The sequence below is a fragment of the Arachis stenosperma genome, chromosome 6 (assembly GCF_014773155.1).
Source record: "Arachis stenosperma cultivar V10309 chromosome 6, arast.V10309.gnm1.PFL2, whole genome shotgun sequence".
In the NCBI taxonomy this organism is placed as follows: Eukaryota; Viridiplantae; Streptophyta; class Magnoliopsida; order Fabales; family Fabaceae; genus Arachis; species Arachis stenosperma.
In genome coordinates this window covers 124807930-124880018 of record NC_080382.1, presented here as the reverse complement: position 1 = coordinate 124880018, position 72089 = coordinate 124807930, and the positions used below count along the sequence as shown (strand labels likewise).

The 72089-nt window shown below is 36.3% G+C and overlaps 1 protein-coding gene, 1 long non-coding RNA gene, 2 other non-coding genes and 1 pseudogene across 4 annotated transcripts in view; 3 read left to right on the top strand and 2 right to left on the bottom strand.

Moving 5' to 3' along the window:
* The window catches only part of LOC130936318 (V-type proton ATPase subunit C), a 4540-nt gene extending 3907 nt beyond the window's left edge, over positions 1-633 (top strand). The window contains exon 11 of the mRNA XM_057866368.1: positions 288-633. Coding sequence (XP_057722351.1) covers positions 288-381 — 94 coding nt within the window. The 3' untranslated portion in view covers positions 382-633. The remainder of the gene's footprint in view (positions 1-287) is intronic.
* An 18089-nt stretch (positions 634-18722) lies between these two features.
* LOC130935040 (mitochondrial phosphate carrier protein 3, mitochondrial-like) lies at positions 18723-21744 on the bottom strand (annotated as a pseudogene).
* Positions 21745-24189: 2445 nt separating this feature from the next.
* Positions 24190-27259, top strand: LOC130935041 (uncharacterized). The gene is made up of 4 exons (XR_009067784.1): positions 24190-24353; positions 24451-24505; positions 24594-24749; positions 26869-27259. It is a non-coding gene; the product is annotated as an uncharacterized LOC130935041 (long non-coding RNA).
* Positions 27260-41690: 14431 nt separating this feature from the next.
* On the top strand, positions 41691-41797 carry LOC130937094 (small nucleolar RNA R71). Its single transcript, XR_009068328.1, has one exon. It is a non-coding gene; the product is annotated as a small nucleolar RNA R71 (small nucleolar RNA).
* Positions 41798-60037: 18240 nt separating this feature from the next.
* Positions 60038-60145, bottom strand: LOC130937195 (small nucleolar RNA R71). Its single transcript, XR_009068424.1, has one exon. It is a non-coding gene; the product is annotated as a small nucleolar RNA R71 (small nucleolar RNA).
* Between the last annotated feature and the right edge of the window lie 11944 nt (positions 60146-72089).

Below are 72089 nucleotides of genomic sequence, written 5' to 3'. Positions count from 1 at the left end.
TATAATTAATGCATTTTGGATAAAATGCACATTTGGGGGTAGTTTAGGGAGTCAACTTGCATATTTTAAGGGTTGCGGCTGAACTGCACATGAACTAAAACTTAGGGGTAATGTGCAATTAGCTTCTCTTTATAGATATAAGCATGCAAAGTTCATGGAAGTCTTATGTTTTATTATCTTGAGGTGTCAGTAGCTGAAGATGATACCGAATTCTGTCTCTTAATCTATTACTTTCTCTTGTTAATGCCATAATTTCTCATCTTCAACCTTGAATATTTTGATTGCAGTTCATACTGGAAGTCTGAGGATGATGTAGGGATGGCGGCCCTAGCGGGTGAGGATGCCCACCCCTACGTGTCCTTCACAATCAATCTTGTCTGAGTGCTTTCAGAAACCAACCAGTCCCTTTGTAGAGTCCCCCTAAGGATTCCGTTGGACAGAAATAATGACAATGCCGGACAGGAAGTGAAGATTTTGTACACTACTATCCTATTCCATTCTTTGTTATTATTATTATTTATATATAAATGGAGCAATAAGAAGTCTAAAGAGTGTCTAGTAAATTGTAAGGACAGTACCGGGATTGATCATTAGCAACTTGTTTTAATTTTAATGTTTTCTGGTTTGCGATTATGGTACTGGAAAAATTTATACAATTGCTTATCCATCCCACTCGGAAAAATTGTTAACATTAAAGCTTCGGGATTGAAATCGTTTTAACCCCAAAAATGCAGAATTCAAGGGGGTTGATGATGGATTAGACTATCATAAAGTTGACCTAAACCTGGATCTAGTTCTTGTTTGGAGTTACTACCCCTAGTTCGAAATAGCAGATATTTTTCTAATTTCATTTCTTTCTAAATAATTGCTTATTTAATCCAGTTAGAAAAGAAAACTTAAATTATTATTAGGAGTGGAAAGTAGAAAGTTTTGGTTTTTTCAATGTATTTAATTATTTAATGTGTCAAAAATTTAAAAGATTTACATTTAACACATTTTAAATCTCTAGAATTTTTAAGATAAAATATATTTTTTGACTTTGAAGTTTGTTAAAAATTTTAAAAATATTCTTACGTTTATTATGTTTTAATTTTGTTTTTGAAATTTTTTATTTTCATCAAATATACTTTTCACAGTTAAATATTCAAAAAATTTAGGACTAATTTAATAATAATGCATGACAATCATGTTCGGTTTGTTTGTGTGGAAGGTTATTTTTGTAAAATTATTGCTGAATTAATCTTAATTTTTGAAAAATTAGCTATTAAAAATATGTTTGATGAATTCAAAAATTTATGGGACAAAATTAAAACAATAAAATTTAAAGATATTTTTAAAATTTTTAACAAATTTCAAAGACAAAAAAAAATATACTTTACTCAAAATTTCAATTGTAGAACTCTTGAAAAGAGTATTTTTATGACACTTGTTTTTAAAACCGTAAATCTATTTTGTAGGAGTTTCTTATTTTAATTTTTGTCTGAAGTATGAGTCAATAAAGCAACGTTAATTTAGCTTGAGCTCGATTAATAATTTGTAGCGTGTAACAAATTTTATGCATTGATTTTGTGTCAATAACTCTGCTCCTAACATGTTTCCAAAATGCAGTTCTTGTCATCAACTTCAATTTCATAGAAGAAATTTCGATTCTATGCCATCCTAAGAAATATGCAAGAAAGGTTTAGCAATGTCTTTTTCCCGAACAATGATAATTTATTCAATTTCAAATGACCATTAGATTCGTGCACAAGGGTTTGGAAGGTCTAAATTGCCAGCCTTGTCGTTCACCTCAATAGCATGCTGGACATGCATTGTTCTCTATTGAGCATTCTCACAGAGATTATATTAAATAATTAATGACTTAACGAGTTTTAAAATTGGTCCAATTTAACTGAAACACACTACATTTTAATTTTACCCCCAAGATTAATTTATATTTTTAACCTCATTTATCATATTATTCAGCAATATTATTATCTACTTATACTTTTCCTTTTCACAGTCTTTAAAAGAGATGCAAGCTTCAAGCATTGAATGCGATGCATTATAAATTTGAGAAGAAATAGCCTCCAAACTACTTATATTAAATGTGCGCTACATGTAGTACATATATATTTTTGGAAAAATTTCAAGTATAGAAGTCACTTTAAATGCCAAGCGTACTTACCATTCAAATGTTATACCTTAGAAAAAAGGATAAATAGATTCTTGACCTTTTAATTCATGGATATTTAAGTTTCTGAAAATTTGAAAATATATTTAAGTATCTGATCTTCTCAAAATCTGGACATATCAATCCCTAAGTCTAATTTGTTCCATTTTAAAAATTCTCTCACGTGTGCATCCGTATATTGACCAGGTCAATATAATGGAAGCCATCAGAATTTTTTCACAAAGATTTGCCATGATAAGGAAGAAGGAGGAGCAAGCACACTTGGAGAGCGCAGTACAGCGATGATTTACTTCACGGACGAGGTCTCTGGTTCAAGTCCAGGATAGTCCAGTTACATCAAGGAAAAGAACGCCAAGGAAAAGAGTAGAAAACTGACTCCTTCATGCATGCTCTACTTGACTCGGGGGATATAGTTCAGTTGGTAGAGCTCCGCTCTTACAATTGGGTCGTTACGATTACGGATTGGATGTCTAATTGTCTAGGCGGTAACAATAGTTTCTTATACCTGGTGGTAGCTCACTTTTTCTAAGTAATGGAAAAGAGAAAGAAGATCAAAACATGTCATTGAAAGACTTGGCTAGGTCAGTATAATGGAAGTCACGTTTGATTTTTCCGTTAAATCTTACAGATTCAAGTGAACAAAGACATTGATGTGTCTAGATTTGGAGAAAGTAAAAAAAAATTAAATATATTTTCAAATTCTCAAAAATTTAAATATCCGTAAATAAAAAAATCAAGGACCTATTTGTTTTTTTTTTCTACCTTTTAAAATGTGAGTGGTCTTGGTTGAGTGGGTTGAAGCATTGGTCTTGCGTGGTTGCGGACCGGTTATGAGTATCCCATAAAGGAGGATAGGGCTACACATGAATCAGATAATATCCGCGGTAATTATCCGCATCCGACCTGAATTTTGCAGATATTATCCGATACGCAGAGCCATCGGATCGGATCGAATCCAATCCGCATTATGATAGTATGGGATTGCGGATTTGGCAGTGATATCGACAGATCCGATCCGCAAATTCGCACATTTTATATAAATAGCATAGTTTAAGAAAGTAAACCCTAATGTAATATGAATTTTAGTATGTTATTTTATGAATTTTATGATATCTTGTTTTTAATTTTTTATGTTGTACTTTAACTTAGAATAATTAAACTTAAATCTTGTGTTATTATTAAGAGAACTTTTATTGATAATATTTTAGGAGTAAATAGGTTTAAACAAGTAAAAAATGAATTTTCTGGATATTTTTTTTGTAAAAATAACCAAACAAGATCATAAAATAATGTTTTTTTAATTATGCGAATATATCCGATATCCGATCCGATCTAGCCTGAAAAAACGCAGATATCGTATTCGATCCGATCCGATGAGTGCAATACAGATTGAATAAAATTTATGCTATATTCGATCCAATTCGATCCGTGTGCGAGGATCATTATTTTACATGAAAGGTGCAGCTTCTTAAGCACACGCATAGGAGACCCGACTATTGTGTTTTAGCTGAGCTTTTCATAAAGAAATAAAAGATAAATAAAAAAATAATGATTCCAACTGAATAAAAAAGATATATTGAAATTGAAATAAAAACAAAAAGGATAAATTGAAATTGAATATAAAGAGAATCACTCTACTTTCTACCCAATTTCTTGACGCAACAAGAAAGGGTCTCCTCAACCTAATTTGCCAACGCTATAATTTGGGAATTGAATCGAATGGACTCCTCAACCTTTTACCCAATTCCCCGATACAATAAAAGAGGGACTCTTCAACCTTAGTTGTCCACACCATGGTTTCATCACGAAACCAAAAAGGGGTTTTGAAACCTCTAAATCATTCTATACTACAACTACCCTAATTTATAGGGTATTTATAACCCCTTATTAGATTAAAATATAGAAAACCCTAAACCCATAAACATAAGGCTCAATCTAGTAATTAAATAAACAAAATCAAAATACATCAAATTAAACTAAAATATTCTAAAAATTTAAACTAATATCTTATAAATAATACTTGAACTCTTCATATTTCAAATATTTGAAGCACGTATCATTCTCCCCCTCTTCAAAAAAATTCGTCCTTGAATCTTGTAGGTAAAAAAATAGTATATGAAAAGCACAATAATTACAGGAAAAATAATTTCTTTTTTTTGTATATATTTCTTTTTTTTCCTTTTTTTTCATTGTATGCTTTTTTATTTTTTTAAACAATAAAATCAACCATGATGACAAAACAATAATGAAACAAACGAAAAATAAGAACACAAGAATTTAAAGAAAACGCAACAGACACGGGACTCTTTTTTATGATAAAAGAAGAATAAATATATATTAATAAGAATTAATCTAATACCTGATACCAAATGATAAAGAAATAAAAGATAAACAAAAAAATAATGATTCAAACGGAATAAAAAAGATACATTAAAATTGAAATAAAAGTAAAAAAGATAAATTGAAATTGAGTATAAAGAGAATCAATCTATTTTCTACCCAATTTCTTGACGCAACAAGAAAGGGACTCCTTAACCTAATTTGTCAACGCCATAGTTTGGGAATTGAATCGCAGGGACTCCTCAACCTTCTACCCAATTCCTCGATACAACAAGAGAGGGACTCCTCAACCTCAGTTGTCCACACCATAGTTTCATTACGAAACCAAAAAAGGGGTTTTGAAACCTCTAAATCATTCTATATTACGACTTTTCTAGTTTATGGGGTATTTATAACCTCTTATTAGATTAAAATATAGAAAACCCTAAACCCATAAACATAATGCTCAATCTAGTAATTAAATAAATAAAATCAAAATATATCAAATTAAATTAAAAATATTCTAAAAGTATAAATTAATATCTTCTAAATAATACTTAAACTCTTTGTATTTCGAATATTTGAAGCACATTAAGAATGGTGTTAGCCGTAGTTTTGGTTTTGGCCCAAGCACAATGAATGTTGAAGAAGTTGTTTGGTTTCTTTAGGCTCGGTCAAAATTTTTTCCCAAAATTATTTTTGAATACAGTGGATCATTTGAGCAACTAATTTTGAAAGAAATAATTGTGCAACTTAAAAAACGTGTTCCTTGCAATGATATTTCATTGTGAGAAAAAAAAAAAAAAGAAAGTTAAAGCCGATAACATTTGAGGATTCCAAATTAAATAATTGGGAGTAATTTGTTTATTCCGCTAAAGCGAATAGGAAAAAAAGGGAATGCCAATGTATGGTTAATTGACGTCAAACTTTCCTGCATAAAGAGATACAATTCAATTGTCCCGCATAAGATGTAAACAAATTTGAAAAGTGATTTCGTTGTGTTTGTTTGACGTTGTTGTGGCTGTGCTTGAATAGGTGGAAGTGTCATCAAGAATAATGAGTAGTGTTCTTGTCCGGAACCCTTCTCCAAAGTTCAGCTCGGCAGCACCAAAAAAACCTTCAATTCCAGGGTTCTGGTAGCAGCTTCAAGTTTCTCGGAGTCTCAATCTGTGCGTCAGACTTACAAAAAGTACTCTAATGCTTAGCTTATAAAATTAAATATTAAAAGTGGACTTCTTCATTAATTAATAATTATTTAACAAGAATAATAAATACAATTATTTTTAAATGAGTTTTGAATATGATAAGATATTAGTTAGTATGTAATTTTATAATTTTAAATGTGTTAAAAATTTATTTATTTAAAAGAATATAAATATGGATTTAAACAAAATTTAGATGTGTGCTAAAACTATTGTATATTATTTTATTATTTTAAATATATTAAAAAATTATTTATATTAAAAAATATAAACACAAATTAAAAAAATTTTGAATGTATAGCAAAAATATTTTTTTATGATTTTAAATGTGTTATGATCATATATAAAATAGTAAAAAACTACAACAAAAATAATTACCTAAAAAAGAGAAAAGAAATAATATTTAAATACAAGTACATAAAACTAAAATATAATTGAATACTGAAAAAAAAAAAGGTGATATTACTCAGATCCAAGTAAATATCAATGGTCAAGTCACCAAAAAAAAGTAAATATCAATGGTCTATAATACTTTTACATCATAAGAAAGAATTATAAAAGAAATGCGTCCAATAATTTAAATACATATTGAAATAAAATAATAAAATAACAATATAAAAATTATCAAGGAAGCATTATTTAGTGCGCACCAAGAAGCAAAGCAACACAAAATTAGTGTGTTTATGTGAACCAAGTTTGTGCACCAATGAATCATAGATACTGCCACAAGCATAGGTACCAATATGCAGATACAATATTTAATTTTTTATAAGATATGGAGATAATATTTTAATATTTTATTTAAAATAATTTTTTACATTAATAAATAATTATATATATTATTTATAAACTCATGTTAAGATTAACAATAAGGTTGGACACGACTGACATATGATGATATTTAAATGTACTTATGTATTTAAAAAAGTATTTAATATTTTTTATTAAAATACGATTAAACACGAAAAATACGTATATTAGACGAGTATCAAATAAGTGTCGTATCTAAAAAATATCCGACACGCAAATATAACAACTTAAAAAATATTCGTGTTCCATAATTGTGCACAAATAATGAATAGTGAATTGACTATTAAAAATTCCAAACCAAATAGTTATACTAAATTTAAAGGTAGATTTTAGTCTATTTAAATTATAAGAAGTTTAAAATAATTTTAAATCGATAGATTTTAAGAATAAACTAAAACTAAATCTGAATAAGAGTTACCTTCCATTAAAATAGGAGTTTAAATTTTTAAAAATAATTAAATTAATGAATTAAGTTTAGAGGCTGAACAAAGCCTGAATGTTTTCAGAATAGTAGCATTATCAATATATACATAATATTATACTATATTTAAAGCGAAAAATGTTTATTTTTAAAAATTTTATTTTTTAATCGGCCTTTAAAATTAATTATTCTATTATATTAATTTTTTAATTAATCATTTTTTCTATGTTTTAGAAATCACTAACACTTTTATTAATTTAAATTTTATATGTACATAAAGAGAAAGTATTAAGAGCTAATGTATATAGTGTACAATAGAATTTATATTGAAATTAAAAACAAATTAGAGTCAATTAGAGTCCATTACTCCAAAATCATTTAACAAAAGAAATTAGTAGAGTATGTACATGTAAAATTCAGCAAATCAAGCAAATAATCAATACTATAAGTAAAATAAACATTTATTTTTCGAATAAACGAACCATCTGCATATATAATAAAATGAACATTCGCTTTAATTGATAATAAACATCTAACAAATTAAGAATTTTTATTCAATTATTACATTCTTAATTAAAATCCAATGCCAACACCAACAGCACAAACAGACAGCATATATACTACACTACTACATAAGGTCTTCTTTTGTTATTATATACATGATATGTTGCTAGTAATTAGAAAGAAGCTAAGTCATAGTTAGATACATGCTAAAAGATATGTCATTTATTTTTGGTAAAAGTCTCTTCTCTCCTTGTTTTATTAATTAAAAAAATGCTTAAATTTCCAATATATGTAACTAATGTTGTATTTGTTCTATTTAGGAATCGAATCATACCCTCTCTATAAATAAGATCATCAAACAAAAGCTCATAATACATATAAATGTAAAAACAAATTAAGACTATAGCAATGTGTGATTTTTAAACTTTGAAAAACTGAAACAAAAGTTTGAAATAAAAATCAAAGCAAACTTGCAGCTATCCTGCAAAAAATGGTGTATATTAAACAAATTATAAAAAAGATGGCTCGATGTTAATTGACTTGTTCCAATGGCCAGATCAACTTTCAGTTTTGTTTTTTAATAAAACTATATTTTATTTGTCTATTTCTTATATTACGGTTTAAAATTCTTGTAAAATGAGCGGATGATGAATATTAGCTAGCCTTGTCAAGAAAGAATTGTAACAGATGATGATATTTAATGTTGATTATACAATCAGAGTCAAATTCGAACCAATTCAATTCATTGGAGCAGACCCTAAAATAGAAACCAAACATCTAAGAACATGCTAAAGTAACTATCCGAATAATGTCAAATAAATAACAACAAAGGTCAACTACGTGTCGTTACATGCAAAGGTACCCACATGATGTGCAAAAAATACTAAGCTATTTAAAGCAGACGTTTGCAATTGCAACAATCTACAACAACAACAACTTATTCTACAAGTTCCAACACAGTGATATTACAACAACAGAGTTCTTCACAATGAACAATCAAACACCTTAACCAGATTCAATGCATGTACAGCTAGTAGCAAGAGAAATAGATATCATCACAGCAATAAATCAACCCACTAACCTCCAGTAACTCGTCGACCAAAAAATGGGTTTGGCCGCCGTAACAGCAACGAGGTCTACCCGTTCAATTTTCACGGCTTCAAGGGGTTGACACAGCACAAATGATGCAGGAAGCAGGGGGTGCCCACAGCAGTCTCGGTACTGGTGCTAAGGCAAGCCGCGACCCAGGCTCCTGCGACGTTCAACTGCGGCAAGGATGAGGCTCTCCGGTGAAGCCCACGCGAGACCCACGATGGAAAGCGGGGGGTGAGCAAACTAGCTGCGACCGGCGACGTAGGAGGCGCGTGCTGGAGGGTGAGCAGCAGGGGTCTGGTCGGCGGTGATGGAGGTGCGAGGTCACTCGGTGCCGCTGCGGTAGGATGGTCAATAGAGGTCTCAAGGGTTGGGTAGGGAGGGTTGCCGTCGGTGCTCAAAAAGAAAGGGATTGAGGAAAAATTGAATTAGGGATTAGATGGTTATAATTAAAATAAAACTGAATGGGATTTTTGAAATTAGGGTGAGAGGTTAGTTGATTTTCATTTTTAACTCATATTGGGCCAAATGAACAGCCCATTATACATATTGTACAGATATCCCATTGGCTTCCTAGTGGGATTCAATATGTATTACTACTTTACTAGAATCAAACTGCTATCATATCAATAACAAAGACACATCTTTTAAGCAATGAAGCACAAGTACAACATAAAAGGAAAAATTACTTGATAAAAATAATAAGAAGCCAGTAACAACAGAGAGACAATAAGAACAATCAAAACGGCCAAGTGCCTTCTTGATGATGAATGGAGAATTTGTGGTAATTGAACAATAAAAAATGGAATGATAGCACTGGTTTAGAACAGAATGCAAGAACTTTATCATTAGGTGATACAACTATACAAAAATTGTCATAAAAACCTCAATTGACAATATTTTTTTATAAAACATCAATTCCTGTCCAGTTTGTAATAGGTATTTTAATGATTAGTTAATCACTTCATCAATAAATATTCATCCACAAAATAAGCAAACAATCCTGATTCGATACCTGTTGGAGACCAAAAGGACCCAAAGACTTTGGCTCTTCTTCAATATCATCCCAAAAGCTTTGGTATTCTAAAAATTACAAAGTAATAGTTTCTGTAAGTTTCATCCATGGAAGAAAAATTCAATATGAGTAAATTAAACATCCAACTTCATAAGAAAAAAAACTCCAAAACATAGGAATAAAAACCCACAAAATAACCAACACACTTTTATTCAAACCTGAAAAATTAGTGACACGAGGAACATAAAAATTGAAACAGCATTGCAGAGAGGAGATTATCATGTTGGTGGGCATCAGTCGCAGGAAACAGGATCGCAACAAGCCCGGTGGCGAGCAGGGAGAGGCCGTCAGATAGCATGGGGTGGCGAGTTTCAACGGCGGGGCTAACGATGGCCGGGGTCGCGGTAGCATGATGGAGGGCGACATGAGGGAGGACGCGCCCGTTAAGGCGAGATTGAGGAGGGCGACGCGAAGGGGGGATTGGTGCGGTGGATGATGACAACACGAGGGAGAAGGAGGGGACGCCGGTGCTGGAAGGAAAGAAGAAGAAGAACGGTGCTGAGAGAGAATTAGAATTAGGGTTGCCGTTTTTTTGTTGACCTCACTGAGGGGAATCCTAATTTCCTTCAAATTTCAAATATGAAACAATTAAAAATTAATTAATTGACTCTAATTTATTTTTAATTTCAATATAACCCCTATTGTACACATTGTACACTACATACATTGGCTCCTAATACTTTTTCATACATATTTTAGCATTTTCATTAACTATATGCTAGATTTCTAGACAGATATTTAATCATTGTCGTTATAAGATTCTTTAGGGGTGGCAAAGCGGGCCGGCCCGCCCCAACCCGCCCCGCCCCGCCTAGGCCCGCCCTATAAACGGGGCGGACCGGCCCGCCCCGCCAACTAAAATGGGTTCAAAATGCTAGCCCGCCCCGCTTTATGGCGGATTGGCGGGTTAGCGGGCTAGCCCGCTTGACTCTTTTTTTTTTTTTTGAAAAATAAAATTCATTAAAATTAACCAAAAAATAATAATTAAAAAAATCAAATGCAAATAAAAAATAGTCAAATTATAATATAATATTTTTACTATTTTTTATTTTATTTTTAACTTCAATAAAATTGTTCAAAATAATATTTGTCAATAAAATCATCTTTATTTAAAAAAATAAGTCACATAATTTGAGCATATATACGAAATTATAAAATAAAAAAAATAAAGTTAATAACTAAAAGAAGAATAAAAACAGAAAATGAAAAAAAAAGTTTAAAAATTTTATAAAAAAAAATAAAAATAAAAATATCTGGCCCGGCGGACCGGCCCGCCCCGCCCCGCCAAAACCCGCCAATTTGGCGGTGCGGGTTTGGCGGGTTTTTTTAATTTGGCGGGCTCCAAATCTTAGCCCGACCCGCCTTTTTGAGCGGGTTTAGCGGATCGGCCCGACGGGCTCGACCCGTTTTGCCACCCCTAAGATTCTTTCCTTTTTTTCCCTCTTCATTTATAGGAGTTAAGAAATAGAATCTTTTTTCAAGGTTTTCCAACCCTGGATACACAGGAGAAAACTTGAATATGTTAGGCACAAGAATGTTATCATACGAATGTTGCAAATCTTTTCTTCTACTTTGAACTAACAACTTATTTTTATTTATTTCAATTGTGACTTATGCAGCTATATGGTGCAGTGACAATGAACAATGTGCTATGCCTATCAGTGTTCTTAGCATTGGTCTATGTAAGAGGATTGACTTTATGAGATTTCTCTTCAGAAGTTTTGGTGATTCTTGTTGTTTGCATTGTGTTGGGTGTACTTGGCATCTTCCGTACATGCTTCCATGGTGGGAGGATGCTACAGTGGATTTTATGATTAGTGGTGTCATATATTTATATGTATTGTAAACGAAAGGCATACTAAGAGTGATATAGTTATGTAATTGTTATAAATTCCGGATAGATAACTACATTGTTAATTAACTGCTCTTAAATCAAAATCTTATTAGCTTTCACTAAGGTGAATGTAAGTGCAGATACCAGGGGAACAACCTTGGATTTAAGTCAACGACGGGGAGGGACGTTGCATTGGTGAACAAGAGCTGTGACTTTGTGAAAGACGAACACTCAATGCCGCCGATGTGGTGGCAGGACATGAACAAGGGCCTGGTCAGGGGTTCAGATGGTCTCTGAAGGCAGCCGGAGCGCCCAAGGCACGTCGACTACCCGGAAGATATTGATCACCATCTCAACCAACTAGGTCTCGTTCAATCCCAATCTTGAGTCAAGCTCTTTTCTCCTTCCTTTTATGTCGGTTGAGATAATGACATAAATAACAGAGTTATGTGACATTTTGATTTGTAAAACAAATACTAAATTGTATTTTTCTTTAGCCATTTAAACTAAGTTGGATGTTTATTTTACTATAATTGCAGATGGTTCTTTTCATTCTAAAGTAGATGGTTATTCTGGGTATATTATTTGTCTTTTACTTGATTTTCTGCATTTTGTTTGCACATTCCCCGCAAGATTTTTTTATTATGTGGGTTGAATTAGATTTAGTTTAATTTTAGTAAATTCAAGTTGGGTTTTAGTTATGCCATTTAAACATGATGTACGAGTGGTATTTTTGGTCAATTGCTTATTTGTTTCTTATCAACTAAGGTGGATGTTCATTTTACTGTGTATGCGAATTGTTCCTTTCTTTTTAAAGTGGATGTTTATTTTGGGTATATCGTTTGTCCGTTACTTAATTTTCTGGTTTTTGCATCCGCATGCTCCGCGTGTTTCTTTTGTTTTATGGTTTGGAAATTATAGATTAAAATACAATTCTTGTAAACATTGATATTAACTTGAAAAACAAATAAAGTCTTAATTTGAAATTAAAAGAATTTTTTATTACATAACATTTACACAAAATATATAATTTATAGTTTAGAAAAATAATGGAAAGCCAACAGTTAGTCATTAATATTTAAAAGTGTGTTAAAATAAGAAGAATCTTCAAGAAATGCTGCATTATGATGACAGTATTAAGCTCTTCAAGGCTAAGTTAAGGAAGCTTGTCAGGAGCCCTCTACTTGTAATCTTTCTCCAATATTTTGGCTGCTAGAGATTGTAACCCGTGCGATAGCCGTGGTGCACTGAAAAACATGGACACAGCTCAATTTTCAGGCATATCAATTACTAGTGTGTAACAAAAACTCATTAACCCAAGGCTTTAAAAGATAATCAATAATCTATGAAAAAAAATCTTAACCTCAAAAAAGCATAACTAAATGATTAACTAAATAATTGCTTTCACTATAACCAATAAAACAGAGTGAAACTCAATTCCAACACAAAATAAAATGAACATATACATACATAATAAAATGAACATCCGCTTTAGTTGATAATAAACATCTAACAAATTAACTAAAATTTCATCCGTGCACCATGTTTAAATAGCCTAACTCAAACCCAACTTCAATTCAAAAAACTATAAACTAAGTCTAATCCAATTTTTTTCCATTACTCCGAAATCACTTAACAAAAGAAACTAGTGGAGCATGTACATGCAAAATTCAGCAAATCAAGCAAAAGATCAATACTATAAGTAAAATAAACATCCACTTTTCGAATAAACGAACCATCTGCATACATAGTAAAATGAACATTTGCTTTAGTTGATAATAAACATCTAACAAATTAAGAACTTTTATTCAATTATTACATTCTTAATTAAAATCCAATGCCACCACCAACAGTACAAACAGACATCATATATGCTACTATATAAGGTATTCTTTTGTTATTATATGCATGATATGTTGCTAGTAATTAGAAAGAATCTAAGCATAGTTAGATGCATGCTACAAGAAATGCAGAATACCACTTCTATGTTATATCGTTTATTTTTGGAAAAAGTCTCTTCCCTCCTTGTTTTATTAATTAAAAAAATGTATAAATTTTCAATATATGTAACTAATGTTGTATTTGTTCTATTTAGGAATCGAATTATACCCTCTCTATAAATAAGATCAACAAACAAAATCTCATAATACTTATAAATGTAAAAACAAATTAAAACTATAGCAATGTGTGACTTTTAAACTTTGAAAAACTGAAACAAAAGCTTGAAATAAAAATCAAAGCAAACTTGCGCTATCCTGCAAAAAAAATGGTGTATATTAAACAAATTATAGAAAAGATGGCTTGCTATTAATAGATTTATTCCAATGGCTAGATCAACTTTTAGTTTTGTTTTTTAATAAAACTATATTTTATTTGTCTATTTCTTGTATTACAGTTTAAAATTCTTGTAAAATGAGCGGATGATGAATACTAGCTAGCCTTGTCAAGAAAGAATTGTAACAGATGATAATATTTAATGTTGATTATACAATCAGAGTCAAATTTGGACCAATTAAATTCATTAGAGCAGACCCTAAAATAGAAACCAAACATCCAGGAATACGCTAAAGTAACTATTCGTATAATGTCAAATAAAGAACAACAAAGGTCAACTATTTTACATGTCGTTACATGCAAAGGTACCCACACGGTGTGCAAAAAATACTAAGCTATTTAAAGCAGACGTTTTCAAAACTTTTTGCGCTAAGCTTAAATCCGTTGCAACCATCTACAACAACAACTTATTCTACAAGTTCCAACACAGTGACATTAAAACAACAGAGTTCTTCACTATGAACAATCAAACACTTCAACCAGATTCAGTGCATGTATAGCTAGTAGTAAGAGAAACAGATATCATCACAGCAATAAATCAACCCACTAACCTCCAGTAACTCGTCGACCACAAAATGGGTTTGACCACCGCAACAGCAACGAGGTCTACCCGTTCGATTTTCACGGCTTCAAGGGGCTGACACAGCACAAACGATGCAGGAAGTAGGGTGCGCCCACAGCGGTCTCGGTACTGGTGCTGAGGCAAGCTGCGACCCAAGCTCCTGCGACGTTCAACTGCGGTGAGGATGTGGCTCTCCGCTGAAGCCCACGCGAGACCCACGACGGAAAGTGGGGGGCGAGCGAACTGGCTGTGACCGGCGACGTAGAAGGCGCGTGCTGGAGGGTGAGCAGCAGGGGTCTGGTCGGCACTGATGGAGGTGCGGGGTCACTCGGTGCCGCTGCGGTGGGATGGTCAAGATAGGTCTCAAGGATTGGGTAGGGAGGGTTGCCGTCAGTGCTAAAAAAGAAGGATTTGGATCCTCTAAAGTTTGAATTTTACTTTAGAGAGTAAAGTGTGATCTCTCACCATTGATTTCATAGGTGGGACCAAGAATAAATATGAAAGAGAAACTATTCAATGGTAGAAGATCATACTTTACTCTCTAAAGTGAAATTCAAACTTTAGAGGATCCAAATCATACTTTACTCTCTAAAGTGAAATTCAAACTTTAGAGGATCCAAATCCAAAAAGAAAGGGATTGAGGAAAAATTGAATTAAGGATTAGATGGTTATAATTAAAATAAAACTGAATGGGATTTTTGAAATTAGGGTGAAAGGTGAGTTGATTTTTATTTTAACTCATATTGGGTCAAATGAACAGTTCATTGTACACATTGTACAGATACCCCGTTAACTCCCTAACAAAATTCATATACAAATACTTAATATCATTGAGATGTGTAACTAGCTCTCTACATTTCACTTTATTCAATTACGTTACTTTATATGCATGTGTGACTACTAGTGTTTTTCATTGTGTTTTAGTTTTTTCATTATTATGTGGTTTGTAATTGTGATTTTTTATTCTTTTAACAAGATAAATAATTATTCATTTACTGTTTTAGATTTTTTTTTTTCACTTTTGATTATTCAAGGTAGACTAGATATGTTAATATTTTAATTTTATTTAATATTTATGTTAAAAAAATACATTATAAATTCTTGACACATCTAACATTCGTTTAAACTGTTGGTTGTATTAATTTTTTTTAACATAATGTGAGAAATTCAACTAAGTTAGATTGTCTAGTGGTTAGTTCACTAGTTCGTTTAAGTAAGTATAGAGGTTCGAATTCCTTCTTATACATACAACAACTCATTGATCAACGACAAATTCTTAAATAAAGCTCAAATTCGTGATAGATTAGTCATTGATCTGCTAAATTGGGAGTTACCGTAATAAATCAACAAAAATAATGTGAAAAATTTAGCACCTATATTAACTCAGTTATAGTTTCTATCATCAAACCTTTATTTTCACACATCCAAAATAATAAAATAGTGCACAAAATATTTTTAAATACATCCAAAACTCATAAAAACTCATTTACGTATAAAAATTACCTAACAATCACATCAACAAAGAAAATTAAAACGAAAAAAAGCCATATATACTAGATTTAGAACTAAAGAAATTGATTTTGATAATATTATTTCAATTTTAATTTTTTTAGAATTTAATTTTGGTTTGTTATTTTTATTTTGTTAGGTTTAAATTTAAATTTAAATATTCTAATTTTAAGGAGATATTATTTTGAATTTTAAATATATAAAAAAGAAGCTTTAAGATATAATATCTAAAAATAATTATTATAATTATTTCATTAAATTGTAATGAATAATGATTAATTAAAAGATGAATGATGAATTGATGATAGATACCTAGTTGGCAGTTGCACTGGTTTAAAATCAAAGAGAATATTTTTTTTTATTTATCCAAACGGTATCTCCCAATGCCGCTGGCCAATGGATTACTGCATGCACAAGGCGGAATTCGAACTCCCGATACTTAGTTAAGCGGACGAGTGAACTGACCACTGGACCAACCCAAGTTGGTTAATAAAAGAGAATATAATACAGTGACTACAGTCACATTGGTGTGAATCTTCCTCTAACCATTAACTGCATTACTATGAAACAATTATTTTGGGCTACCATTACCTGGTTTTAAAATTCAAACAAACAAAAGAGTCACTAACAAAACTCACTTCACACACACAACCCAGTCCATTAATTATTCAATAAAGGCCTGCCAAGTAAGCTGTCAAAGCCAATGCTTAATTCAACTAACCAGTTGAAACTTACACCAACTGCTCATGGTCACACAAACCCAGTCCATTAATTATTCAATAAAGGCCTGCCAAGTAAGCTGTCAAAGCCAATGCTTAATTCAACTAACCAGTTGAAACTTACACCAACTGCTCATGGTCACACAAAAAAGCGGCTATTTTAGTATTTATTTGTACGCTATTAAATTAATAAAAAAAATTTAATAAAAAATATCTTTTTATTTTTAGTATATTTAAAAAAATTTAATAGTAAAAGTACTAGAAAAATAAAAAATCTGTTTTAAAAAATTATAATTTATATTTTGTTTAAATTTTCTTTTAAAAAAAAGATATTTTTTATATAATAAATAAATAAAAAAATACTTTTATCTTATTTTATTTAAATATAATTGATAAATAAAAAAAAAATTTTACATAAAATATTCAAACATAAAATCATTTTTACTTTTATAAAAAATCTTTTAAAAAATTCATTAAAAAAAATATTTTATGAGAATGACATCCAAAGAAACCCAATTTCAGCTTCACCTGTTACCGGTCCCTACTTGGCATTTTGGAATGCCATTTGCGTACGTGCCATACCTGAAACTCCTCCTATATTTTTAACTCTAATAGGGGCTTGCATCCTGATATGCTGTTACAAGATAAATCTAAACCAAGTCTTACGTGCCATACCTGAAACTCCTCCTATATTTTTAACTCTAATAGGGGCTTGCATCCTGATATGCTGTTACAAGATAAATCTAAACCCAAGTCTTTATAAAAGGATATGTTAGTACAATGAATGGGATTTAAACTTTTGACATCCAAAAAAACATAAATAAGCCACAATAGTTTTAAGAATTAAAACATATTTAAGCCAAAATTGCTTGTACATTTACGAATTAGAATCTCTATTGCGCACATAACTACCGAACAAGCTAAGTTGTAGTGAATGATTATCCAGTTTCTAGCGTGAGATAAGTTTAAAGTATATTTAGTAACGAGTAATTTAGGGAGAAAATAATATAAAATTATCTTATTTAATTTAACATTGATAATTTTATGTACGTAACTTCTATAATTACATATTTATTATATCTAAAACTATTCATTTATTTCAGCAATAATTAAAAAATATAAAATAAAATAAAAACAAGTTATGGCTCTCTATGGTTCCCAAATGGTGTTCCCTAAACATTTTTGTTGAGTTGTATATAATGATGCTTATGGGATTGGGGAAAGGTACCTTCTCCAAATGCTTCTTTTTCATGATTTTGATTAATAGAGGCTTGGTAGTGGTAGTGCAGTAGTGTTGTTGTGGACCTTCTTCGACATCATCAAGGACCTACTAAGCCTGACCTATGGTTATGGCGTTATGCAAGAAGATATTAAGCATTGACCCGTCTTTTCTTCTGTTGCCATTATGTGATGCGTGTTCAAGTTTCATAAAGCAACAACGTTGCTCACTCATTTGTCAAAATGGACGGACCGAATTTCCTATCCCTTAGAACCTGCCACCATTGAAAGCGGCGGCCCTGGATTTTCCTAGTTGGTGCCGTAGAGTTATGACCCGTTGACCATGCGGGGGAAAAACGTGCTTTTTGTTATATATTAACTATTAGTTAAACTATTAATAATTGAACACTATTTCTTCCTTTTAACTCTTCCCGGTACTTCGTGGTCAGTTATCCATGTCTCCGTTATAGCACAAGCCCTATTGACTCCAAGACTCACAGAGGATTATGGACTTCAAACGAAAATAGCGTCTTATTCTAAATTTATTACGGAAAGAATGATCGTCCCTGACAGCAGTTTTACAAGCGCTTGACAAATAATTTAACCTCATGGCTGAGCATAGATATATACCATTATACCTTCAATATACACCAACATTTCGCAGTTTAGTTAACTTCAACCAAGAAAATAGTGGGAAAAACCAAGTGATAGACATTTTGTAATAGCGAACTACTACTGACACACTTAATATACAATGAACAGAATTAAAATAATCTACCCAATAGTTAGGCTTCACAGCTTTATGTTAAGAAATCATCCAGCATAGATTGACCAATATGCGTTTTCATCTAGAAGTTAACAACCACAAGATGGAAGTATACTACAGCTGGCAAAGTAACACCCGGATGCAGCAATTATTTATCAGATCACAAAAATTGAAGTTAACTATGTGTAAAATAATCTCGATCTTGGCATTGCATATGGTTCCATGCTTTTGCATGGACAAGAAAACAGATATGTATTCCGATTTGAAAGGAGCATGTGATATCCTAACATGCAAAATTATATCAACTACCTACAAAGTGTTCGGCAACAGGAAGGATGCGAGCAAAACCATCCTCCCAAAAATTCAAAATACTCAAGAAAAATGGAAACAATGTCTGAACTTCAAAAGAATATCATCCAACCATACTTGAGTTCCACTCAAGCAACTTCAGCAATCCTCTGTTTATTTATGGTCCCTATTCGCTGGCTCTCTAAACAAACTATTAATTGTGTCATCTTGGATAACTAAGCCTTTGCAAGCTCAGCACTGGTGGGGGTAGGAACAGCAGAAGGAGCAGGACCACCGGTGGTTGGCCTAAAAAGGGAACAAAGATTTAGTTAATATGTTGTGAAGAAGGCCATGACAAAAAACAGAACTACATCTCATAAACTTACAGTCCCACGAAGACCTTGAAGGCATCATATATTCCCCATTGAGCTCCTGTAAGTGTTCCAATCATACTCCCTTGGCATTGTTGAGGAAAGAGACAAGGTTATCGGCAGGATGTGACACAATGGCACAGAACACACCTGCAACATATCCACCAGCAAAACTCACACCGAGTTGCAGACTCTTGCTGCACTCATTCTTTGGTGTGGGGATGGCATGCTTGTAGATCATCTCCACAATGGTCTCAAAAGAAGCAAACTTCATCATTGTGTCTGCAAAAAGAACATTGATTTAAAAATCTACTCATGAATTATTATCACATTGGGCACAAAATAAACTATAACCAAATTCATGAAAAATAACAAACAAGTGATTCGGAATATTCAATAACTCGTAAAAGATAAGCATAAAAATATCATGGAAAAATTTTGACAAAATGAAACAGGACAGCCCGGTGCACAAGCATCCTGCGTTAACGCAGGATCTGGCGAAGGGCCACACCCAAAGGGTGTAATGTGCGCAGCCTAACCTGATAATTAATAATTATATCAGTGGCTGGCTGTTTCCACGGCTTGAACCCATGACCTTGAGGTCACACGGAGACAACTCAACCGTTGCTCCAAGGATTAATCTGTTTGGTTATACCCTTGCTAAGTAATTGTAGTACACTTGAACAGCTAAATTCTAATAATTGTCATACTTGGTAAGTAAATTTACAAAAACAATTAACATGATTTAACTAGAAATATATTAAGAAAGAAGAATATTTACTTTTCAAAATGTTAATTGAGGCAAAACAGTATAGGCTACAGTGGCACAATACGAAATGACAAGAAATGTGTCGCTATATATAAGTGCACACTAATTGCCTCAGCTGGAACCCAAGTATGAAATACTGAACAGTTAACAATGCAGCAAGAAGACATTTCAGTTTAGGAGTACCTACATGGAATTTGTCGTCCCCACAGAGGCACCAATCCCTTGTACAATCTGAAATCAAGACATTTTATTAGAAACACATCTTATTTCTTAGCAAGAGTAGCATAACACCATACAAAAAATATGCAAGAGTTTCAACAGCATTTATAAACATACCCCAGGGTTCCTTCAGATCTGACAAACTTCGGCAACCCATCAGCCAGACCCCTAGCAAAGCCGGGCTGAGTTTGAACACGGACCTTCACAGCCTCAAATGGGCAAAGTGCAATATCAGCAATAACCTCAGCAGATGCAGAACCAGCAAGGTAGATCAAGGTCTTGTACTTGGTTGCATATTCCGGGCCAGCCAGATCAGAGTAGTACTTTTTGAAGAATTCATAAAATCCAAACTTGCAAGCACCTTGAGCACTATAACCAAGCAAAGTTGGCACCCATCCCCTGAAGAAGCCTCTGAGTCCCTGCTCCTTCAGCAGAACTCCAAAACCAGAGGAGATACTCTTGTACTTGGCAGGGTCAATCTGAAATCAACAACCAATTCAATATTAATTCAACTGTACCAATTAAAAGTATGACAACTTATATTACATAACCACCGTTGACTTCTCATTATTTCTCAATTCCACTAATTTCTACTAAGCATGGCTGAAATGATAACTGGAATATTACTACTGCCATGAGTAACTCGAACCGTTCTGTCTATTCTTAATTCAATATTAATTAAATCAAAGATCACAACCAGGCAAATAATTCCAATAGAAACAGAATACAACACACATCGTTACTACGCATCAGAGATTCTTCACTTCAGAAAATAAGTCTCTCTCAGGGAATCATATTCAGCACATAATCAGCGTAAAAACTCGGCTGCAACTAAAAAATAAAACGAATGTATTTCCATATAAATTTTAGAGTATAAAACCGAAATCAAACTACAAATATCACATAATAACAGTAAGAAAATCCTTCGATTCAACACAAATAGCAAACTCCGCAGATCTAGGTAATAAATAAAACACGAATAAAACAGCGTAAAATCATAGATCTAAACCAACACGAAGCGAAACGGCTTAGAACACATTCAAACCTATGCATAGAGAGCCAGATCAAGAAAAAGAGGTCAAGATAGTTAACCTGCATATTACACTTGACGAGGTCAAGAGGAGTGACGGCCATGTGAGTGAGACCACAGCTGAGGATTCCGCCGGCGGTACAGGCGGCGTAGAAGGCCGGAGAGTACATCTCGATCTTGCCGGGCTCGCTGGGAGAGGGAATCATGAAGGCGCCACCGTTGCCGCCGGAAGGTGCTGCGGCGGGGGAGGAGGAGGGGGAGGTGAGAATCTTCTGGAAGGATAGGGTTTTGGCGGAGGAAGAGGAAGAGTAGAGGAAGGAAGGGATGAGGGAGTTGCGGCGAGAAGAGTCTGCTGAGAAAGCCATTGAGATTTGTGAGGGAAAGATTTAGGTCAATGAAACACAAACAGAAAGAAAGAAAGAAAGAAATGAAGGCGAAAGGGGTCTCTGCTGTGTTTCTTTTCTCTCTCTCTTTCTCTCTCGCGCTCTCCGAAAGTTTGGGTTGGCTGCTGAGGAAAGAGGAAGGTGAGGAATGGTTCCTTCTATGTAGGCTTTGCAAATTGCAATTCGGAAATGAGAAGAGCAACAAATTGCCCCAACTTCCTATTCTTAATTACAACTTTGCCACTGACAGTGAAAAACCGGGGGATCGCTGTAAGAATGGGTTGGTAATGGTAAGAGCTTGGTCTTCATGAGTCAGAAATTCCGGCTTTGTTGCTTTGGGTGCTTTGACCGTCTTTATTTGAAAGTCATTTTTTTAGTCTCTGTTATTAGGCCAAAAAATAAATCTTTTTTAATTTTTTTAATAACTAAAAAAATAAAGTATGATCTTTTATTATTAATTTTATAAATAAAATTAAAAATAAATATAAAAAAATAATAAAAAATTAGAAATTATATTTTATATTTTTAATTTTTTTAATAATTAAAAAGATTTATTTTTAATATACCGCATAAAAAAATACTCAACATTAAAATTAAAAAATACAACATGTATGTATAATATAATGTGCATCATAATTAATTAAAATTATGTATAAATAATATAATATTCACCTTTAATCGAATTAAATTAATATTTATTTTTTATTATGAACGGAAAATTGAATCATTCTTTATATGTTCGTTATTAATATAAAAAAAATTTCATATTACATACCGAAAACACAATTTCATATATTTGCTGAACAGTTAACAAAAAAAATAAATTTAATATTAAATAGAGTTATCTAATAACCTCATATTAAATATTACATCACCTAATTAAAAATATCAAGACTTTCATTTAAAAAACTAATAATTATAGCTTATATAAATTATAAGTAGATTCAAATAAAATAAAACTTGATCAAAATGTAATTGACCATAATAAAAGTAAACATAAAAAGCATAGTGTTTCCTTTTAATAATGATTAAATTCAAAATAAATCATCAACACTTGTCAACAATTATTTAATATGACAACAATGTATTTATATATTCTATAAATTTTAAAAATAATATCAATCTCTGATTAGGTTTATAATAAAAATGAATGATACAATAAATTTAATCTATATATGCAAATCACTTTTTAATGTATTGAAATTGAGAAGTCTCTCAAATGATTCTTTGGGAGTTCCAATTATATCACTTGTATAGCAAACATATTAAAAAATGTATTATTGAGGAAAAAAGAAACTTGCAGCGTGATAACATCACAAAGGAAAAATATAGGTAGACAACGAAAATATTAAACAATGTGAATAATAAATATATCGAATATTTATTTTATTAAGTGTACGAATAATTATTTTAATATTAAGATTTAGATGATTAATTTAAAAGTGTAGTATATTTTTATTTAATTAATAGTTATTCATATTGTTTATTTAACACTCTTCAATAAAAAAAAATTATAACGGTTGCAATGCTTCACAATAACACTCTCATCTACCCATCTATTTTACTTCCCAAAAAATTTTTAATAACATATTTCAGACGCCAAAAATTCGAATTTTTCTCAGCATTATGAATATGAATTTATATAACAGGATGCAAAAAGAAAAACAAAACAAAAATAAAAAAGGTCTAGATTAAAAGTAAATCCAATTACAAAAATGAAAAGGAAACTAAATGTGCCAAATAATACCCAGAAACTTATAGGATGATAAGAAAAATCTTTTAAAATAGACCAAATATGCTACCTATCTACATAATTGGCAGTGATCAAGTTCAAATACTAATAATAACGAAAAATCTTTTGCATAATATACTAAAATTCAGCCGTAAGAAGAGGAATACGCTCAAATACTAATATAGCTGAGAATTTATTGTGCAATTATCATAGTGCTAAGTAAATAATAATGACAAAAAATTATTTCTGTTTTGTAAAAAATTACAAAAAGTAATTACCTGAGGATTGAAAAGCAGTAAGATTATTTTTCATTCCTCACAAAGTTAGTCTTGCAACTTTAAAGCATGAAGGTTAAAGGGGGAAAAAAGAAAAAAGATTTTGGATGTATTTGGTTTGTGTTTTTATTTTTTATTTTTATTTTTAGTATTTTCTGTTTTTTGAATTCCATAAAAAAAAGAGAAAACAATAAAATTTTGTTTTTATTTTATTTTTACAAAATTCAAAAAACAGAAAATACTAAAAATAAAAACAGAAAATGAAAATCAAGGTTATGAAAATTAAACCGGTTAGTTCGACCTGGTTAATCGGAAATCAGTTATCTGACCGGTTCGGTTTGTAAATTCCGCTAAAATCGATAAATAATTAGTCAATAATTTGAATTTTTATTAGGAAAGCTAAATATGCAAAACTGATATCAAAATAGAATAGAACTCGTCGAAACAAGAATTTTGATATCAATTTCAAAATTCGGCCTAAGATTGGGCCGAACGGGCCAAACCGGTCGAACCGGCCCTAAACCTGGGCCGTGGGCCCAATATATATAATCATCATTTCAGCCTTTTTCCCATTATTTGCTTCCCTTCCAGCACCGAGAAGAGAGATTGAAGAGAGCAAAGCCACCAAAACCTAAACCCTTATCAATTTTCAATTCATCATAACTTTCGATCCGGAATTCTGATTCACGAGCCGTTTGCAGCCACGCGTTCGTCTCAGAGTTCTCTTCAATTCTATCCTAACAAAGTGGTAAGTTTCTCACCAATTCATTTCCAGTTCTCTGTGCCCCTTTTCTACACGAAAATTGTTGAGTTTTTGGGTGATTTTGATAATTTTGGTGGTTTAGGTGCAAACTAAAATTGGATAATTGTTGGGTTGCACTCCAATCATTAATGGATATGGTAAGAACAACCTAAATCCTAGCCAATTTTTGATTTATTGATGAAAAATCTGAATTTGGATATATATATATATATATATGTGAATTAGGGGTGAATTGAGTTATATATATGCATTGGGTTTGAGTTGGGAGTACTTGGAGGCTTGTTGGTGATCAAGCTTGGTTTGGGCTGTTTTAATTGAGCTTGGAGGGGCTGTAATTTTGAGTTGTAAGGCTGCCTTGGGTGAATTAAGTGATCGGCCAAGGTATGGTTTAAGTTTTGCACATTTAATATTTACGGTGTTGTGAAAACGTAGGTTAGAAGAACTATAGGATAAGTTGAATTGTTTGTTGTATTTAATGATTAGCCTTGTAATGTTGTTGGAATAGATTAGTTGGTGGATATATATTGGAAGTATGAGATGTGGAAGTTATTAATGGTGTGCTCTTATATTTATTTATGATGGATTAGGATTGGTGTTTGTTAATTTAGGATGTAGAGTTGTGTTGTGGTGGTATTGCATAAGCTGTAACTAATTATGTAATGATCGGAATTGCATGAGACCAAGTTTGGGATAAACTTGTGAATATAAAGAACTAAACTGAAAATTTTGGGACCCTTTTGTTAAATATACCATTTATGGCGAATTTTTAAAGTTAGGTTGTTAAATCTGTCCTGCAGCAGAAAAGGTCAAGCAAGGCAGCGACTTGTTTGTCTTGCTGCGGCTTCTACAAGTTGAGTTTTGGAGCGAAACCAACTTTATTATAAAATTTGATTAACTTTCTTTATTTCTCTAAAACTTCAAAATTTTAAGAGTTGAGGATTGGGAGTTGTAAATTTTTTAATATTGGTGGTCAAAGCTGAAAAGAAACAGATTTCAGCAAGCTATGCATCAACTTCTAATGCTTGTAACTCTTAGAATTGAATAGAAATTGGGTTGTAACCAAGACACATTTGTTTCTGGATGAGTAGGAGTTTCCAAACCAAAATTTAGCTTAATTGGAGTTTTGTAATAAAAGTTATTCAAATTGAAAGGTACTAAGCTTGTTGGTTTCTAAAACAGATTTTGACTCATTTTTACTTAACTTCTTCATTAAAAATGCTATTAACTTAGAACCAATTGAGAAAGAAACATGGATAAGTAAAGTTTAACTACATTAATTTTTAAAGTCATTGGATTTAACTTGGATTTTATATTAAATTTTGAATATCACATGCTGCTGTTGTTTTTTTGGTTTTATGCATTGTAGAGCAGTCACGGTTTTTTCTTTATTTCTGAGGCTAGAGAAATCAGAAAATTATGATCTTTAGTTTGTTAGAAAGCTTATTTCAAGATAAACGCCTGGACATAAAGTTTGTGCAATTCCGAGTTTATTTGTTATATTAAAAACAGAAAAGAAAATAGTATCGAGGATGTCTTAGTGATAGTCATGGGTTTGAGAAGTTAAAGTTTAATCTTCGTATGATGTGATTGATTTAATGTTAGAGTTAGGTTGATTTTAAGATTATTCGATATTAAAAAGGTTGAGAAGAGTTTGATAAATAGTTTGGTCAGGACCCGGAAAGGGTAATCAAGATTAATTATAAGGGAATGATGATGAAAAATGTGAAAAGGAGGTTGTTAATAAAAGGAGTTAACATGCCATGGCTTGATGAATGATTAAATAATGATTATGACTATGAAATGGCTTATGAATGATGATATCTGAGATACGAGTTTCTCTGGGAAAAACCGTGGCTCGCCACCACGTGTTCCAGGTTGATTCTCGATACTCTGTTAACCCTACGTCGTAAGGGTGACCGGGCACGTATAAATTCCCGGGTATGGATAACCCCCATTGAGTGATTTATATGATTATTGAATGTGAACTCTATGCATAGACTCTTGAGGATTCGCGATGGGGGACAGTCTAAGGTTTTCGGACTTGTCGGGTTGGCTGGATAACCGACAGATGGGCCCCATCAGCCATAGGACAGGCATGCATCATATGCATTTGTTTGTTTGATTGCTATGCAATTCCTGGGTATGCCTAATTGATATATATCACCTGCTATCTGTTATACTTGCTATTTGTACTATATGCTCATTACTTGTGTGTGAACTTGTTTGGTTGCTTATTTCTATTGCATTATGATTGATGGAGGAAAAGGAGGAAATAGAAAAATGGTTTGGTGTTAGATTAGGATTGAAATTGGGTAAGTTAGATAGATTTAGAATACCTACCCCTGTTTATAGCTTATGTTTAGTATTAAGTTGGATAATTGTATAACGGAATTCTAGGATTGCCTATGGCATTCCCAGGACCTTATTTATTATGCGCGTGGCACTTTTACCATGCTGAGAACCTCCGGTTCTCATTCCATATTGTATTGTTGTTTTTCAGATGCAGGTCGAGAGGCTCCTTGCTAGACGTCTGGATCCTGGGAAGCGAAGTAGTCATTGGGTGTATTTTGGTTTCTGTTTGTATACATGTATATATATGTTTAGCTTACTCTCCAAGTAACTTATGTACGCTGCTCCTCTTAGAGGTTGAGGGAGAGAAAGGAGTTACTTTGGTATTTTGGTATATTTTGGGGATACCCATGTATGTTCATATGTATGTATATATATCCTCTGGCCAGCCTTAGCTTCGCAGGCTGAGTCAGGGGCTAGTTATACTGTTTCCTTGTCTTTCCTTTACATCTCGATTTACCTTTATCTTTTTCCTATTAGGTTTCTCAGTACGCAAGTAATCCTATTCCTTGAGCGTTGCGCTTTTAATTTTCACGATTATTGTTTACCCGTTTGTTTCGAGGCTCCTAGTATACTGCTTCTTTCATAAATATATGTATATTATTACTATTTAGAGGTTCGTAATACCTTACTATCTCAGTCTTATGACTTAAGCATAAGATTTAGTATAGTAGGGCGTTACACGGTTGACCTCTAAAATTATCCTGTAAAAAATCAGTAAAAAATGGTCGCATCGGTGGTTAACCAACGAACCGGCCGGGTTTATTAAAGTTTCGATTTTTCAATATGCACCAAAACGGCTTCATTTTGACACTGGAAAAAAAAAACCATTATTGATTACCCACCTAGCTGACCCACCCATTTTCGAAGAGCCACTCATCATGCCTCCCTCAACCCTAATTTCTTCTTCCAGTCTTCCTCCAACGGGTAGAAAGAACTCCACCGTCCATACCACAATCGGTACTAGAATGAAGCTGCTGTCAATGGGCAGAAGAAACTCCAACGGGTAGAAGAAATTCACCGTCACTGATCGAAGCTGATGTCTGCGACATCGTCGTTTGGTCGTTTAAACTCTGAATCTTCTGTCGTCGGTATCGATATAAGTGTTGGAGTATGAGGGTGAAAAATATCCCATGAAGTTGATACTCCACACATCAAGCAACTCAATCTCAAGAATCCCCCGCTATGGCATCTCATGATTGGCAGGGATATTCTTAGCTCTTTGACATTTATTACAATTCTTCACAAATGCTCTTAAGTCTCTGAAAAGAGTCGGCCAGTAAAAACCGCTCTGAAGGACCTTAGTAGCTGTCCTTTCACCACCAAAGTGGCCTCCATACTCAGAACCATGACAATGCCAAAGAATCTGTTGTGTTTCTCATCTGAGACACACCTCCGGATTATATCATCTGAGCATCTCTTAAAAAGATAAGGTTCCTACCACAAGTAGTACTTTGCATCAGTTAAGAGCTTTTTAACTTGTTGTCTATTGTACTCCTTGGGAATGAACCTCATGGATTTGTAGTTTGCAATGTCTGCAAACCACGGAGCCTGCTGAATGATAAAGAGTTGCCCATTTATGATTGTTTCAGTCACAGCAGTGGGTGGTTGCATTCCTTCTTCGAGCTCAATTCTGGAGAAGTGATCAGCCACTTAATTCTCTAATCCATTTCTGTCTTTAATGTCAATGTCAAACTATTGAAGAAGTAGCACCCACCTAATCAGTCTTGGTTTAGAATCCTGCTTGGTTAAAAGATACTTAAGAGCAGCATGATCAGTATAAAGAATTACTTTAGAACCAATCAAATAAGACCTAAACTTATCAACAGCATATACAACAGCTAGTAATTCTTTTTCTGTGGTTGTGTAATTCTTTTGAGCATCATTTAATACGCGACTAGTATAATAAATGATGTGCATAAGCTTACCTTGTCTCTGTCCCAAGACAGCACCTATAGCATAATCACTGGCATCACACATTAATTCAAATAGTAAATCCCAGTCAGGTGGAGCTATGATGGGAGCAAAGGTAATGTTTGCTTTCAAAGTTTCAAAGGCATACAAACAGTCAGTATCAAAGTTAAAAGGAACATCAGCAACCAATAGGTTGATCAAAGTTTTAGCAATTTTTGAAAGTCCTTTATAAACCTTCTGTAAAATCTTGCATGATCTAAGAAACTCCTAAGTGCTTTAGCATTGGTTAGTGGTGATAATTTTTCCATCACCTCCACCTTAACTCTATCCACTTCAATCCCTTTGCTTGAAATCCGGTATTCAAGAACAATACCTTTAGTAACCATAAAATGACATTTCTCCCTATTTAAAAGAAGGTTTAACTCTTGACACTATTTCAAGACCAGAGATAAATGCTTAAGACAAGATTCAAAAGAGTTACCAAAAACAGAAAAATCATCCATAAATACCTCAATGAACTTTTCAACCATATCAAAGAAAATTCAAAGCATACACCTCTGAAAAGTTACTGGGGCATTACAGAGTCCAAACAACATTTTTTGGTAAGCAAATACTTCAAAAGGACACGTGAATGCTGTCTTATCTTGATCTTGAGGGTCCACTGCAATTTGATTATATCCAGAATATCCATCTAGAAAATAATAAAAAGCATGACCAGCTAACCTCTCAAGCATCTGATCAATGAAAGGCAAGGGGAAGTGATCATCCCTTGTAGCAGTGTTAAACCTTCTGTAATCTATGCACATCCTCCATCATGTGATGGTCCTTGTGGGAATCAGCCCATTCTTTTCATTCTTGATCACTGTCATCCCTCCTTTCTTGGGAACTACCTGCATAAGACTCACCCAATGACTGTCAGAAATAAGGTATATAATCCCAGCTTCCCATAGTTTCATTACCTCTTTTTGGACCATGATGAGCGGATAATTTGTACGCTTTTTGGCATTGTTTTTAGTATGTTTTTAGTATGTTTTAGTTAGTTTTTAGTATATTTTTATTAGTTTTTAGTTAAAATTCACTTTTCTGGACTTTACTATGAGTTTGTGTGTTTTTCTATGATTTCAGGTATTTTCTGGCTGAAATTGAGGGACCTGAGCAAAAATCTGATTCAGAGGCTGAAAAGGACTGCAGATGCTATTGGATTCTGACCTCCCTGCACTCGAAGTGGATTTTCTGGAGCTACAGAAGCCCAATTGGCACACTCTCAACAGCATTGGAAAGTAGACATCCTGGGCTTTCCAGCAATATATAATAGTCCATACTTTGCCCAAGATTTGATGGCTCAAACTGGCGTTTTAAATCAGGTCAAGAATTCTGGCGTAAAACGCCGGAACTGGCACAAGAATGGGAGTTAAACGCCCAAACTGGCACAAAAGCTGGCGTTTAACTCCAAGAAGAGTCTCTACACGAAAATGCTTCAATGCTCAGCCCAAGCACACACAAGTGGGCCCGGAAGTGGATTTTATGTCTTTACTCATCTTTGTAATTCTTAAGCTACTAGTTCCCTATAAGTAGGACCTTTTACTATTGTATTTTCATCTGGAGATCTTTGAATCTTTTGATCACTGGGGGCTGGCCTCACGGCCATGCCTAGACCTTGTTCTTATGTATTTTCAACGGTGGAGTTTCTGCACACCATAGATTAAGGTGTGGAGCTCTGCTGTACCTCGAGTATTAATGCAATTACTATTGTTCTTCTATTCAATTCAGCTTGTTCTTGTTCCAAGATATCACTTGTTCTTCAACTTGATGAATGTGATGATCCGTGACACTCATCATCATTCTCACCTATGAACGTGTGACTGTCAATCACCTCCGTTCTACCTTAGATTGGGTGGATATCTCTTGGATTCTTTAACCGGAATCTTCGTGGTATAAGCTAGAATTGATGGCGGCATTCAAGAGAATCCGGAAGGTCTAAACCTTGTCTGTGGTATTCTAAGTAGGATTCAATGATTGAATGACTGTGACGAGCTTCAAACTCGCGATTGTGGGGCGTTAGTGATAGACGCAAAAGAATCACTGGATTCTATTCCGACATGATCGAGAACCGACAGCTGAATAGCCGTGCCGTGACAGGGTGCGTTGAACATTTTCACTGAGAGGACGGGACTGTAGCCACTGACAACAGTGATGCCCAACATACAGCTTGCCATAGAAAGGAGTAAGAAGGATTGGATGAAGACAGTAGGAAAGCAGAGAGACGGAAGGGACAAAGCATCTTCATACACTTATCTGAAATTCTCACCAATGAATTGCATAAGTATCTCTATCTTTATCTTTATATTTTATTCATAAATCATTCATAACCATTTGAGTCTGCCTGACTGAGATTTACAAGATGACCATAGCTTGCTTCATACCAACAATCTCCGTGGGATCGACCCTTACTCGCGTAAGGTTTATTACTTGGACGACCCAGTGCACTTGCTGGTTAGTTGTGCGAAGTTGTGCTTATGCCATGGTATTGAACACCAAGTTTTTGGATTCATTACCGGGGATTATTTGAGTTGTGAAAAGTAGTGATCACAATTTCGTGCACCAAGTTTTTGGCGCCGTTGCCGGGGATTGTTGAGTTTGGACAACTGACGGTTTATCATGTTGCTTAGATTAGGTATTTATCTTCAGAGTTCTTAAGAATGAATTCTAGTATTTCAAGGTGATGTTCTTATCATCACCAAAGCTGATTGATTCTCATCAATTTAGCTCTTGAATGTAATGTCCTGCTGAAGCTTGGCTAGTCATGTCTAATTCCTTTAGACTAAAGCTTTAGACTAACATTGCATGATTCCTTTTTGATATCTTTATTTTCTTTTCCACTTTATTTTCGAAAAAAAATCCAAAAAAATTACAAAATCATAAAAATAAAAAATATTGTATGTTTCTTGTTGAGTCTAGAGTCTCATGTTAAGTTTGGTGTCAATTGCATGTTTCTGTTCTTTTTTGCATTCCTGCATGTGTCTTTATTAATCTTCAAGTTGTTCTTGATGATTTCCTTGTTCTGATCTTTAAATTCTCTTGTCTTGAGTGTTTTGTTGTTTCTCATGTGCATTCTCATTTTGTTAGTGTCAGTAGTATACAAACTGCTAAGTTTGGTGTCTTGCATGCATTGTTATTTGATTTTAGTTGCATTTTGATTGTTCCTCATTATTAAAAATCCAAAAATATTTTTAATTTGTGTCTTTTCAAGTCAATAATACAGAGAATTGAAGATTCAGAACATACAGCAGAGGAATTACACAGAAAAAGCTGGACGTTCAAAACGCCCAGTGAAGAAGGCAAACTGGCGTTTAAACGCCAGCCAGGGTGCCTGGCTGGGTGTTTAACGCCCAAAAGGGTAGTGCTTTGGGCGTTAAACGCCAGAATGTGCACCATTCTGGGAGTTTAACGCCAGGATGGCACAAGAGGGAAGATTCTGTTTTCAAATCAAATTTTTTCAGGTTTTCAAAATTTTTCAAAATCAAATCTTTTTCAAATAATATCTTTTCAATCAAATCTTTTTCAAAATCAATTTCTTTCCATTTTCAAAAATACTTGCTATCAATTAATGATTTGATTCAACATTTCAAGTATGTTGCCTTTTCTGTTGAGAAAGGTTTAATGTTTGAATCATATCTTTTCTTGTTAGCCAAGTCATTAATTTTTAAAATCAAATCTTTTTAAATTGTTTTTCAAATCATATCTTTTCAATCACATCTTTTTAAAACCATAACTTTTCAATCATATCTTTTTAATCACATCTTTTTCAAAATAGTTTTCAATCATATCTTTTTCAAAATCTTTTTCAAAAATCACTTGATTTCTTTTCCACTCTTGGTTTTCGAAAATCAATTAGTGTTTTTCAAAATGTTTTTAAAATCTTTTACATAATTTTCGAAAAACTCTTCCTCTCTTCTCACATCCTTCTATTTATGGAGTAACACTATTCCTCAATGTACAATTCGAACTCCATCTTTCTTGATAAGTTCGAATTCTCTGCCCCTTCCTTCTACTTTTCTTTTCCTCTGACACCTCAAGGAATCTCTATACTGTGACATAGAGGATTCCATATTTTCTTGTTCTCTTCTCTTTCATATGAGCAGGAGCAAAGACAAAAGCATTCTTGTTGAGGCTGACCCTGAACCTGAAAGGACCTTGAAGCGAAAGCTAAGAGAAGCTAAGGCACAACTCTCTGTAGAGGACCTAACAGAAATCTTCAAAGAAGAAGAACCCATGGCAGCCGAAAACAACAACAATGCTAACAATGCAAGGAAGGTGCTGGGTGACTTTACTGCACCTACTCCCGACTTCTATGGGAGAAGCATCTCTATCCCTGCCATTGGAGCAAACAACTTTGAGCTTAAGCCTCAATTAGTTTCTCTAATGCAACAGAATTGCAAGTTCCATGGACTTCCATTGGAAGATCCTCATCAGTTTTTAGCTGAATTCTTGCAAATCAGTGACACTGTCAAGACTAATGAGGTTGACCCTGAGGTCTACAGACTTATGCTATTCCCTTTTGCTGTAAGAGACAGAGCTAGGATATGGTTGGACTCACAACCTAAAGAAAGCCTGAACTCTTGGAAAAAGCTAGTCAATGCCTTCTTGGCAAAGTTCTTTCCACCTCAAAAATTGAGTAAGCTTAGAGTGGAAGTCCAAACCTTCAGACAGAAGGAAGGTGAATCCCTCTATCAAGCTTGGGAAAGATACAAACAATTGATCAGAAAGTGTCCCTCTGATATGCTTTCTGAATGGAGCATCATAGGTATTTTCTATGATGGTCTGTCTGAACTATCCAAGATGTCTTTGGATAGCTCTGCTGGAGGATCTCTTCATCTGAAGAAGACGCCTACAGAAGCTCAAGAACTAATTGAAATGGTTGCAAATAACCAATTTATGTACACTTCTGAAAGGAATCCTGTGAACAATGGGACAAATCAGAAGAAAGGAGTTCTTGAGATTGATACTCTGAATGCCATACTGGCTCAGAACAAAATATTGACTCAGCAAGTCAATTTGATTTCTCAAAGTCTGTCTAGAATGCAAAATGCACCAGGCAGTACTAAGGATGCTTCATCTGAAGAAGAAGCTTATGATCCTGAGAACCCTTCAATGGAAGAGGTGAATTACATGGGAGAACCCTATGGAAACACCTACACTTCTTCATGGAGAAATCATCCAAATCTCTCATGGAAGGATCAACAGAGACCTCAACAAGGTTTCAACAATAATAATGGTGGAAGAAGCAGGTTTAGCAATGGCAAGCCTTTTCCATCATCTTCTCAGCAACAGACAGAGAATTCTAAGCAGAACCACTCTGACTTAGCAACCATGGTCTCTGATCTAACCAAAACCTCTCAAAGTTTCATGAATGAAACAAGGTCCTTCATTAGGAATTTGGAGGCACAAGTAGGTCAGCTGAGCAAGAAAATTACTGAACTCCCTCCTAGTACTCTCCCAAGCAATACAGAAGAAAATCCAAAAGGAGAGTGCAAGGCCATCAACATGGCCGAATTTGGAGAGGAGGAAGAGGCAGTGAATGCCACTGAGGAAGACCTCAATGGACGTCCACTGGCCTCCAATGAGTTCCCTAATGAGGAACCGTGGGAATCTGAGGCTCACACTGAGACCATAGAGATTCCATTGAATTTACTTCTGCCGTTCATGAGCTCTGATGAGTATTCTTCCTCTGAAGAGGATGAAGATGTCACTGAAGAGCAAGTTGCTAAATATCTTGGAGCAATCATGAAGCTAAATGACAAGTTATTTGGTAATGAGACTTGGGAGAATGAACCTCCTTTGCTCACCAAAGAACTGGATGACTTGTCCAGGCAGAGATTACCTCAAAAGAGACAAGATCCTGGGAATTTTTCAATACCTTGTACCATAGGTACCATGACCTTCAAGAAGGCTCTGTGTGACTTAGGGTCAAGTGTAAACCTCATGCCTCTCTCTGTAATGGAGAAGCTAGGGATCTTTGAGGTACAAGCTGCAAGAATCTCACTAGAGATGGCAGACAACTCAAGAAAACAAGCTTATGGACTTGTAGAGAATGTTCTGGTAAAAGTTGAAGACCATTACATTCCTGCTGATTTCATAGTCCTAGAGACTGGGAAGTGCATGGATGAATCCATCATCCTTGGCAGACCCTTCCTAGCCACAGCAAAGGCTGTGATTGATGTTGACAGAGGAGAATTGATCATTCAAATAAATGAAGAATCCTTTGTGTTTAAGGCTCAAGGATATCCCTCTGTAACCATGGAGAGGAAGCATGAAGAGCTTCTCTCAAAACAGAGTCAAACAGAGCCCCCACAGTCAAACTCTAAGTTTGGTGTTGGGAGGCCACAACCAAATTCTAAGTTTGGTGTTGAACCCCCACATTCAAACTCTAAGTTTGGTGTTGGGAGGGTTCCAACATTGCTCTGAGTATCTGTGAGGCTCCATGTGAGCCCACTGCCAAGCTACTGACATTAAAGAAGCACTTGTTGGGAGGCAACCCAATGTTATATTTAATCTAGTTTTCCTTTGTTATTTTATGTTTTCTGTAGGTTGATGATCATGGGAAGTCACAAAATCAATTGAAAAAGCAAAAACAAAATGAAAAACAGAAAGAAAAATAGCACACCCTGGAGGACGACCTTGCTGGCGTTTAAACGCCAGTAAGGGCAGCAAATGGGCGTTTAACGCCCAGTCTGGCACCATTCTGGGCGTTTAACGCCAGAAAGGGGCACCAGACTAGCGTTAAACGCCAGGAAAGGGCAAGAAGTTGGCGTTAAACGCCAGAAATAGGCACCAGCCCGGCGTTTAACGCCAGAATTGGCATGAAGAGCAATTTTGCTCGCCATTTGGTGCAGGGATGACTTTTCCTTGACACCTCAGGATCTGTGGACCCCACAGGACCCCCACCTACCCCACCACCCTCTCTCTTCTTCTTCACCCATTCACCAATCACCTCAACACCTTTTCCCCAAAAACCCTTCACCTATCAAATCCCATATTTCTCTTCACCACTCACATCCATCCTTCATTAAACCCCACCTACCTCACCATTCAAATTTAAACCACTTTCCCTCCCAAACCCACCCTCCCATAGCCGAAACCTACCCCTCTCTTCACCCTATATAAACCCATCTTCACTCCTTCATTTTCACACAACCTAAACACTACTTCTCCCCCTTTTGGCCAAACCACAAAGCCACCTCCATCTCCTCTATTTCTTCTTCTTCTACTCTCTTCTTTCTTCTTTTGCTCGAGGACGAGCAAACCTTTTAAGTTTGGTGTGGTAAAAGCATTGCTTTTTGTTTTTCCATAACCATTTATGGCATCCAAGGCCGGAGAAACCTCTAGAAAGAGGAAAGGGAAGGCAAAAGCTTCACCTCCGAGTCATGGGAGATGGAGAGATTCATCTCAAGGGTGCATCAAGACCACTTCTATGAAGTTGTGGCCTTGAAGAAGGTGATCCCCGAGGTCCCTTTCAAACTCAAAAAGAGTGAATATCCAGAGATCCGACATGAGATCCGAAGAAGAGGTTGGGAAGTTCTTACCAACCCCATTCAACAAGTCGGAATCTTAATGGTTCAAGAGTTCTATGCCAATGCATGGATCACCAAGAACCATGATCAAAGTGTGAACCCAGACCCAAAGAATTGGCTTACAATGGTTCGGGGAAAATACTTAGATTTTAGTCCGGAAAATGTAAGGTTGACATTCAACTTGCCCATGATGCAAGGAGATGAACACCCTTACACTAGAAGGGTCAACTTTGATCAAAGGTTGGACCAAGTCCTCATAGACATCTGTGAAGAGGGCGCCCAATGGAAGAGAGATTCAAGAGGGAAGCCGGTTCAATTGAGAAGGCATGACCTCAAGCCCGTGGCTAGGGGATGGTTGGAGTTTATCCAACGCTCAATCATTCCCACTAGCAACCGGTCTGAAGTTACTCTAGACTGGGCCATCATGATTCATAGCATCATGATTGGAGAAGAAGTAGAAGTTCATGAGGTTATAGCCCAAGAACTTTATAAGGTGGCGGACAAGTCCTCTACCTTGGCAAGGTTAGCCTTTCCTCATCTCATTTGTCACCTCTGTTATTCAGTTGGAGTTGACATAGAGGGAGACATCCCCATTGATGAGGACAAGCCCATCACTAAGAAAAGGATGGAGCAAACAAGAGATCCACTCATCATGAAATCCCTGAGATGCCTCAAGGGATGCACTTTCCTCCACAAAACTATTGGGAGCAAATCAACACCTTCCTAGGAGAATTGAGTTCCAACATGGGACAACTAAGGGTGGAGCACCAAGAACATTTCATCCTCCTCCATGAAATTAGAGAAGATCAAAGAATCATGAGAGAGGAGCAACAAAGGCAAGGAAGAGACATTGAGGAGCTCAAGCACTCCATAAGACCTTCAAAAGGAAGAACAAGCCGCCATCACTAAGGTGGACCCGTTCTTTAATTTCCTTGTTCCTTATTTTCCTGTTTTTCGAAAATTTTGCTTATGTTATCCATGTTTGTGTCTTATGATCATTAGTGTCTATGCCTTAAAGTTATGAATGTCCTATGAATCCATCACCTTTCTTAAATGAAAAATGTTCTTAATTGAAAAAGAGAAGAATTGCATGAATTTCAGATTTTATAACAGATTAATTATTTTGATGTGGTGGCAATACTTTTGTTTTCTGAATGTATGCTTGAACAGTGCATATGTCTTTTGAATTTGTTGTTCATGAATGTTAAAATTGTTGGCTCTTGAAAGAATGATGAAAAAGGAGACATGTTACTGAGGATCTGAAAAATCATAAAAATGATTCTTGAAGCAAAAAAAAAAAAAAAACGAAAAAAGGGAGAAAGAGGAAAAGAAAGAGAGAAAAAGAAATAAAGTTGTGATCCAAGGCAAAAAGAGTGTGCTTAAGAACCCTGGACACCTCTAATTGGGGACTCTAGCAAAGCTGAGTCACAATCTGAAAAGGTTCACCCAATTATGTGTCTGTGGCATGTATGTATCCGGTGGTAATACTGGAAGACAGAGTGCTTTGGGCCACGGCCAAGACTCATAAAGTAGTTGTGTTCAAGAATCATCATACTTAACTAGGAGAATCAATAACACTATCTGGATTCTGAGTTCCTATAGAAGCCAATCATTCTGAATTTCAAAAGATAAAGTGAGATGCCAAAACTGTTCAGAGGCAAAAAGCTAAAGCCCCGCTCATCTAATTAATACTGATCTTCATAGATGTTTTTGGAGTTCATTGCATATTCTCTTCTTTTTATCTTATTTGATTTTCAGTTGCTTGGGGACAAGCAACAATTTAAGTTTGGTGTTGTGATGAGCGGATAATTTGTACGCTTTTTGGCATTGTTTTTAGTATGTTTTTAGTATGTTTTAGTTAGTTTTTAGTATATTTTTATTAGTTTTTAGTTAAAATTCACTTTTCTGGACTTTACTATGAGTTTGTGTGTTTTTCTGTGATTTCAGGTATTTTCTGGCTGAAATTGAGGGACCTGAGCAAAAATCTGATTCAGAGGCTGAAAAGGACTGCAAATGCTGTTGGATTCTGACCTCGCTGCACTTGAAGTGGATTTTCTAGAGCTACAGAAGCCCAATTGGAGCGCTCTTAACGGCGTTGGAAAGTAGACATCCTGGGCTTTCCAGCAATATATAATAGTCCATACTTTGCCCAAGATTTGATGGCCCAAACCGGCGTTCCAAATCAGCTCAAGAATTCTGGTGTAAAACGCCGGAACTGGCACAAGAATGGGAGTTAAACGCCCAAACTGGCACAAAAGCTGGCGTTTAACTCCAAGAAGAGTCTCTACACGAAAATGCTTCAATGCTCAGCCCAAGCACACACCAAGTGGGCCCGGAAGTGGATTTTTATGTCTTTTACTCATCTTTGTAATTCTTAAGCTACTAGTTCCCTATAAGTAGGACCTTTTACTATTGTATTTTCATCTGGAGATCTTTGAATCTTTTGATCACTGGGGGCTGGCCTCACGGCCATGCCTAGACCTTGTTCTTATGTATTTTCAACGGTGGAGTTTCTGCACACCATAGATTAAGGTGTGGAGCTCTGCTGTACCTCGAGTATTAATGCAATTACTATTGTTCTTCTATTCAATTCAGCTTGTTCTTGTTCCAAGATATCACTTGTTCTTCAACTTGATGAATGTGATGATCCATGACACTCATCATCATTCTCACCTATGAACGTGTGACTGTCAATCACCTCCGTTCTACCTTAGATTGGGTGGATATCTCTTGGATTCTTTAACCGGAATTTTCGTGGTATAAGCTAGAATTGATGGCGGCATTCAAGAGAATCCGGAAGGTCTAAACCTTGTCTGTGGTATTCTGAGTAGGATTCAATGATTGAATGACTGTGACGAGCTTCAAACTCGCGATTGTGGGGCGTTAGTGACAGACGCAAAAGAATCACTGGATTCTATTCCGACATGATCGAGAACCGACAGCTGAATAGCCGTGCCGTGACAGGGTGCGTTGAACATTTTCACTGAGAGGACGGGACTGTAGCCACTGACAACGGTGATGCCCAACATACAGCTTGCCATGGAAAGGAGTAAGAAGGATTGGATGAAGACAGTAGGAAAGCAGAGAGACGGAAGGGACAAAGCATCTTCATACACTTATCTGAAATTCTCACTAATGAATTGCATAAGTATCTCTATCTTTATCTTTATATTTTATTCATAAATCATTCATAACCATTTGAGTCTGCCTGACTGAGATTTACAAAATGACCATAGCTTGCTTCATACCAACAATCTCCGTGGGATCGACCCTTACTCGCGTAAGGTTTATTACTTGGACGACCCAGTGCACTTGCTGGTTAGTTGTGCGAAGTTGTGCTTATGCCATGGTATTGAACACCAAGTTTTTGGATTCATTACCGGGGATTATTTGAGTTGTGAAAAGTAGTGATCACAATTTTGTGCACCAGACCACCTCTTTTATGGTTGGATTTAGCCTCTTTTGTGGTTGCACAACTAGTTTAGCATCATCTTCAAGAAGGATCTTGTGCATGTACTTGGTTGGACTAATCCTTTTTAAATCACCAATGGTCCACCCAAGAGCCGTTTTGTGACTCTTGAGCACTATAATCAGCGGTTCTTCCTTCTCAGGCTTTAAGGAGGAGCTAATAATCACTGGATATGAATCATTCTCACTTAGGAATGCATATTTCAAAGAAGGAGGAAAGGGCTTCAACTTAAGCTTAGGAACTCCTTCCTCAGCTTTAGGTGTGTATGATATGTCTTTCTGAGGTAGTGAATCATCAATCTCAAGCAAATTATTCTCAGAGAGAGAATCCAAAGCATCATCAAGTGCCCCAGCTTCAAACACCTCTTGAACAAGTGGTTCAACAACATCAACTCTCATACACCCCTCAGGATCATTAGGGTGTTTAATAGCTTCAAACGCATTAAGGACCACTTCTTCTTTATTGACCCTCAGGGTTGGTTCACCCTTTGCACGTCAATTAGAGCTCTACCTGTAGCTAAAAAGGGTCTTCCAAGAATAATAGAAAAATTTTTATCCTCTCCCACATCCAGTATGACAAAATTAGCAGGAAAAATAAATGGACCCACTTTCACAAGTAAATCCTCAACAACTCCCACAGAAAACTTAATAGAAAGGTCAGTAAGTTAAAGAGAAATACGAGTGGATTTTACCTCATCAATTTGGAGCTTTCTCATCAATGAAAGTGGCATGAGGTTGATGCTAGCTCCAAGATCACACAAAGCTCTCTGAATAGTGACATCCCCAATGGTGCAAAGAATTACAAAGCTTCCCGGATCTTGCATCTTCTCAGGAAGGTTATGCTGAATGATGGTACTGCATTCCTTTATCAACACCACTGTCTCACTTTCCTTCATAAACTTGGCATAAAGAGGCATTTGCTCAAGGGCCACTACACAAGGAATGTTGATTTAAAGCTTCTTAAATACCTCTAAAAATCTGAAAAATTGCTTGTCTTTGGAAGCCTTATAGAACCTCTGAGGATATGGCATTTTAGGCTTGTATTCGGGAGCCTTAAGTAATGACGGATGTGTGTCAAGAGAGACTAGAAAAGGGTTATCTGCATGCTTGGGAGGGGCGTGTTCTGCTTCCTCCTTCTTCTCCTCTGGAGCTTTTTTTCAACCAACTCCTCATTAACCTTGGCCTCATAACCGGTTATCTTACCACTTATCAAGTGAATAGCCTTGCAGTCTTCTCTTGGATTCACCACTGTATCACCAGGAAGGGTATTATGAGGTCTCTCAGGTAGATATTTGCTCAATTGACCTACTTGCATTTCAAAGTTTCTAAGTGAAGCTCTAGTCTCCTGCATAAAACTTGCAACTAGTGATTCCAAATCAGTGGTCTTTTGAGGCTAAGACGTTGCTTGCTGAGGTTGTTGTGGTTGGGATGACTGAAACTGACGGTTATTGAAATTGTTCTGATAAAAATTGCTTTGAGAATTATTGAAATTCTGTAGCCTCTGAGGTTGCTCTCTCCATCCAAAATTTGGGTGATTTCTCCATCCATAATTAAAGGTCTTGGCATATGGATCATTGTTGGGTTTTCTAGGAGCATTCCCCATAAAGTTGACCTGCTCAGGACAAAATTGAACATATTCATAATTCTCACCTTGAATGAAGCTACCATTCATGTCATATGGAGCCTCTTGAGGGACATTCTGAGCACTAACGGTTGAAACCTGCATTCCACTCAAGTGCTGAGTAAGCATACTAATCTATTGGGACATGGCTTTATTCTGAGCAAGAATAGCATCCAAGGTATCCACTTCTAAGACTCCTTTCTTCTGAGTAGTCCCAGAGCTCACAAGGTTCCTTTAGAAGCGTACAAGTATTAGTTGTTAGCAACCATCTCAATTAAATTAATGGCCTCTTTAAGAGTCTTCTTCATGTGTAGAGAACCACCTGCAGAATTATTTAGAGATATTCTGGCCATCTCTGAAAGTCCATCATAGATGATCTGTAGCCTAATCCAGTCTGAGAACATATCAGGAGGGCACCTTTTGATCATTGCCTTGTACCGCTCCCAGGCTTCATAGAGGGATTCACCATCTCTTTGCCTGAAAGTTTGAACATTTGTCCTAAGTTTAGTCATCTTCTGAGGAGGAAAGAAATTGTTCAGAAATTTGGTGACCACTTTATCTCAAGTATCCAAGCTCTCCTTGGACTGACTGTCAAGCCACTGCTTTGCTCTATCCCTGACTGCAAATGGGAAAAGCATAAGCTTATAGACATCTGAATTCACTCCATTGGTCTTCACAATATCACATATCTACAAAAAATTAGAGATGAACAAGTTTAGATCTTTCTGCAGGAGTCCATAAAAATGGTAATTCTATTGCACCAGAATGATCAAGTGAGGCTTTAGCTCAAAGTTGTTTGCACCTATAGGAGACACCGCAATACTTTTTCCAAAAAAACAGGAGTGGGAGCAGTGTATGAACCAAGCATTCTAGGTTGCTCATTCCCATTCTGATTAACCACATTAGCATTGACAGCATTATTGACATCCATAGTGGACTCTTCAGCTTTTTTTTGCAAAAGTATCACTGAGACTTTCACCAAATTTGTAGAGTCTAGCTTGTTGCGAATGCCGTCTCAAGGTCCCGTCAGGTTCAGGATCAAAATCTATAAGAGGTTCTTTGTTCCTATTCCTGCTCATAAACAAACAGAAAGCAAGAAAATATGGGAATCTCTATGTTAGAGTGAAGAGAATTCCCAGTGAGATAACCTGAGTAAGAGAAATAATATGAAATAAACTAAACAAATAGAGCAGGAAAATTCAAAAATCACTAAACAGAAATTGGGACAAATTTTTGAAAATTTAAGGGAGAAATAAACAGGAAAAATAAAACAAAATAACTAGACGATGCCAAACTTAATTTTAGAAATTAAGGGGAAAAAATTAAAGCTAAATGCAAAAATTAAAGCAAAAAAAAATTTAATAAAGCTAAAAATGCCTAATCTAAGCAATCAAACAACTAGTAGTTGTCAATCACAGTTAATTTCCGACAACAGTGCCAAAACTTGTTGCGAAATTTAAAGTTCACAAACTAACCGACAAGTGTACCGGGTCATACCAAGTAATACCTCAGGTAAGTGAGGCTCGATCCCACGAGTATTTATGGATCAAGCAACAATGATTAGGTGAACTGCTTAGTCAAAGAAGCAGAAAAAGTTGTTTTGGGAGTTCAATTTCATTCAACAGTAAATTTAAAAAGTTCAGAAAGCAAATAGTAAATTGGGTGTGAAGAATATATGAGAAACAGTTAAGGTTTTAGAGTTGTTTATCGTCTGGATTTCTATTTCTTACTAACTATTTTAATCATGCAAGATTCAATTCATGGCAAACTATATTTGACTAAACCTTAATTCCTTAGTAATTTAGTCTCATCTAACCTAGTTAATCGTCAATTCCTTGGTCACTTAATATCAATTAGAGGTTTAAGTCCAATTCTAGTTTATTAGCCACAAAACCCCTAATTACACAAATATAAGAGGATTATACGTCACGTATCTCGTTAAGTCTAGATAATTAGTGATTTTCGAGAAATTGTTTCCAAGATGTTGTTCAAGTAAATTTCTTTTTCAAGGTTTACAAAAATTTAAATAGAATAAGGGTTATTCTTTCTATCTACCCAAATCCTTAAGATGAAGAACGAAAACAAATTCTTGAAATTGAAATCAATACATTAATTAAAATAGAGTAGTAATAGTACCAATCCATAGAATAAATAGAGCTCCTAACCTTAACAGTGGAGGTTTAATTGCTCATGGCTCAGAGAGAAATCTAGGGTTCTAAAAATTGTAAAGTGCGGAGTGAGGTGCGTAAAAGAGAAGAGAGCGCGAATGGCCGAATCTTTTTCCTTTTATATCAAATCCTAATTAATGTAGAATATATTTTCTAAAACTAAATAATATCTTCTCCTATTGTAAAATAAATTAAAGTTCAATAAAAAAAATTAATAAAACCATCTCGTGTTGGCTCCTTCTGGGACGAATAGGGACCACCTTGTTTTCTAAGATTGGCGCCAAACTTGGAGAATCCCAAGTTTGGCGCCATCAAAGCAGCAAGCTCTTGGAGGCTGGAGTGGGTGTGGCGCCAAACTTGGATCCTGGGTTTGTCGTGGCTTCGTTTCTTCATCTAAACTCTGTCAAATTCATCCGAATGCTACCTGAAATAAACCAAATAGCACCGAACTCAAAGTAGCATCCATAGTGGCTTAAAGTACTTAAATCTTGATTAAACTTAACAAATTCAAATGTAAATTCACTAGAAAAAATAGGAAAGATGCTCACGCATCAGGCGTGGCATGCCAACTTTCCAATAAGGGCGTGTCCCTGGCACACCAAGGGCATGGCACGCCAGGCCAATCTTCCAGAGGATCACACAAGAACTCCCCAACACTGGCGTGCACTATGGCGCGCCAAGGGCATGTCACACTAACTATCTAACCCTGGCGTGGCCCTGGGCATGCCCTTTGCATGGCACGCTAGGCATAGAGTCCAAAAAGGTCCCCAAGTACCCTCGATGATGGTGTGTACTATGGAGTGCCTAAAAGTGACACACCGACTCCCTATAACGAGTGTGTCCCTGGGGTTGTCCTTGGCGTGGCACGCCAAGCCAGAAGTCCAGAAGAGGCTCCTGATTCACTAACACAGGCGTGCCACTAGCGTGCAATGTGGCATGGCACACCAGATTCATGCACGGGCGTCCCAATGGCATGTATTATGGTGTGGCACGCGGGGCTTATTCTCCACCAGCAGCAAACAAGAAGGCGTGGCACGCTGAGCCATTCCTCATAAGGAACTAACTTAGGTGTGCGTATGGCATGGCACGCCAACTCTCTCTAGTTCTCCTCACTTCTGGCATGGCCTTGGGTGTGCCATCTCAAATGGCATGCCAACCTTCAGAACGGGCATGACAATGGGCGCTTCTTTGGAGTGGTACACCAGGCAAAGTTTCCAGGAAGATGCTAAAGGGTTGCAACCACAGGCGTGTAATATGGCGTGCTCGATCAAGTGGCACGCCAACCCTTTTACACTGGCATGCCCATGGACGTGTGTAGAGCATGGCACGCCAGGCAAAGTTTCTAAAAAGTTGCTCCAAAGTTCAACCATTGGGGTATAATGTGGCGTAGCGTCTTAAGTGGCACGCCAACTTCTTTTTCACTGGCATGCCCATGGGTGTATGTAGAGTGTGGCACGCCAGACAACATCTCCAGAAGGCAAGCTAGAGCATGTCAAGGGCGTGCACGATCAAGTGAACACCAACTCTTAGCAAAGGGAGAGTGACGGGCGTGTCCCACCCTCTGGCACGCCCGGCAAAGAACCCAGAGAATATCAAAGACCTGCACAACTTGGGTGTGTCATAAAAGTGACACGCCACTCAACCTTTTCTTCACTCAATAAGCTAGGCCCATCAAGAGTAGTTAGAAATGAAATTTCATTTGTAATTTGAGCTTAATTTAAATTTACATTTGCAAGTAGGAGTAGTATATAAATCCAAGGAAAGCACTTCACTGGGGACTTTTACTTTTGGCAATTTACTTCATTTTAGATTTCACTTTTTGTACTTCTCTCGGAGCTATGAGTAGCTAACTTCCCTTTCATTGGAAAAATGAGCTCTATTGTAATTTGATGGATCAATTGAGAAGCTTAATTTCTTCTTCTCTTCATCTATTATTTGATTATCTAAAAAGAATCTTCGTTCTTCATTTCAAGGATTCAAATATCTTGGAAAAGAGTTTAAATTTACTTGGATTCTATGTGAACCTTGGGAGAGGAATTATAGAGTTATACTTGAAGTTCTTTCTCACAATTGTGTAAATCTTCGTTTGGGATTGATATTGTGACATTTAATCAACCCACAATCTGGGTTTGGGATTGGTATTGTGACATTCACCAAGGAATTGGGATTCAATCACTTATGATTTGTTAAGAGATCAATGAATTGCATGATTAAAGATGAGATGAAAAGTAATTTGATCCAGAAAATTGAATATCTCTGTACCCCAATGATTCTCCCTTATTCGATCTTTTCCCTTTCTGATTACTTGTTTTTCCTTTAATGCTCATTGTTCTTAATTCCCTTACATTCCAGCAATTTAACTTTCCTGTCATTTATCTTTCCAACAATTTACTTTTTTGCATTTTAAATTTCCTACTAATTACTTTTCCACTCTTTATTTCCAGTCATTTATTTTCTTGTTATTTTCTTTTCAGTAATTTACTTCATTGTCAAGTTATCTAAGATTTGTTCAAACCTCATTAAATTGATTGTTTAACTATAATGGCCAATTAATTAAAGTTTTTAATCTTTCACTCCTCGTGGAATCGACCTCACTCATAGTGAGTTATTACTTGATTATGACCCAGTGCACTTGCCGATGGATATTGTTTATCAAGTCCGTATCAAGTTTTTGGCACCGTTGCCGGAGATTGATTTAGATTGACAATGACTAAGTCAATTGGCTACCTAAATCAAACGTTTTCTTTTATTTTGTTACCTAACTTTTTTGTTTCTTTGTTTTACCTTTACAGCTGATGCCATTTACTTGTTCATTGTATATACTCATTTTAGTCTTAGCATATTAACTGTTTGATATTTTGCATCACTTAACTCTAACTGCACTCACTAATAGAGTGACCATTTTCTACTTTGTTCTTTTGGTTGTTTGTGTATATGTAAAGTATTAGAGGTGAATTAACATCTTACGATCCAAACATAGACAAAACTCTTCGAAGATTAAAAAGAGAAGCAAGAGATAAAGCAGTGCTTGATGAGAAATTTGAAGGAGAAGATTCAGAACATGACATGGTTGAGGAATTTAATCAGGATCACAACTTTGAAGTTGGCAATAATGCTAATGCTCCACCTATCAGGAGGACATTGGGTCCATATACCAATCCTCATCCTGGTAATTGTGGAAGTAGCATTCTGACTCCCAATGTACATGCCAATAATTTTGAGCTTAAGCCCCAACTTGTCACCTTAGTCCAGCAATTTACTTTTTTGCATTTTAAATTCCCAGCTAATTACTTTCCCGTTCTTTATTTCCAATCATTTATTTCCTTGATATTTACTTTCCAGTAATTTACTTCATTGTCAAGTTATCTAAGATTTGTTCAAACCTCGTTAAATTGATTGTTTAACTAGAATGGCCAATTAATTAAAGTTCCTTAACTTTCAATCCTCGTGGGATCGACTTCACTCATAGTAAGGTATTACTTGATTACGACCAGGTGCACTTGCCGGTAGATATTGTTTATCAAGTCTGTATCAAGTTTTTGGTGCCGTTGCCGGGGATTAATTTAGATTGACAATGATATATACCCCTTCATGATCTTTTTGTCATAAAACCACGATATATACCCCTTCAAAGAGGTGTCAACCCACGAGTATGGATCATCAACATTTGGAATAAACTCATCATCTACTATCTTTTCCCCTACGTCTTTCCCATTTCCTTTCCCCTTCTCCTTCCCCATATTTTTTCCATTACTATACTTAAAATTCTAAAACAAAAACCAGAAGAAAACACAAAATAGCAAATGGGTAGATGAAGGATAAATATCATAAAAGAGTATATCACAACTAACCTTTCCTACTCATCTTCTATAAATTTTCTGAAAAATTTTAAGTGTCCTCCGAATACCAGCAGTCTCACACTACAAAAAGCTCCGATCCATTAAAACCATTAACTCAAATCAATTCTCATATGAATAATTGAGATCAACAATCGTTCCAGTTCCACGCCCTCTAAAACCATTAATTTTTCCTAGCATAGAAAATAACACCCATAACACAATCACTCATTATGACCTAGGAAACCGAAAATGTAACTGTCACACATTCTCGGTAATTTTTTACTAAAACTGGTAGAACTTGGGGGCTGTCCCCTTTCCTACAAAAAAAATTGATTTGTAAGGCATATATTGATCAGGAAGCTCAACCTATTTCATTAAAAAATTCTCCAAGTCAAGCTTGGGGGATGTGATCTGTTAGCTGTAATTCGGCCACCAAACTCTTTATAAATGGGCAAACCAACAGTCATATGCATGATTCTGTTACAAAAGATAACACGTTTTCAGAGAGAATCTCCTGAATCACCTAAAAAATAGGCCAACTAGATAACGGAACTATAGTACATTCTAACTCAAAGTCTATAAAAAAAACCTTAAATATAACAAGGTATGCTATTTACTCTAAATTGTAGTATACTCATCTCACACTCTTTTTTACTTGAGCATCAGAGTTCCTTTGTAGGTACCCACTGCTGCTGTTCTTTGGAAGCTAACATATACCTCATACAGCTCAGGCAAAAATGAGCTCAACCTAAGACTGGACGAACTATACTTTTTCCAAGACTTACCATGCATGAATAAGTGTCTCAGTTGTTTTGAGTTTAGTTTGTTCAATGTGAATTTAAGGATTTAATATTCATCTTTCTGTAACTTGTTTAATTAATAGAAAATTGAATTGTCATCTGAAGCTGTGTTTTATATTCAATTTTTTTAACCAAAACACAACTTATTTAATCATATGCCTATCGTGTGTCACCTTTTGAGTAATAGTGGGTATTCGTGAGTATGAATGAAATTTTTTAAAAATGTTTAATAAAAAAAATTCATAGTAAAGAAACAAAAAATATACAAATTGTTTTTTATGTAAATATATAATTTTGAGAAAAAGATAAATAGGTCCTTGGCCTTTTTTTTCTGCGGACATTTTAGTCTCCAAGGATTGGAAAATACATTCATGTCCCTGACCCCTCCAAAATGCGGACAAATTTACCCCTCCGTTGAAGTGACTCCATTGGACCCGACGGAAAAGTCTGATGTGGCTCCTGTGGTGCTGATCTGGCCGTTACGGAAGCACATGTGGCATGTAACTTTTTAAAACAGGACATATTAATCCTCTCACACCAAAACATGTAGCTTTTCAAAACAGGACGTATTAGTCCTCCCACACGAAAATGACGCCATTATTTTTATGCTAGCATTGTGCATTGCATTCTTTGGACCTGATTCCCTTTATGTAAATAATTGCTGGATTTGCACCCCCAATTAGAACCTTCTATATATCATCAAAGCAAAGAAAGCATTTTTGCTTATGACATACTCCCAGATCGTACCATGAGCTATAAAAAACTCTTCATAGAAGCATAAAGTTGTGTTTTCAAAAGGTCAAATGCGATATCAAACCAACCAGACTTTAGCACAGAATTTTGAGAATTGAGACAATAAAAGGTGAGAACCATGGTGGCCATCACAGAATTTTAAGAATTGAGACAAAACCAGAGAAGGTTATATATTGAGAGAACAATAAAAGGTGAATACAATTTGATACAATAGATCTTTTATACACCAACAAAACTATAACAAATCAGCCAATCACAACTCAGTTACTAATCTCTCTTAACAATTTCTAACTAAACCCACAAAGGAAGAATTTGATTTGAGAAGACTAATACAGTTGCTTCCTCAACAAATTATCAAATGTCAAAGACTAATACAGTTCAACCACTCAAAGCAGAATTTGACCAATATCAAGCTTCACCAATTGGCAGAAACAAATCAAAAGCTATCAGAGCTATTTCAAGAAATTTGAACCAAATGCTTAACCACCTTAAAACAAAGTAAAAAAAGAAGCTAAGTAGAACTTAATTAACAGTTGCTGAAGTTATACCAAAAACATAAAACCTTGAAATGAAACATGGAATTATGGTTGAAACTTCACACTTCTGAAGGAGCAATCAAACCCTTAGGAACAAAGTGATAAATAAGAACACCAACCCTAGCACCATCGGAGGGAGCACAAGTGTGAAAAACGTCAACGACGAAGAGCTTTTTCGCTTTCTTGAAGAACACCGATTCCTTCTTCCACCTCCTCTTGTGAGCCATCACAAACACCGTCTCTTTCTGCATAGGCAAGTCTATTACAACGCCGTACTGAGGTGAGTTCGCTATTATCCATGGCACCAGGTCACGCTCTTTCACAATCCTAAACCTAAAATGGCACAAATGAGTGAGAGAGTGCGGTTGGGAGGGGAGTAGAGTGCATTAGGGTAAGCGAGGGAGTGGAGAGGGAGGGGGATGGGGCAAGGAGAGGAGGGGGCAGCGTAAGTAGTAGTGGAAGAGGCAGTCAGGGGGCAGGAGGTGGTTAGGGTTAAAGGGGCATGTGATGAAGTTGGGAGAGGGAGGAGTAACTTGGAGAGTAGTGTTGGAGAGGGAGCGAAGGCTGTTAAGGGATGTGAAGGTGGCAGGGAGATGGTTAGAGGCTGAGAAAGGAGTTGGAGATGGCTAAGGACAGTGACCCACTTCACCCACTTCGCCGTTTCTGTGCATTTCAAGGATTATGGCTCATAAATTTGAAAGATTGGGGGTTTGGGTGAAACTGCGTCGTTTTGGTGTGAGAGGACTAATATGTCCTGTTTTGAAAAACTATACGTTTTGGTGTGAGAGGACTAATATGTCCTATTTTGAAAAGTTACATGCCACGTGTGCTCCCGTAATGGCTAGGTCAGCACCACGGGAGCCACGTCAGACTTTTCTGTCGGGTCCAACGGAGTCACTTCAACGGAGGGATAAATTTGTCTGCGTTTTGGAGGGGTCAAGGACATGAATGTATTTTCCAATCTTTGGGGACTAAAATGTCCACAAAAAAATGTTAGGGACATATTTGTCTTTTTCTTTATAATATTTTTTATTTAAACACAAAAAGGGAGTCACTTACATAAAGACGCTTAAAACATCTTTTTTTAAAGATATTTTTTAATAATTAGAATTTAACCTATATAATCAATCAAATTGTGTTATTTTTGTCAAAATTAAACTAAACAAATCGGTTTGACCAAAAAATTGGTAAATCAAATCTTGAATTGATTTAAATTAATATTCTTTTTTTTTGTAGAAAACAACTATGATACTCTTATTATAAAAAATTACTAAAATACTCTTATTACATATATTAATTTTGAAAACTCTAAATTCTAATCCTATAATAGCATAGAGAGAAGAGAAGAATTAAGATTTAGAATTTTTAATATATATATATATATATATATATATATATATATATATAAAGTTATTTTTTATAATAGGAGTGTTGTAATCATTTTTATAAAAATATTAATTTAGATCACTTCAAGATTTAATTTATTAATTTTTCGGTCAAACCGTTTTATTTAATCTAATTTTAATAAAAATAACACATTTTAATCGATTATATAAATTAAATTTTAATTATTAAAAAAACTTCTTCAAAAAAACGTTTTAAAAGTCTTTATGTGAGTGGCTCCCAAACTTATTTACTTAAAATAAGGACAATTTTAAACGAAAATACAGAAAAAATTACTAAAACACATAATTTTTACTTAAACATAAAACTTTTTAAAAAGAAACACGTGACGAAACACAATTTTTTTTAACCAAAACAATAGACACAGAATTTTTTTTATAATAAACATATAAAAATTTTAAAAGAAACATAAACAAAACACATAATCTTTTTATATAAATATATAAAAAATTACTTAAACACAATTTAAAAAAAAAACATAGAATCTTTTTTTTACCTAAACACAAAAAATTTATTATTTTTTGGATTTACTACTTTATACATCTACATCATTAATCATAGACAAAAAAAAGAAGAAGATTAGGACATGTTCTTGGGTGGATCGGCTGGGATATAACTCGTTCTTCGACGATTTCCTTTGAGACAGGTTATACTTCGACTTCTTGTGAATAGGGGGTGGATATCTGTAAAAGAAATTTCAACGCTCAAGTCAGTATTAAAATAAACTTGTTCTCAAGTAGTTCTTAACTCAAATCAAAATAAATACCTCCATTTTTTTTTATATTGAGAGTAGATAATCTAAAGTTGTTTGTTATCGAATTATAGCAGTAACGTGTAGAGATTATAACGTACTGATTTGTTATTATGATTTTAATAGCCGACCTATGACGTATATATCGAGTTTTCATAATCGATTTATAACAATGATATCAGGACATAAAATACCATTTCAAAATTTCAAAAGCAAAACTAACATGCTCATTTAGATAGGCGATTAAAAATTTTTAATATGTCTCATTTTGTTAGCGGACTGACCCACCATAAAAAAAAATTATATTTTTGAAGAATTTAATTTTTTTATCAAGTTAATTAAAATAAAAATTAATTAATTAATTGTTTTGTTCAAAGTAGAGGACCTAGTCCCGTACAAAATAAGAAAACCTAGATCACCTTAATCCCTTTTATGCCTCTGACGTGAAGTAGCCACTCCCCTCATATCCTTCAGCAGCTCCATGGCAACTCTCTTTGGAGGACTCTCCCAAATTATCAAGTCAAAATCCCCTTCCACGCTAAGTCTTGCAAATTTGTCTACCACTTGATTTCTTTCGTGTAGTGTATGCTTGAACTTTACCTTCCAATTTCTATTGATAAATTGTTTGTTTCTGTTTAAAATAGGTGCTATCATGATATTCTTGTTTATGCGAGTTGTTTTTGAGGATGATTTGGGTTACTAAATTGTTGGCCAATTTGATTAGATTTTATAACCAATTCAAGAAACATTATCATTATTATTATTATTATTATTATTATTATTATTATTATTATTATTATTATTATTATTATTATTTACAACTTTATAAGCAATCCAAATTACAAATATAATCTATCAACTAGGGCAACCTAACAGAGTCAAGTAATTTAATTAAAAATTAAAAAATGACCAATAATCCATATAGATTACCCCGTACCAAACGTATCCTAAGGGTTTTGCACTTTTGCTATCCTTATATTAAAGTTGTTAGAACTAAGAGACTAAGAGAGTAATGTGAAAAGTGTATTATTCAGTGTGATTAAAGGTACAATATACAGGGGGTATTTATAGGTGCTAAATGAATCAAAGTAATAAAGATATAGAATCCTACAATTAATGTATAAATATACTATATAAATATAGACGATACTAATTGATCTAAATTGATTTTAATGATTCTCTAATATCCCCCCTCAAACTCAAGTGGGAGCTAAGGAGACCAACTTGAGTTTGGATAGCAGAGTCCGGAAACGCGTCGGGTGATGAGCTTTCATGAAGATATCAGCAGTCTGATCCAGTGTTCCAACAGCAATGAGATGAACAGCATCAATAAGAATACGTTGCCGAACAAATGACAATCAATCTCAATGTGTTTGGTGCGTTCATGAAACACATCATTATGGGCAATCTGAATAGCACTGTGGTTATCACAAAAAAACATCAGTAGGGGACGACTGAGGAGCACCCAGATCTTCGAGAAGCCAACGAACCGATATAACCTCAGCAGTGGTGTCAGCGAGGGCATGGTATTCAGCTTCTGTGCTTGAGCGAGCAGTGAACGTTTGCTTCTTAGCACGCCAAGAAATGAGAGCGTCGCCAAGGAACAAACAGTAACCAGTAGTAGAATGGAGATAAGTGGGATCACCAGCCCAATCAGCGTCGAAGAATGCCTGAAGGGTTAAAGAAGAATGGGCAGAAAAATAAAGGCCATGAAATAGAGTGCCTTTGACGTAGCGAAGAATGCGAAGAACTGCCACATAGTGAGTAGTACGAGGAGCTGACAAAAACTGGCTGAGGACATGAACTGGATAGGCAATGTCTGGTCGGGTAACGGTCAAGTAGACGAGACCGCCAACTTACTGTCGATAGAGAGTCGGATTATCCAAAACAGTGCCATCCATAGGGGTAAATCGAACATTAGGCTCAATAGGAGTAGACTCAGTGCGACTATCTGTAATTCCAGCGCGAGCAAGAAGATCTGAAGTATACTTAGCTTGAGAGAGATAGATGCCATCATCTGTGGAGATGACCTCGAGACCAAGAAAATAGCTGAGAGAACCAAGATCTTTCATCTCAAAAGTACGGTGAAGTGAGGCCTTGAGATCAGAGATACCATCAGCATCATCGCCAGTAATGATCATATCATCAACATACAAAAGAAGAAGGACAACTCCACGTTCGCTTTTACGAATGAAGAGAGCATTCTCATGAGGACTAGAAGTAAAACCAAGACTACATATGGTAGTGCTGAACTTGTCAAACCATTCACGAGGAGCTTGCTTAAGTCCATAAAGTGCCTTCCGAAGGAGACAAACCTTACGAGAAGGACAAGGATATCCCGGAGGTGGTTTCATATAGACTTTCTTTTTCAAGTCCCCATTAAGAAATACATTCTTCACATCCATCTGACTGAGAGACCATTTTTTAACCGCAGCAATGGTAAGGAGAGCTCTAAGGTAGCGTTTGTTTTGCAGTACTGGGACAGAGACCGAGAGATTGAGACACAGTATCATGTTTGTTGGCTCAGAGACTGGTACTAAAATTTCTGTCTCTGTCTCCAAAATTTCAGTATTTCAGTGCCTCCAAAATATAGGGACACAGGGGACTGATATTTTTAGAAACAGAGACTGAAACTTTAATAACATTTTATACCTAAAATACTCTCATTTTAATTAATTAATGCAAATTTTATCTTTTGTGCAAATTAAATTAGAGTTTTATTCTTGTTTCAATTTTTGTCTCCCACTTGGCACCAAACAGAATACTAAAACTTATTTCAATCTCTGTCTTAGTCTCTGTCTCTCAGTCTCAGTCTTTCAGTATCTATCTCTCCACCAAACGCTACCTAACAGATGTAAGGCGAGGGACAGGAGCAAAAGTCTCTTCATAATCAATACCATACTCTTGCGTGCAACCTTGAGCAACCAAGCGTGCCTTATAACGGTTAATAGAGCCATCAGAGTGAGTCTTGATCTTATATCCCATCTACTGCCCACAACTTTCTGATCAGAAGGAGGATCAACCAAATCCCAAGTGTGTGCTTTTTCAAGTGCTTGTAATTCTTCCTGCATTGCTCTTTGCCAATTTGGATTTGTGGAGGCTTCTCTAAATGACTTAGGTTCATGTTGATGAAGAATAGTAGAAAAGCAATGATAATCAAGAAGATGAGGAGGTGGATTCCTTACCCGAGAAGAACGAGTGGGAGGAGGAGGCATGACGGTAGGAGCGGGATCGTCGTTCGGACTGGAATCATCAGGAGATGGAGAAGGCGGAGGAGCAGGAGCCTCGAGGGGTGGACTTGGAGTAGACCCTGTAGTCATCATTAGGAAAGAGATCAACATTTGGGTTAGTAAAAAATGGTGATGGAGTAGAAGGAATGAACTCAAAAGAGGAAAAACTAGAGAACATGTGATGCTCCCAGAAGACAACATGACGAGATATACGAATACGACGAGAGATAGGATCCCAACAAGGATAACACTTATGTTCAGAAGCATAACCAAGAAAACAACACATGCGAGCCCGAGGTTCAAGCTTATTGTGTTCATGAGGCTGAAGAAGAACAAAGCAGACACAACCAAAAACACGGAGGGAACTGTAATCGGGAGAAGTACGATAAAGATGCTCAAAGGGAGTAGTGTTACCAAGAACAGAAGAAGGGAGTCTATTGATAGCATGAACAGCAGTGAGAACAGCTTCACCCCAAGCACGCTCAGGACAGGAAGAGGAAATAAGCATCGCACGGACAGAGTCAAGAATATGACGGTGTTTACGCTCAGCTCTACCATTTTGTTGAGAGGTACCAGGACAAGAAAACTCGGACAAAGTTCCCTGCTCAGCGAGAAAATTTAAAAGTTTGGAGTCACGATATTCCATAGCATTATCACATCAGAAAACTTTAATGACCTTTGAAAACTGAGTTCGAACCATAGTGGCAAAGTTAATGTAAATCTGAGGCAACTCACAATGATTAGTCATCAAATAAACCTAAGTAAAACGTGAATAATCATCAATAAAGACGACAAAATATCGAGCTCCTCCCATAGAAGCGGTGGGAGCGGGGCCCCAAACATCAGAATGAATAAGATCAAAAGGAGAGCATGCAATAGAGGAATTATTACTAAAGGATAAGGCAGGTTGTTTTGCAATGCGATAAGAAATGCAATCTAAAGACTCATTTTGAACTTGACCTAAAACACCCGTATATATAAGAGGACGTAATTTTCTTAAGGAGCTATGGGCAAGACGATGGTGCCACAAGTGAAGAGTAGATGGAGAGGAAGCAGCACAGAGATTTGTAGAGGGAACATGAAGGTTCTCAAGCTCAAATAAGTGTCTGACCTTACAACCAGTCCCGATGATCTTTCTCGTCCGACGATCCTGCACACGACAACCAGAAATAGAAAAAATGACATCAAAACCGAGTTCAACAAGCTGACCGACAGAGATAAGATTAAAATTCAATTTTGGAATAAAATAAGCATCAGAAAGATGAATATTGGACTGTGAAATAATCCCGTGATGTGTTGCATGCAAGAGGAAACCATTAGCAGTGTTGACAGAAGGTACATTTATAGTGGGAGACAACAACGAAAAAAGATGACTGATGAGCGGATAATTTATACACTTTTTGGCATTGTTTTTAGTATGTTTTTAGTATGATCTAGTTAGTTTTTAGTATATTTTTATTAGTTTTTAGTTAAAATTCACTTTTCTGGACTTTACTATGAGTTTGTGTGTTTTTCTGTGATTTCAGGTATTTTCTGGCTGAAATTGAGGGATCTGAGCAAAAATCTGATTCAGAGACTGAAAAGGACTGCAGATGCTGTTGGATTCTGACCTCCCTGCTCTCGAAGTGGATTTTCTGGAGCTACAGAAGCCCAATTGGCACACTCTCAACGGCGTTGGAAAGTAGACATCCTGGGCTTTCCAGCAATATATGATAGTCCATACTTTGCCCAAGATTTGATGGCCCAAACCGGCGTTCAAAGTCACCTCAAGAAATCCCAGCGTTAAACGCTGGAACTGGCACCCAAATGGGAGTTAAACGCCCAAACTGGCATAAAAGCTGGCGTTTAACTCCAAGAAGAGTCTCTACACGAAAATGCTTCATTTGCTCAGCCCAAGCACACACCAAGTGGGCCCGGAAGTGGATTTTTATGTCATTTACTCATCTCTGTACACCTTAGGCTACTAGTTTTCTATAAGTAGGACATTTTACTATTGTATTGAGATATCTGGGTAGCTATCTTCATTTTTATGCTATCTTAGATCATTGGGAGGCTGGCCATTCGGCCATGCCTAGACCTTATGCTTATGTATTTTCAACGGTGGAGTTTCTACACACCATAGATTAAGGTGTGGAGCTCTGCTGTACCTCGAGTATTAATGCAATTACTATTGTTCTTCTATTCAATTCCACTTGTTCTTTGTCCAAGATATCACTTGTTCTTCAACTTAATGAAGGTGATGATCGTCACGGATCATCACCATTCTCACTCATGAACAAAGTGACTGACAACCACTCTTGTTCTACAAGCATCTGAGGCTTAGTGAATATCTCTTGGATTCCTGATAACACGATGCATGGTTGATCGCCTGACAACCGAGTGCTCACCTGACAAACGAGCCAGCCATTCCGTGAGATCAGAGTCTTCGTGGTATAGGCAAGAACTGATGGCAGCATTCAAGAGAATCCGGAAGGTCTAACCTTGTCTGTGGTATTCTGAGTAGGATTCAATGATTGAATGACTGTGACGTGCTTCAAATTCCTAGCAGGCTAGGGCGTTAGTGACAGACGCAAAAGAATCAATGGATTCTATTCCGGCCTGAACGAGAACCGACAGATGATTAGCCTATGCTGTGACAGAGCATCAGGGACGTATTTTCACTGAGAGGATGGGAGGTAGCTGCTGACAACAGTGAAACCCTACACGAGCTTGCCATGGAAAGGAGTAAGAAGGATTGGATGAAGGCAGTAGGAAAGCAGAGAGACGGAAGGGAAGGCATCTTCATACGCTTGTCTGAAGCTCTTACACCAATGATATACATAAGTATCTCTATCTTTATCTTTATGCTTATTTCGTTCATCACTATACCCATTTGAGTCTGCCTGACTGAGATCTACAAGATGACCATAGCTTGCTTCATACCACCAATCTCCGTGGGATCGACCCTTACTCGCGTAAGGTTTATTACTTGGACGACCCAGTGCACTTGCTGGTTAGTTGTGCGAAGTTGTGTTTATGCCATGGTATTGAGAACCAAGTCTTTGGAGCCATTACTAGGGATTGTTTATGTTTTGAAAAGTATTGATCACAATTTCGTGCACCAAGTTTTTGGCGCCGTTGCCGGGGATTGTTCTTGTGTATGGACAACTGACGGTTCATCTTGTTGCTTAGATTAGGCATTTATTTTTTTTCAAAATTCTTGAAGGTGAATTCTAGAGTTTCATGATGATTTGCTGAAATCTGGCTGGCTGAGAAGCCATGTCTAATTCCATTGGACCGAGGTTTCAACTTATCATCACAAGAGCTTGATGATCTTTATCAATCTTGCTTTTGGAGCAGTGATTTGCTAAGGCTCGGCTGGCCTTTGGCCATGTCTAGTGTTTTAGACCGAAGCTTTCTTTGAAAGCTTGGCTGGCTGTGAAGCCATGTCTAATTCCTGGACCGGAGTCTTAGACTAGCATTGCACTGACTCCTGGAATTCTCATTAAGAATTTTGATATCTTTTTCCACTTAATTTTCGAAAAAAAAAAACACAAAAAAAATTTATAAAATCATAAAATCCAAAAATATTTCTTGTTTGAGTCTAGAGTCTCATCTTAAGTTTGGTGTCAAATGCATGTTTTTGTTATATTTTTCGAATCCATGCATGTATTTCTTTGTTTTGATCTTTGAATTCTATTGACTTGAGTATCTTTGTGTTTCATATAGTGTCAGTAGTATACAAACTGCTAAGTTTGGTGTCTTGCATGCATTGCTATTTGATTCTGGTTGCATTTTGATTATTAAAAATCCAAAAATATTTTTAATTTGTGTCTTTTCAAGTCAATAATACAAAGAATTGAAGATTCAGAACATACTGCAGAGGAATTATACAGAAAAAGCTGGGCATTCAAAATGCCCAGTGAAGAAGACAGACTGGCGTTTAAACGCTAGCCAGGGTACCTGGTTGGGCGTTTAACGCCCAAAAAGGGTGCATTTTGGGCGTTAAACGCCAGAATGTATACCATTCTGGGCGTTTAACGCCAGGATGGTGCTAGGAGGAAGATTTTGTTTTCAAAATCAATTTTTTTCGAGTTTTCAAAGTTTTTCAAAATCAAATCTTTTTCAAATCATATCCTTTCAATCAAATGTTTTCAAAATCAATTTCTTTCCTTTTTTTTAAAGATACTTACTAACAATTAATGATTTGATTGAACATCTCAAATTTGTTGCCTTTTCTGTTGAGAAAGGTTTAATGTTTGAATCATATCTTTTCTTGTTAGGCAAGTCATTAATTTTCAAAATCAAATCTTTTTTTTTTAAATTGTTTTCAAATCATATCTTTTCAAATTGTTTTCAAATCATATCTTCTCAATCACATCTTTTTAATCACATCTTTTTCAAATTAAGTTTTCAATCAAATCCTTTTGACTTCTAATTTCAAATCTTTTTCAAAAATCACTTGATTTCTTTTCCACTCTTATTTTCGAAAATCAATTAAGTGTTTTTCAAAAATGTTTTCAAAATCTTCTAATTAATTTTCGAAAATTACTCCCCTCCTTCTCACATCCTTCTATTTATGGAGTACCACTCCTTCTCAATGCACAATTCGAACCTTATCTAATTAAAGTTCGAATTCTTCTTCTCCTTCTTCTTTCTATATTTCTTTTCCTCTGACACCTCAAGGAATCTCTATACTGTGACATAGAGGATTCCACATCTTCTTGTTCTCTTCTCTTTCATATGAGCAGGAACAAAGACAAAGGCATTCTTGTTGAAGTTGACCCTGAACCCGAAAGGACCTTGAAGAGAAAGCTAAGAGAAGCCAAAGCACAACTCTCTGTAGAGGACCTGACCGAATTCTTCAAAGAAGAAGAAGACATGGCAGCCGAAAACAACAACAATGCAAACAATGCAAGGAAGGTGCTGGGTGACTTTACTGCACCTACTCCCGACTTCTATGGGAGAAGCATCTCTATCCCTGCCATTGGAGCAAACAACTTTGAGCTTAAGCCTCAATTAGTTTCTCTAATGCAACAGAATTGCAAATTCCATGGACTTCCAATGGAAGATCCTCATCAGTTCTTAGCTGAGTTTTTGCAAATCTGTGACACAGTCAAGACTAATGGGGTAGACCCTGAGGTCTATAGACTGATGCTATTCCCTTTTGCTGTAAGAGACAGAGCTAGAATATGGTTGGACTCTCAACCTAAAGAAAGCCTGGACTCTTGGGAAAAGCTAGTCAATGCCTTCTTGGCAAAGTTCTTTCCACCACAAAGATGGAGTAAGCTTAGAGTGGAGGTCCAAACCTTCAAACAGAAGGATGGAGAATCCCTCTATGAAGCTTGGGAAAGATACAAACAATTAATCAGAAAATGTCCCTCTGACATGCTTTCTGAATGGAGCATCATAGGTATTTTCTATGATGGTCTCTCTGAACTATCTAAGATGTCCTTGGATAGCTCTGCTGGAGGATCTCTTCATCTGAAGAAGACGCCTACAGAGGCTCAAGAGCTAATTGAAATGGTTGCAAATAACCAATTCATGTACACTTCTGAAAGGAATCCTGTGAACAATGGGACTAGTCAGAAGAGAGGAGTTCTTGAGATTGACACTCTGAATGCCATACTGGCTCAGAACAAGATACTGACTCAGCAAGTCAATTTGATTTCTCAAAGTCTGTCTGGAATGAAAAATGCACCTGGCAGTACTAAGGAAGCTTCATCTGAGGAAGAAGCTTATGATCCTGAAAACCCTTCAATGGAAGAGGTGAATTACCTAGGAGAACCCTATGGAAACACCTATAATTCTTCATGGAGAAATCACCCAAATTTCTCATGGAAGAATCAAGAGAGACCTCAACAAGGTTTCAATAACAATAATGGTGGAAGAAACAGGCTTGGCAATAACAAGCCTTTTCCATCATCTTCTCAGCAACAGACAGAGAGTTCTAAGCAGAATACCTCTGACTTAGCAACAATGGTCTCTGATCTAATCAAAACCACTCAAAGTTTCATGAATGAAACAAGGTCCTCCATCAGAAATTTGGAAGGACAAGTGGGACAGCTGAGCAAGAAAATTACTGAACTCCTGGTGGACGAAATTGTGATTCAAATTCTTGTATCATTTGTGATCAATGTTCTAATTATGGCTCTGGTGGAATTCACAACTCCGTTCAACTAACCAGCAAGTGTACTGGGTCGTCCAAGTAATAACCTTACGTGAGTAAGGGTCGAATCCACAGAGATTGTTGGTATGAAGCAAGCTATGGTCACCTTGCAAATCTCAGTTAGGCGGATTGAACATTTGTAATAGTGATAATTTGATTGTTCTAATAAAAAGGAATAATAAAAGGGATAGAGATACTTATGTAGATTCATTGGTAGGAATTTCAGATAAGCGGAATGGAGGTGCTGTAGAGCTCTAGGACGCCTGCTCTCCTATTCCTTCTACCCAATCCTTCTTACTCCTCTCCATGGCAAGCTTTGTATAGGGGTTCACTATCAGTTGTGGCTACTTTCATTCCTCTCGGGGAAATAACCTGTGCGGCTGTCACTCGCACAGCTAACCAGTCTGGAGGCATCACCCATGGTTGATAGCTACATCCCATCCTCGCAGTGAAAGCTAATGCACGCACTCTGTCACAGTACGGCCAATCACCGGTTGGTTCCCGCTCCTACTGGAATAGAATCCCTCTTTTGCGTTTGTCACTAACGCCCAGCAGGTTAAAGTTTGAAGCACGTCACAGTCATTCATGAACGGAATCCTACTCGGAATACCACAGACAAGGTGAGACTTTCCGGATTCCCAGGATCCTACTCGGAACACCACAGACAAGGTTGGACTTTCCGGATCCAGATAAATGCCGCCATCTATCTAGCTTATACCACGAAGATTCTGTTGGGGAATCTAAGAGATACACATTCAAGCCTTGTTACACGCAGAACGGAAGTGGTTGTCAGTCACGCACGCTCATAAGTGAGAATGATGATGAGAGTTATTAGCTCATCACATTCATCATGTTCTTGAGTACGAATGAATATCTTGGAATAAGAATAAGATAGAGAATTGAATAAAAGAAAATAGAACTTCATTAATCTTTGAGGTACAGCAGAGCTCCACACCCTTAATCTATGGTGTGCAGAAACTCCACCGTTGAAAATACATAAGTAAAAGAAGGTTCAGGCATGGCCGAATGGCCAGCCCCCTAAACGTGATCAATGATCTCCTAAGATGAAGAATAAAATAAAACTGAGATCAAAGATGATTGATACATTAGTAAATCATCCTATTTATAATAAACTAGCTCCTAGGGTTTACATGAGTAAGTAATTGATGCATAAATCCACTTCCGGGGCCCACTTGGTGTGTGCTTGGGCTGAGCTTGATCTATCCACGAGCAGAGGCTCCTCTTGGAGTTGAATTTCGAGTTATGATGTGCTTTGGGCGTTCAACTCCGGATTATGACGTTTTTCTGGCGTTTAACTCCAGAAAGGAGCGTGTACTTGGCGTTCAACGCCAGTTTGCGTCGTCATTCTTCGAATAAAGTATGGACTATTATATATTGCTGGAAAGCCCTGGATGTCTACTTTCCAACGCCGTTGAGAGCGCGCCAATTGGAGTTCTGTAGCTCCAGAAAATCCATTTCGAGTGCAGGGAGGTCAGAATCCAACAGCATCAGCAGTCCTTTTGTCAGCCTTTTTCAGAGTTTTGCTCAAATCCCTCAATTTCAGCCAGAATTTACCTGAAATCACAGAAAAACACACAAACTCATAGTAAAGTCCAGAAATGTGAATTTAACATAAAAACTAATGAAAACATCCCTAAAAGTAGCTTAAACTTACTAAAAACTATATAAAAACAATGCCAAAAAGCGTATAAATTATCCGCTCATCACAACACCAAACTTAAATTGTTGCTTGTCCCCAAGTAACTGAAAATCAAATAGGATAAAAAGAAGAGAATATACTATAAAGTCCAAAATATCAATGAATAATAATTTAATTACATGAGCGGGACTTGTAGCTTTTTGCTTCTGAACAGTTTTGGCATCTCACTTTTTCCTTTGAAGTTCAGAGTGATTGGCATCTCTAGGAACTTAGAATTTTGGATAGTGTTATTGACTTTCTTAGTTAAGCATGTTGATTCTTGAACACAGTTACTTATGAGTCTTGGCTGTGGCCCTAAGCACTTTGTCTTCCAGTATTACCACCGGATACACAAATGCCACAGACACATAACTGGGTGAACCTTTTCAGATTGTGACTTAGCTTTGCTAAAGTCCCCAATTAGTGGTGTCCAGAGCTCTTAAGCACACTCTTTTGCCTTGGATCACGACTTTAACCACTCAGTCTCAAGCTTTTCACTTGGACCTTCATGACACAAGCACATGGTTAGGGACAGCTTGGTTTAGCCGCTTAGGCCCGGATTAAATTTCCTTGGGCCCTCCTATCCATTGATGCTCAAAGCCTTGGATCCTTTTTACCCTTGCCTTTTGGTTTTAAGGGCTATTGGCTTTTTCTATTGCTCCTTCTTTTTCTATATACTCTTTTTAGATCTCTTCTTTTTTTTTTTTTTTTTTCACTGCTTTTTCTTGCTTCAAGAATCAATTCCATGAATTTTCAGATCATCAATAACATCTCTCTTTGTTCATCATTCTTTCAAGAACCAACAATTTAACACTCATAAACAACAAGATCCAAAGACATATGCACTGTTCATTCATTCATTCAGAAAACAAAAGCATTGTCACCACATCAAAATAATTAAACTAAATTCAATAATAATTTCGAAAATTATGTACTTCTTGTTCTTTTGAATTAAAACATTTTTCTTTTAAGAGAGGTGAAGGACTAATGGATTTTATTCATAGCTTTAAGGCATGGTTACATACTAATGATCATGAAATAAAGACACAAAACATAGATAAACATAATAATTAAAAACCGAAAACAGAAAGAAATAAAGAACAAGGAATGAATCCACCTCTAGTGGCGTCTTCTTCTTGAAGGACCAATGATGTTCTTCAACTCTTCTATGTCCCTTCCTTGCCTTTGTTGCTCCTCCCTCATTGCTCTTTGATCTTCTCTTATTTCTTGAAGAGTGAGGGCGTGTTCATGGTGTTCCACCCTTAGTTGTTCCACATTATGGCTCAAATCTTCCAAGGAGGTGCTAAGTTGCTCCCAATAGTTGTTGGGAGGAAAGTGCATTTGAGGCATTTGTTGATGGTGAACCTCCTCTTGTTCTCCTTGAGGGCCGTGAGGAACTTCCCTTGTTTGCTCCATCCTTTTCTTGGTGATGGGCTTGTCTTCTTCTATGGAGGCATCTCCATCTATGATAACTCCGGCTGAATAACATAGATGGCATATGAGGTGAGGGAATGCTAGCCGTGCCATGTATGAAGGCTTGTCAGCTATTTTGTAGAGTTCATTGGCTATGACTTCATGAACCTCTACTTCTTCACCAATCATGATGCTATGAACCATGATGGCCCGATCCACAGTAACTTCAGATCGGTTGCTTGTGGGGATGATGGATCTTTGAATGAACTCCAACCATCCTCTAGCTACAGGCTTGAGGTCCAGTCTTCTTAGTTGGACTGGCTTGCCTTTGGAGTCTACTCTCCATTGGGCGCCTTCCACACATATGTCCATAAGGACTTGGTCCAACCTTTGGTCAAAGTTGACCCTTCTAGTGTAGGGGTGTTCATCACCTTGCATCATAGGCAAATGAAACGCCAACCTCACATTCTCCGGACTAAAATCCAAGTATTTCCCCCTAACCATGGTGATATAGTTTTTCGGACTTGGGTTCATACCTTGGTTATGGTTTCTAGTGATCCATGCATTGGCATAGAACTCTTGAACCATTAAAATTCCAACTTGTTGTATGGGGTTGGCTATGACTTCCCAACCTCTTCTTTGAATTTCAAGTCGGATTTCCGGATACTCATTCTTCTTGAGTTTGAAAGGGACCTCATGGATCACTTTCTTCTTTGCCACAACATCATAGAAGTGGTCTTGATGGCTCTTGGAGATGAATCTCTCCTTCTCCCATGACTCGGAAGTGGAAGCTTTTGCCTTCCCTTTTCCTTTTCTTGAGGAAACTCCGGCCTTGGGTGCCATTGATGGTGAAAAAAATAAAAAGCTTAGGCTTTTTACCACACCAAACTTAAAATTTGCTTGTCCCCAAGCAAAAAGAAAAGAAGAGTAGAAGAAGAAGAAGAAAATATGGAGAGAGGGAGAAGAGAGGGTTCGGTTATGTGGGAGAATGTGGGTTTGTGTTGTGTGAAAATGTAAAAGAAAAGAAGGGTATTTATAGGGAGGGGGGAGGGTATAGGTTCGGCCATGTTGGGTGGGAAAGGGTGTTAAATTGAATTTGAAAGTAGTGGGGGTAGGTGGGGTGTATGGGGAAGAGGGGTTGATGTGAATGGTGAATGGGGAAGTTGGGAAGAGGAGTTGAGGTGATTGGTGAAGGTTTTTGGGAAGTGTGACATTGAGAATAAGATTTGGATTAGAAGAGTGTGATTAGGATTAAAAGGAATGTGGTAGGTGGGGATCCTGTGGGGTCCACAGATCCTGAGGTGAGGATCCTGTGGGGTCCACAGATCCTGAGGTGAAAACAAATACCATTCTTTCACCATATAGGCATGTAACATGCCTTGATGCATCATTCTGGCGTTCAAACGCCCATTGATGCTAGTTCTGGGCGTTAAACGCCCATGTTATGCACGTTTCTGGCGTTGAACGCCAGTTTCATGCTTGTTTCTGGCGTTCAGCGCCAGATTGTCCTCTGTGTGCGCATCCTGGCGTTAAACGCCAGGTTGTTGCTTGTTTTGGGCGTTCAACGCCAGAAAGATGCTCTGTTCTGGCGTTGAACGCCAGAAAGATGCTCCTTCTGGGCGTTGAACGCCAGCCCGTGCGCCTCCAGGGTGAAAAATTTTTTTCTTCTGTTTTTGACTCTGTTTTTAATTTTTTTTTGATTTTTTCGTGACTCCTCATGATCATGTACCTAATAAAACACAAAAATAACAAAGAAACAAAATAAAATAAAATTAGATGAATAAAATTGAGTTGCCTCCCAACAAGCGCTTCTTTAATGTCAATAGCTTGACAGTGGCTCTCATGGAGCCACAAGGTGATCAGGTCAATTTAAGTGTGGTATTCCCAACACCAAACTTAGAGTTTGGATATGGGGTTTGGACACCAAACTTAGAGTTTGGTTGTGGCCTCACAACACCAAACTTAGAGTTTGACTGTGGGGGCTCTTCTTGACTCTGAACTGAGAGAAGCTCTTCATGCTTACTCTCTTTTGTCATAGAGGGATGGCCATGTGCTTGAAACACAAGGTAGTCCCCATTCAGTTGAAGGACTAACTCACCTCTGTTGACATCTATCACAGCTCCTGCTGTGGCTAGGAAAGGTCTTCCTAGGATGATGCATTCATCATCTTCCTTCCTAGTATCTAGGATTATGAAATCAGTAGGGATGTAAAGGCCTTCAACCTTTACTAGCACGTCTACTAATCCATAAGCTTGTCTTATGGACTTATCTGCCAATTGTAATGAGAACAAGGCAGGTTGTACCTCAATGATCCCCATCTTCTCCATTACAGAGAGTGGCATAAGATTTATCCCTGACCCCAGATCACATAGAGCTTTTTCAAAGCTCATGGTGCCAATGGTACAAGGTATTAAGAACTTGCCAGGATCTTGTTTCTTTTGAGGTAGAGTTTTCTGAATCCAAGTGTCTAGTTCACTAATGAGTAAGGGAGGTTTACTTTCCCAAGTCTCATTACCAAACAGTTTGGCATTCAGCTTCATGATAGCTCCTAAATATAGAGCAGCTTGCTCTCCAATCACATCTTCATCCTCTTCAGAGGGTGAATATTCTTCAGAGCTCATGAATGGCAGAAGGAGATTTAAAGGAATCTCTATGGTCTCTAGGTGAGCCTCAGATTCCTCAGGATCCTTAATAGGAAACTCCTTCTTGCTTGAGGAACGTCCCAGGAGGTCTTTCTCACTAGGACTTTCGTCCTCCTCCTCCCTAGTGCATTCGGCCTCTTTGATTAAATCAATGGCCTTGCACTCTCCTTTTGGATTTTCTTCAGTATTGCTTGGGAGAGTACTGGGAGGGGTTTCAATAACTTTCTTACTCAGCTGGCCCACTTGTGCTTCCAGATTTCTGATGGAAGATCTGGTTTCATTCATGAAACTGAAAGTGGCCTTTGACAGATCAGAGACTATATTGGCTAAATTAGAATTATTTTGTTCAGAGTTCTCTGTCTGTTGCTGAGAAGATGATGGATATGGCTTACTATTATTCAGCCTTGTACGTCCACCATTGTTAAAACCTTGTTGAGGTTTTTGATCCTTCCAGGAGAAATTTGGATGATTTCTCCATGATGAGTTATAGGTGTTTCCATAAGGTTCACCTAAGTAATTAACCTCTGCCATGGCAGGGTTCTCAGGATCATAAGCTTCTTCAGAAGCTGCCTCTCTATTACTGTTAGATGCATTTTGCAATCCATTCAGATTTTGAGAGATCATGTTGACCTGTTGAGTCAACACTTTGTTCTGAGCCAATATGGCATTCAGAGCATCAATTTCAAGAACTCCTTTCTTCTGAGGTACCCCATTGTTCACGGAATTCCTCTCAGAGGTGTACATAAACTGGTTGTTTGCAACCATGTCAATGAGTTCTTGAGCCTCTTCAGGCGTTTTCTTCAGGTGAATAGATCCACCTACAGAATGGTCCAATGACATTTTCGAAAATTCAGAGAGACCATAATAGAATATATCTAATATGGTCCATTCAGAAAACATGTCAGATGGACATCTCTTTGTCAGCTGCTTGTATCTTTCCCAAGCTTCATAGAGGGATTCACCATCTTTTTGTTTGAAGGTTTGAACATCCACTCTCAGCTTGCTCAGCTTTTGAGGAGGAAAGAATTTATCTAAGAATGCAGTGACAAGCTTATCCCATGAGTCCAGGCTATCCTTGGGTTGAGAATCCAACCATACTCTAGCTCTGTCTTTTACAGCAAAAGGGAAAAGCAAGAGTCTGTAGACTTCAGGATTAACTCCATTTGTCTTTACAGTGTCACAGATCTGCAAGAACTCAGTTAAAAACTGGTAAGGATCTTCAGATGGAAGTCCATAAAACTTGCAGTTTTGTTGCATTAATGCAACTAGTTGAGGCTTAAGCTCAAAGTTATTGGCTCCAATGGCAGGAATGGAGATGCTTCTTCCATCAAACTTGGATGTTGGCTTTGTGAAGTCACCAAGCATTCTCCTTGCATTATCATTATTATTTTCGGCCATCTCTTCCTCTTGTTCGAAATTTTCTAAAAGGTTGCTTCTGGATTGTTGTAATTTAGCTTCTTTTAATTTTCTCTTCAGAGTCCTTTCAGGTTCTGGATCAACTTCAACAAGAGTGCCTTTGTCCCTGTTCCTGCTCATATGAAAGAAAAGGGAACACAAAAAAAAAAAAAAAAGAAAGAAGGAATCCTCTATGTCACAGTATAGAGATTCCTTTATGTTAGTAGAAAAAGAAAGGGGTAGAAGAGAAGTGTTAGTAATTAAATAATTAAATAGAGGAAGAAAAGAGAAGAGAGAATTCGAAAACAATTTTTGAAAAGGAGTTAGTGATTTTCGAAAATTAGAGATAAAATAAAATTAAAATTTAAAACAATTAATTAATTAAAAAGAATTTTTGAAAAAGGGAAGAAATATTTTCGAAAATAGAGGAGGGAAAAGTAGTTAGGTAGTTTTGAAAAAGATAAGAAACAAACAAAAAGTTAGTTAGTTGATTGAAAAAGATTTGAAATCAAAATTTAAAAAGATAAGAAGATAGTAAGTTGGATAAGATATTTTAAAATCAAATTTTGAAAAAGATAAAATTTTTGAAAAAGAAAAATTTTTTTTTTTTTTTTTTTTGAAAAAGATAAGATAAAAGATAAAAAGATTTAATTCAAAAAAATTTTGAAATTATTTACTTCACTAACAAGAAACTACAAGATAAGATTCTAGAACTTAAAGATTGAACCTTTCTTAACAAGAAAGTAACAAACTTTCAAATTTTTGAACCAATCACATTAATTGTTAGCTTAATTTTCGAAAATTTGATAAAAAGATAAGAAAAAGATTTTGAAAATATTTTGAAAAATAATTTTTGAAATTTTCGAAAATTATATAAAAAATGAAAAAGATATGATTTTTGAAAAAGATTTTGAAAAGATAAGATTTTTAAAATTGAAATTTTGACTTGACTTGTAAGAAACAACTAATTTTGAAAATTTTTGACCAAGTCAACCCAAAATTTCGAAATTGTGGAGGGAAATAAGGAAAAGATATTTTTGATTTTTGAATTTTTAAGGAAAAACACAAAAATGACCCAAAACATGGAAATTTTGGATCAAGACACAAGATGCATGCAAGAATGCTATGAATGTCAAGATGAACACCAAGAACACTTTGAAGATCATGATGAACATCAAGAACATATTTTTGAAAAATTTTGATGCAAAGAAAACATGCAAGACACCAAACTTAGAAATTTTTAATGTATGAAAAATATGAATGCAAAAATGCACATGAAAAACAAGAAAAGACACAAAACAAGAAATCATCAAGATCAAACAAGAAGACTTGTCAAGAACAACTTGAAGATCATGAAGAACACTATGAATGCATGGGATTTTCGAAAAATGCAAGAAAAATTTTTTTAAAAACATGCAATTGACACCAAACTTAAAATTTAACACAAGACTCAAACAAGAAACACAGAATATTTTTTGATTTTTATGATTTTCTAATTTTTTGGATTTTTATTAATTATTTCGAAAATAATGTTTAAAAACACGAAAAATTTAAAAGAAAAATTTTGAAAAAGATTTTTGAAAAGAAAATTACCTAATCTGAGCAACAAGATGAACCGTCAGTTGTCCATACTCGAACAATCCCCGGCAACGGCGCCAAAAACTTGGTGGACGAAATTGTGATTCAAATTCTTGTATCATTTGTGATCAATGTTCTAATTATGGCTCTGGTGGAATTCACAACTCCGTTCAACTAACCAGCAAGTGTACTGGGTCGTCCAAGTAATAACCTTACGTGAGTAAGGGTCGAATCCACAGAGATTGTTGGTATGAAGCAAGCTATGGTCACCTTGCAAATCTCAGTTAGGCGGATTGAACATTTGTAATAGTGATAATTTGATTGTTCTAATAAAAAGGAATAATAAAAGGGATAGAGATACTTATGCAGATTCATTGGTAGGAATTTCAGATAAGCGGAATGGAGGTGCTGTAGAGCTCTAGGACGCCTGCTCTCCTATTCCTTCTACCCAATCCTTCTTACTCCTCTCCATGGCAAGCTTTGTATAGGGGTTCACTATCAGTTGTGGCTACTTTCATTCCTCTCGGGGAAATAACCTGTGCGGCTGTCACTCGCACAGCTAACCAGTCTGGAGGCATCACCCATGGTTGATAGCTACATCCCATCCTCGCAGTGAAAGCTAATGCACGCACTCTGTCACAGTACGGCCAATCACCGGTTGGTTCCCGCTCCTACTGGAATAGAATCCCTCTTTTGCGTTTGTCACTAACGCCCAGCAGGTTAAAGTTTGAAGCACGTCACAGTCATTCATGAACGGAATCCTACTCGGAATACCACAGACAAGGTGAGACTTTCCGGATTCCCAGGATCCTACTCGGAACACCACAGACAAGGTTGGACTTTCCGGATCCAGATAAATGCCGCCATCTATCTAGCTTATACCACGAAGATTCTGTTGGGGAATCTAAGAGATACACATTCAAGCCTTGTTACACGCAGAACGGAAGTGGTTGTCAGTCACGCACGCTCATAAGTGAGAATGATGATGAGAGTTATTAGCTCATCACATTCATCATGTTCTTGAGTACGAATGAATATCTTGGAATAAGAATAAGATAGAGAATTGAATAAAAAAATAGAACTTCATTAATCTTTGAGGTACAGCAGAGCTCCACACCCTTAATCTATGGTGTGCAGAAACTCCACCGTTGAAAATACATAAGTAAAAGAAGGTTCAGGCATGGCCGAATGGCCAGCCCCCTAAACGTGATCAATGATCTCCTAAGATGAAGAATAAAATAAAACTGAGATCAAAGATGATTGATACATTAGTAAATCATCCTATTTATAATAAACTAGCTCCTAGGGTTTACATGAGTAAGTAATTGATGCATAAATCCACTTCCGGGGCCCACTTGGTGTGTGCTTGGGCTGAGCTTGATCTATCCACGAGCAGAGGCTCCTCTTGGAGTTGAATTTCGAGTTATGATGTGCTTTGGGCGTTCAACTCCGGATTATGACGTTTTTCTGGCGTTTAACTCCAGAAAGGAGCGTGTACTTGGCGTTCAACGCCAGTTTGCGTCGTCATTCTTCGAATAAAGTATGGACTATTATATATTGCTGGAAAGCCCTGGATGTCTACTTTCCAACGCCGTTGAGAGCGCGCCAATTGGAGTTCTGTAGCTCCAGAAAATCCATTTCGAGTGCAGGGAGGTCAGAATCCAACAGCATCAGCAGTCCTTTTGTCAGCCTTTTTCAGAGTTTTGCTCAAATCCCTCAATTTCAGTCAGAATTTACCTGAAATCACAGAAAAACACACAAACTCATAGTAAAGTCCAGAAATGTGAATTTAACATAAAAACTAATGAAAACATCCCTAAAAGTAGCTTAAACTTACTAAAAACTATATAAAAACAATGCCAAAAAGCGTATAAATTATCCGCTCATCAACTCCCTCCTAGTACTCTCCCAAGTAATACAGAAGAAAATCCAAAAGGAGAGTGCAAAGCCATAACCATGGCCGAATATGGAGAGGAAAGAGAGGAGGTGGACGCCACTGAGGAAGACCTCAATGGGCGTGCACCAACCTCCTCTGTGTTCCCCAATGAGGAACCATGGGAATCTGAGGCTCAAAATGAGACCATAGAGATTTCATTGGACTTACTTTTGCCTTTCATGAGCTCTGATGAGTATTCTTCCTCTGAAGAGGATGAGTATGTCACTGAAGAGCAAGTTGCTAAATACCTTGGAGCAATCATGAAGCTAAATGACAAGTTATTCGGAAATGAGACTTGGGAAGATGAACCTCCCTTGCTCACCAAAGAACTGGATGACTTGTCTAGGCAAAAATTACCTCAAAAGAGACAAGATCCTGGGAAGTTTTCCATACCTTGTACCATAGGCACCATGACCTTCAAGAAGGCCCTGTGTGACTTAGGATCAAGTGTGAACCTCATGCCTCTCTCTGTAATAGAGAAGCTAGGGATCTTTGAGGTACAAGCT